The 51,869-nt window shown below is 35.8% G+C and overlaps 2 protein-coding genes across 2 annotated transcripts; one reads left to right on the top strand and one right to left on the bottom strand.

Moving 5' to 3' along the window:
* Nucleotides 1–1,629: 1,629 nt before the first annotated feature.
* LOC132641627 (protein EMBRYO SAC DEVELOPMENT ARREST 30) lies at nt 1,630–14,632 on the top strand. Its single transcript, XM_060358674.1, has 10 exons — nt 1,630–2,175; nt 2,917–3,001; nt 3,832–3,902; nt 3,993–4,081; nt 4,171–4,414; nt 6,767–6,879; nt 11,172–11,262; nt 11,830–11,958; nt 13,152–13,702; nt 13,799–14,632. Exons 1-10 carry the CDS (start codon nt 2,014–2,016, stop codon nt 14,223–14,225), a joined length of 1,962 nt encoding a protein of 653 aa, XP_060214657.1. The 5' UTR covers nt 1,630–2,013; the 3' UTR covers nt 14,226–14,632.
* Nucleotides 14,633–26,992: 12,360 nt separating this feature from the next.
* LOC132641618 (premnaspirodiene oxygenase-like) lies at nt 26,993–34,685 on the bottom strand. Its single transcript, XM_060358662.1, has 3 exons — nt 34,402–34,685; nt 28,640–29,298; nt 26,993–27,961 (listed from the first exon to the last, which is right to left on the bottom strand). Exons 1-3 carry the CDS (start codon nt 34,640–34,642, stop codon nt 27,347–27,349), a joined length of 1,515 nt encoding a protein of 504 aa, XP_060214645.1. The 5' UTR covers nt 34,643–34,685; the 3' UTR covers nt 26,993–27,346.
* Nucleotides 34,686–51,869: the final 17,184 nt, after the last annotated feature.

Below are 51,869 nucleotides of genomic sequence, written 5' to 3'. Positions count from 1 at the left end.
TAAAGTGTTAAAAAAAAAATTGGGGGCCAAAAATTAAAAAAACTGACCGTTTGGCAACGACCATTTTTGCAAATGGACCGTTGCCAATGGTCCATTAACGGACACTGCGGCCCAACGGCTCTTTCCTTTTTTTTTTTTTTTTTTTTTTTTAATTTTCACCGGTTAAACCGGTTTAACCAGTCCGGTTTTACCGGTTTCCAAAATATCGAAACCGGACCGGTAAACTATTACACGGTTAACCGGAACCGGTTAACCGGTTCCAGTTCCGATTTAGCCGGTCCGGTTATCGGTTAAAACCGGTTAACCCGAACCGGTTAACAAGTTTAAAGGAGATAGAAAACAAATGCTTGTACGTTATCTCAAAGTTTGAGAAAGTTACTTAAGATTGGTTGAACACTCCACTAATTTTACTTCAAGTTCCAAATTTGAGAGCTTTGGAAAAAAGGGAGGAATGGACAAATAACCACCGTTTGAACCCTTGATTAAATTTTGGTTAGCATTTTAAAATTAATTAAACTTAGCCACTCCTCAATACGGAAACTTCATTTGAATAATGATATTCATAGATTAACATGAAAAGCTTTAGAACTTTGAATACACCCCCCGCAACTTGAAGTACAGGTACTCCAAAAAATGTTTCGGAAGTAGAATTGACATAGTTCAAAGGAATCTTATTAAACTCCATGACATAGTTTTTGAGAGTTTCACTTACAACAAAATTTGTTCATGTTTGGCTAAACGGTCCAGCGATACTCTTGAGAGTTTCACTTACAACAAGACTTGTTCGAATTGGGCTAAACAACCCAAAGATATTCTTAACATGATGTTATATTATCCGCTTTGGGCCAATTCCGCACGGTTCTCCCCAAAAGGTCTCACATCATTAAGAGTATCTAACACCTTATAAGTAACACTTCTTTCTTTTCAGCTACCAATGTGGTACTTTGTTCGCACACCCAACAATTCGAACACCGGGACTAAGTCATGGAATTCCAGAAGGTGAAACTCAAGGACGTACATAGTTAAAAAGAGATATCATGAGTGATTTCATATTATTTTACTCATGATATGTATTTTAAAACATATTTTATCATTATTTCAATAATGATACCTTTTTATTACAAGGAATCGCATATTTCACTCATGATACCTATTTCAAATTTCATGAATATAGAACCTTTATAAGTTCAAACGTCATGAAAAATTTATTCAGTGTCATGTCAAACTCTAGAAATGCTCGAGTTTGAACATCCATGATTCAAAACTTTTGAAATTTTTCCTGGAATTTGAACTACGGTTGTAACTCTAGAAAATTTCCAAGCTCCATCGTATTGTGCTAGACTAAAATTTCAATAATCAAAATTTCGTGTTTTAGCTACAAATATTCTTGTCCAAGTACTATTTTCGCCTTAAAAATGACTATTTCTCGATATATTTGCAAATCCTCTAAAATTTAAAACAATATACGAAAATCTGAAAATTTTCAATCTTATCCAAAAATAGAAAAAAAGCGAAAAAGGAAAAGAATTATGTACTTACAATTTTTTCCAACGATACTTTAAAAAAAAAAAGAAAAAGAAAAGAGAATTGCAGTCGTTTTGTTTGTTTGTCCTTCCATTTTGTTTGTCTTGATTATTTGACATTTATTTATGGGGTGGCATTCGAACTTGTTGCAAGTCTGAACTCAGCTGCTGCTTTCATGCCTGTGTGGCGTTCCTAAAAATGAAAGCTGTCACCTGGCAATCTCGCAAAATCCACTTAAACCCTTGTTTTAATCATCATCCTTTAAACTTTAATCCTTCACTTTCTCTCCTCTAATCAGATCAACTCTCAATACATACTAACTTCTTCCTATTCTCGAGTCGATCTGTTCAAATAAACTTACCTTCATAATCACTTAACCCCTTTTCTAACAATTCAATTAAATTCTTTGATCTAATTCCCCCCGCCAGTCATCACTTCTCAAACACTGTAATAAATTGAGTTTGTGTGTATTAAATTATATTGTGTGAGATGAAATCGAAAATAAAATGGGCAGCATTAGGGGGATTTGTGTTATCATTTGTTTCATTGCTGGTTCACTTGTTCCTTGCCAAGTCCAGTTCTGATCTTGTACAATACACCGCTATTACCCTTTTTACTGAGGAGTTAACTCCTACTTTACCCACCAGAAAGGTAAAAAAAACAGTTTCTATTTTGTCTACTGTTTCTAGTCGTTTATGTAATGCTGCATCTATTATATTGATTTATTTGTTTGCCCTGTGCTTATCTTTTTGATAAAAAAAGTTGATGATTTTATTGAAAAGCCCTGTGGGTGTGACATATAACCATGTAGTGATTTTTTTAAGATTCTCTACAAACAGCACCATTAACCAGAATTTCAATTGTGTTCAAAAAGTATATACTAAAACAACATACCCAGTGTAGTCCCACAAGTGAGGTCTGGGGACGGTAGGATGTACACAGACGTTACCCCTACTTTTGTGGAGTAGAGAGGCTGTTTCTCTCGGCTCGAAAAGAAAAGAATTTGAAGCAAAACAACGAGTGTATCTATTGTTTTTGATAAGGAAGATTAATTGATTAGGAATGTACTTCTCATGGCCAATCCCAAGTAGTAATGGGCTAATGGCAGAGACTTTTCTCTACAATGCGATAGGATATGATATTGACCTCTTAGGATAATAAAGCAGGATTCTTTCTTCCTCATTGACGAAGAAAGACTCAACTGCCAAAAAAACAACAAAATAGGGCCTGGTTTCTGATGATTTTTACACACTTTGGGTCATAATCCAAATATCGATTGTGTCGTTGTTTAATGGTATATACATGTTTTGACAATACAATACTACATCTTTTTAGGTTAATTTCATCACACTATGCTTGTATTTATAGTTTCATGTTGAAAACTTTGATTAGGGTCCTGGATTTCGCAAGTTGTGGGGAAGTGTGAAGTCAATGGAACCCTTGCACCCTTATCCAAATCCAAGAAGTACATATCCTGGTAATCCTGGCAATTCTTTTAGTTATTTACTGCTCTGAATTAGTCACAGGATCCTGACTGGATTATGTATTTGATATTTTCTTCTTATGAATCCCTCTTTTGTGCTCTTCTTTAACTTTACTTGCACATATATAATGATGAATTGCAAAGTTGAAAACACAATGAATATAATGCAATATAATGTGTTATGTATAAAGCAAGAAAATGAAGTTATTGGAGAGATTATCTTATGGCATCTGATGATGGTAATGGAGCAGCGGTAGTTTCCTCAGGAAGCATTTTTGAAAAAAGAAAGCCACTCCCTCCATTATTTGACAAAGTGATGGTATTTGATCGGGCATGGAGTCTAAGGAAGAAGTAAAGGCTTTTGACACGTAAGCAAGTTGTATAACATACCATAAGTACTCTTAGTACCTTGTAGTCTACAACGTGCAATGTCAATTCTTATAAGAGCATGCCTTTAAAGTAAAGTGGGAATGTTTCCAAATATAGAGAGATATAACTCTTTGTGGAACTAATAGGAAATGACAGAGTACCATATAGAATGGAATGGAGGGAGTACCATATATTTACTAAAAAGTTTAATGTGCTGTTGCTTTTGCTTTCTGGATTACATAAGCAGACAGTTTAGACATGGCAGTTATGGTCTACACTTCTAGTTACTTATTTTAAGGTTGGAGATTCTGGGCTTGCCTATGTCTAAATTGAAATTGACTCACCGCCGTCGCCATTTTATAGTTAACTGTATTTTGTTTCAACAACAATGTTAAGTACCTCCATCATCGGTTGAAACTGATTCTTCCTTTTCACCTTTTCTGTGACGGTTTCAGTGGCAGTTGATCAAAACAATGGCTTCATCTATGCAAAAATTTCTGGTGGTTTTGAGAAGATCAGTAACTCGGTATGCTCATTATATTGTTAAAAGGACTTCTACCTTGTTGCACCAAATTGTTCGGTAAAGAGTTCCTAACAGGTTACCCTTTTCTAATAGATTGTTGATCTGGTCGCCATATCGAGGCTTCTAAATGCCACCCTTGTAATCCCAGAGATCCAAGAAAGTGCTCGTTCAAAAGGCATCAGGTCCTGATTAATTTGCTTAATAGATAAGGAGGGGTTTTATGATGCTTTATTGAAATTCCTGAATTTTAAATTATATATAAACTTTGCAGTTCCAAGTTCAAGAGTTTTTCATACCTCTATAATGAGGATCAGTTTATAGCAGCCTTAGCAAATGATGTCACCATTGTGAAGAGTCTTCCACCTATATTGAGGGAGGCTAGGAGGCGGAAAGAGTACCAACATTTCAAGCCCAAAAGTTCGGCTTCTCTAAAATTTTATACTTCTGAAGTTTTACCTAGATTGAAGAAAGGAAAGGTTATCGGACTAATATTGACAGATGGAGGATGTCTTCAGGTATGATTAATTCCCTTCTATTTTGTTTTGCAAGCCATAGCAATCTTAGATGTGTATTAAATTGTATTTAGTAGTTGTAAGATATTTGGATCCTTTTTCAAATCATAGCATGAATTGTACATTTATAAGCTTGAAGACACGGAAATTTTCAAAATTAAGGGAACACAACATCGACTTGTATATGTAATATTTTGTACTGACTTAATGTAATGAAAATACCACTTTTCATATTATTAACATAACAAACAATAGATTATTCCACATTCATTTACGACTAATAAAAGCAATGATTACGCACTGATAAAAGCTTAAACACTACTAAATATCTAACTATATTAACTATATTTTGTGCTATGGAGATTTTCTTTAAAAAGAAGTGCACTACTGGGTTGGTGTTAGATGGGTGTCCAACTGGTACGCCGATTGACTTTGACCATATCTTGAATATGCTGCTAAAGATTTTATGACTGTGCTCCCTAACTTTTGGCAAGAGCGACCAACTTTTAGAGGGAGTTGCTTGTTGAGTGCTTGAAGACCAGCTCAGGAAGTCAGGATGATTCTTGTCTTTTTTATATATTTAATCATAAAAGAAAGAACATAGAAAATGGATATAGCGAGGAGGAATACAACTGTTAGTGTGGAGGGTCTGGAGAGAGAAGCTTTGTCTTCTATCTAGTCACAAGACATCAACAAACATTCTCCGAAACTGATCCTAGTCATTTCCCAACTTTCTCTCAGAAAGTCATCTTCTCTCTTCTTTTCAATCTCATCTTACATAGATCATAGAATTATCTTTATCATTTGACACGCCCATTTATAACTGGGTATTTCCAACATATCATACCCTTGACACACCCATTTATAACCGGGTATTTCTAACATCTCTGTTAAGCACCTATGTTTTTAAATCATCCTTATTCGCTAAGGTAGATATTTGGTTTGCAAAGTAACTCAAGCCTAATTTACAATTCTAACTCCATTGCAGAATGATCAATTGTCTGGTGTAGCAAATTATGCGATATTTCTGTTATTTTGTCATTAGTAACCCTATTGCTTGTGCTAAGGATGAACAATATCATCCACATTGGAAACTCAGGTCATCAATGTGGCTTTTGATCTGGGTTTGGTAGTCAATGGGCAATACAAGCTCATGCATCCCTTTGGCATTTGAGGGGACACATTTTCCCTCTTTAATATGTAATATTATCTCGGATCATGGATTGTTTCCTTACATCGTTCAAAAAGTACTCCCTCTGTCCTATTTTATGTGAAGACTTTTGATTGGACACAAAATTTAAGAAATTAAAGAAAATTTGACTTGTGAGCCAAATATAATAATATATGCAAAGTACCAAAATTATCTTTAAAATTGTACCACAATTATCCTTTTGATGAGTGGTGTTGGGAGTTCTATATGTCGTTTCATTCTTCTTTTCTTATAAAAGAATGAACATTTATTTCAAGTGGGTTCCAACAAGTAATATCATTAAGGGTAAGGTGATAGTAAGATCGAAAAGTTTCCAGAAAAAGAGAGGTGTCATTCTTTTTAGGACAAATGTCCCGTATTTCTGTCTAATCTCTGCAACAAGCCAACGACTACTACTAGGTCTCAGTTAGAATAAGTTGGGGTCGGTTACATGAATTCTCACTGACCATCTTTCTCCGTTTAAGTTCATCTGAGGCCAATAATGTGCAAAACAAAAATAAAATAAGAAGTATTAGAACGCTCAGTAGTCTCTGTAGGCATAAAAATTTCTGCTAGAGCTAAACAATCCCTAGAAAGCATAGGGGAGCTAAAGTAAACATATAAACATATTAACATGACCAAAGATATTTCTTACTAATAGTATCACCTATATAGATCTTTTTTTTTCTATTGCGCTCTCTATCTTTAGCTAAGTTTGCATGGATTACAAGAGTTTTAGGCTTACCTCATTCCCTTGACACCTCACTCATCATCTTTACATCTACAGACAAGTGCATCTGCAGGTCAGCGCAAGACATGACCAAACCATCTCAAGCAACCTCTCATTTTATCCTTAATGTGTGCTACCGTGAATGTGGTCATTTTTAATCTTATATGACTGCACATCCATCTTAGCATCTGCATCTTTGCCATTATCATTTGGGTTAGTTGCCCAACAGCATCTGCATTTTTGCCATTATCATTTGAATTAGTTGCCCAGCATTGAATCGCGTGACCTCTGATTTAAGAATATTTCGGGTTTAATTTTCTTGAGAGGAGAGTTTAACATGCCATTGATATTTTTCCCCAGTTTAATATTTACGTGCCTAATGCTTAGTTTGTCTTGGTGTACAATGAGCATCTAATCAAGTTCAAATTCTTCTCAGTCTATCCTTCCCCCTAGCATGGCTGAGTATCAGAGGCTTAGATGTCGTGTAGCATTTCATGCCCTTCAGTTTCGCCCAGAAATTGAAGCTCTTGGAAAGCTCATGGTGGAAAGGTAAGGAATTGAAAACTTTTGTACTCTATATTCGCCGTCTTAATTGTTATCATCTTAACACTTCATGTTTTTTGAATAAAATTGTTTTTATCTGGGAATTTGTAGCTAATGTTGACTTAAAGAGTGTGTTCTGTGTGATTTTTTTTCCCTTTCATTATCATGATGTCCAGTAAGAGCCTGTTTGGATGGGCTTAAAAAAAGTAGCTTATAAGCTGGAAACAGCTTATAAGCTGCTTTAGATAAGCTAAGCCAAATGGGCCCAATTAATTTTTTGGACTTATTTTAAGCACAAAATGGCTTTAAGCTGGCCAGCCAAACACTCAAAAAAAGCTGAAAACAACTTATAGGTAACTTAGAAGCCAATCCAAACGGGCTCTAAGATGAATCTTATGGATATGCTTGCTTAGATCTAAGTTGCACTAAGGGTTGACATATGCAATGTTTTCGAAAGCAACAAAGTTAAGAAAAATGACAACACTATGAAAGTTTTAGTGAAATGCGAGCACAACTTGAGACTGCTTTGGTCTAATAGTAAGAGCAGAACACGTAACGTGTTTTAGTGCATATCACGGATTTGAAACCTGCTGCAGACGGATGCCTGGTATTTTAGTGGAGAAGGATAGAGGGGCGGACCCTTTCTTCATAGAGTTTTGAACCATGAGCCTCTGGCCCTCTGGGATTCTCGGTTATTCGGAGAAAAAGTTTATCGTAATACAAAAGAACCTAATATATGATTTGGTACTTATAGGCTATAGCATCAAAATGAAATTAAAACTCCTAATTTCGCAAACAGAATGATAATATTTGTTCAACTCCTCAACTTTAAGACCATTTAATGTAATTTCAAGGTGGCCACAGAAAGACAACTTTCATTAATTGATTCTCAAGTTGCAGATGAGCAACCATAAAATGGATAACTTTAAGTGAAAATCGATGGGGGCCTTATAATTGACAACCGTACAATGGCATGAGTGTGCAATCTTCAATTTCATATTTAATTCCTTTCGTAACTTAATTGTATTTACAGAGCAGAAGAGGGAAGCAAATACGAAGCCTCGAATCAAAAGTACAGAAGAAAATGACTACATACTAGAAGAAAAAGAAAGAGTTATTGTTTGAGATGAAAAAGGGACGTGAATTAAATGAAGCCAAGTAACGGTTGCATTAGTCTATTAGAAGAAGATGGGTCACAAACTCGAGAAGAAAAATAAGATAATGATGACAAATAGGATGCTGAAGCTCCACATGGAGTGGAGCTCTATTACTTAACATTGAAGAAGATCCTTAACTTTTACAACCCCCCCCCCCCCACACACACACACACCCCCCCCCCCCCCCCTCTCTTTTTCATATTCTAAAATCAGAGTGACTGCCCGTGTTAGGACCACTTTGTGCCATTGAAGTATGCGTTTCACAGGAGGCTATAACCATTTGCTTCACATCACTCTGTCGCTTTGAACAATGGGCCGATACTTACAATAACACTAATCTAACTGACACTGCAAAGGTTGAAGCAGAGGCGTATCCAGGATTTCAAGAATATGGGTGCACCATTATTTATTTATAAAGTAAAAAGGGATTAAATAAAAGTGCCACTTATTAATTGTAAAAAGCAGTGTAGGCAGTAGGGATCGAACTCCAAAAATGTTTGGCAAAGGTGCACTGCTTACCAATGAACTGAAGTGCTCACTTGAGCTTGGGTTCACCCTTACTAATTTAAGTACTGAATTAGAAAAATAATAATGGCATACATGGATTAGGGAGGGGAGGATGGGTGCATGTGAACCCACCCCTCCATGTTCATACGCCCCTGGGTTGAAGAGATTATTCTATTCAATAATCGACGAAGTGATGACCTTTAGTAACACTAGTCATGCTAACACTGCGAAGGCTGAAGTCGTTATAATAATTACTGGAGAAATATGTTTGGGGAATGTGTGGACTTATTTGATGGGATCATACAGGTCTGTTACATAAATAAGTTGTTGTACGTTGTGGAATTCAATTCTCACAGCAGACAACCTGAGGAGGAGGAAGGATTGTTGTGAGTTCACTTGCAGGTGCAAAGAAGACGGAGAAGGGGCAAATCACTTACTGTTGCATATGCTTGCCGAACACAGCACAAGTTACAAAGGAAAGGTTTTTCCTTGTGTAGTAGATGCTATTTCTGCAGTTCAGAAGAGGAAACAGTTGAACATCTTTTCTTGCATTGCAGATTTTCAAGTTAATGTAGGGAACTTTTCTTTAGCATAATGGGCATATCTATGGTGTTACCAGAGAAAATTAGTAGCTTGTTGGTAGTGTGGCAATCTCAGGAGGTTAAAAAGAGCTTTAAACCAATACAGAGAACCATTCCCAATTGCATAACGTGGGTCTTATGGATGGAAAGAAACAAGGCATGCTTTGATGGGAAGAAGCTACAGATTTCTAAAGTACAAAACAAATGCATTAAAAATCTGTACTTTTGGTGTAATAGCAGTACTGTAGATAGGATGGAGAAGTATTTGGATTTTTTACACTTGCTAGGAGATAATATGTAGTATGGATGAAGGAGTTTGCTGCTAGGTCCTGTACTTTCTTCTGTACCAACTTGGTACTTTCTTAATAAAATCTTTACTTACCAAAAAAAGGGTAAAAGCGACTTCACAGTATGGGAAGTGGTATTTCCATGGTGTAGTGTGTTACTATTTTGGAGAATAAGGAAATACAGTGACTGAGAGGAAAGCTGTGTGGAAAGCTAGCCCATTATGCATTTTTTGAACAATTTGGTATGAAACGAATAGGAGTTTGGTTCAACGGTATAAAGAAGAGCTCAAGAAATATGAAATTATATATTCTTTTAATTTGAGGAAAGAATATCTTTCGTATAGATAGTTAGATAGGTTTGACAGAACATCAAGTCTAGCCTACATACTCACATTATTCATACTTTTGACACCCTTTATGTTTTGATGATGTGCTCTTTAATTTAACAAAGGACAAATATGTATGGTACTGGTTAAAGAAATAGCTAAACACATTAGTTCAATTTAGTGACAACTTTCTGGTTTAATACAATTACGGAGTACTACTTTACCAGTAAAAAAGAAATAGATACTTCCATATGGACTAGGCAGACAGATCCCTATAAGATCCTTAACATTGATGATGTGCTCAGTGAACTCTTGCTATAAGATCCTTAACAGTGATGGAGACAACACATGTTGGCCTTTGAAGCAATTGTGGAAGTCGAAAGCTCCCTACAAAGTCTGTTGTTTTATGTGGATTAGCAGCCTCAACCAAGGCAACCTACAGAGGAGAGGGTTGTCTATTCGTAGCAGATGCTTCATTTTTATGTGCAATAGTGAGGAGGAAAGTGGCAGCCTTGTTTTTTACTATGCAAAGTAGCAAGCCAGATCAGGTCGCTGTTTTTTCAACTTTCAGGGTCTCTTTTGTCATGCGTTATTCAGTAAAGGATCTTCGAGCCAGTTGTGGTGTTAGGGGAGTGCGTAAATCAAGTGAGGAAAATTTTGAATACAGTGCCTGCATGTGTGTGTTGGGTAATATGGAAGGAAAGGAATGGAAGATGCTTAGAAGGGATAATAGAGGCTATACAGAAGACTAAGTACATTTGCTTATGGTTTTTGGCTTTTTGGTGTAATCTACAGGATGTTGAAGATGAAAATAGTAGGCTTGACTTTATAGACTCACTACAGAAGTTGGATTTATATAGGTGGAATCTTCTCTCTTTGTAGAGAATGGGTCAAATTTGTATTTCCCTGGCATTAACTTAGTGCCAGATTCTGATACACTCCATTATTACTCTACCAGTCCAGAAATAAGAAACATGTTAGTTCAATGATTTATGACACAATCTTTACTCGTCTATGTTCAGAAGCAGCTGTCCATAGTTTGTTTTCATGTGAGATCCTTCATTAGATTGGTAGTTGCTGATGTCTTTTGCAGTTGAGTTCTGCTCGGGTTGCTCAAAATTTACATACTTAGACTCAAATAAACACATTTTTTCGTTTGCTCTTTGGTGCAACATGGTGGATATACATGAAGTGGGTACTATTATAGACTTTCCCGATCATTACATGTGCAGTAAAAGAATGGAGTATTTGTATATTTCTCTAATACAAATTTCCAGCACTTGGTGCTGGACACTGAACAAAATGAAATTACGTATCAAATGGAAGTTTGTGTGATCAACTTCTTGCCTCGTTCTTTTCCCTTTCGTTTTTTCTTCTGGTGCACGGAGAGTTTTATATCTCTTGTAAACAGATGATAAAAATATTTATTCCTCTCTGCAGATTACGAGCTTCAGGCCAACCTTACCTTTCCTATCATCCTGGGCTTAAGAGAGATGCCCTAGCCTATCATGGTTGTGCTGAAATATTTCAGGTTCCTCACTTCTCCTTTATTAATATACTCTCTTAATCTGATCACTGTGTAAGAACTTGGACTGTCTAATCAGAACATCTCTGTTGGAAAATCGATTAATTTGGTAAATTCTGGTGATTTATTCTGGAAATTAGCATGAAAAAGCTATATTAGTCTTCGAATTTTGGTGTGGGTATCAATGCTGAGAACAGGGGATGATACATGACAAAGCTAGGTTATTTGGCTCACATATGAAAATAGAAGTTGGCGTAAGTATCATGTGCTTTTTCTTATCTAGTACATAGTATCAACTCTAGCTTGTATTCTTGAATTCCCTTCTGTAGCTTTCAATCTTGGCAAATGCAAGAATTGTGCATTAGGGTCTGATGCGAATATAAAAGAGAAAAGGAGCAAGAAAAAATAAGAAGGGCAAAGAAAGAGGCATTTCAGCAGTGCGAAGCAAGGGAGAGTATTGCTGCAGTTAATCTGTTGAGTCTATCCGGTCTGATAAACCTAATGATGCCTTTTCCTCATTTAAGAATAACTGATATCATGACATATGTAACCTATTGCTTTCTGTTGGTGTAGGATGTTCACACAGAACTTATACAATACAGGAGGGCCCAGATGATTAAACAAGGAATTATCAGTGAAGAACTTAGTGTTGACTCACATGCTCGGAAGAGAAATGGGTCGTGCCCTCTCATGCCAGAAGAGGTACTTTTTGAATTTTCTCTTCAAATCTTTGAAGAAAGTTTATTTGTCTAGCTCGAAGTACAATTTTTGTAAGTAGCTTTATACAATATGCTACATCTAGAGCTACCTTTTGATGCAGACACTTCTTAGATAGCATCCATGCAGTGCACTTTGTTACTTCTCATAGTTTAATCTCCAGTTTAGACTTCTCTAAATACAAAGGGTCTGCATATTCCTAAGCTCTAGATTCTTTTCTCACAACTGGGAAGAGATTGCGGGTTCCTTATTAGCTTGTGAATTGATGTTGAGAGATTAAGGCACTATAAAGATCAATACAGTTTGTTATGCTGCGTCATAAAAGACGTCTTCCAGCTACAAGGAGAAGAAAATATAGTGGATAGTGGATACACAATCAATGGGCGATGAAGTAGCAATCATGCAAAAATAGCAATTTAACAATAAGACTAATATGTAATAAATAATATCATCAGGGATTTTTATACTTAAATATACCTATTTGATTCTATACTTATTGTCATCATTTTTTTCGTAATATTAATTGGTTTTTCGTTTCGCAAATGGGCATGTAACTTTGTGGGTTTAGATACAATGATTCTAGATCTTATCTTATTTAGGGACGAGAGGTGTGGGTGTGGAAGGTGGGCTGATTTTGGGAGGCTTTAAGAGCATCATAGAGAAACTGCTTTCATCAGAGTAATACTTTAGAAGAAAAGGAACCGAGACAAAGAAAAGCTGATCTGCAGGTTACCAAAAAACACCTTTATCTTATATCCGAGGAATCCCCGAGGGCCAGTAACGTGTGGTTCAAAACTTGGTGGATAATGGGCCCGCTCCTCTACCCTTTTCCACCTGAATTCCAAGAATTTGTCTGTGGTAGGGTTAGCAAAGAACACCTTTGTCAAGAGATTACCTCACCGATTGACCTGATGTTCTTTATTGCTTTCTGCTCCTGTCTTCTTTCCAGAAAAATCCTTAAAGAGGAAATCATCGTGTAAATTGTAACTGTTAGTCTAGAAAGAGAAAAAAGGAAAAGGAAAACAAGGGAAATTTGAGACAAAGTAGATATCGTGTTCATGTTATGGTTAAAACTCTTTAATCCTCCTATTCTGTAATTACAGACTCAGGATAATTGTGAATATGTATGGTTGTCCTCATTCATTTCTTAATTCTTTATACATTCTTGCAAAATTTAGGTTGGCCTTCTGCTTCGAGCCATGGGCTATCCACCTAGAACAAGAATATACCTTGCAGGTTCTGAAACCTTTGGCGGACAACGGGTTATGATTCCTTTACGCGCCATGTACACCAATTTAGTTGATCGTACCTCTTTGTGCAGCAAAAAAGAGCTAGCCAATTTAGTTGGCCCAGAAACCCCCCTTACTCCTGATCCTGATCAGCCTTTAACAGTAAAAAGTGCAAATCAATTAAAAGAAGAATGGGACAAGGCTGGGCCCCGCCCAAGGCCTCTACCACCTCCTCCTGGTCGACCCATTTATCGACATGAAAAAGAAGGCTGGTATGGGTGGATTGCAGATAAAGATATGGAACCAGAACCTTCTCCCAAAGATCAGAGGGAGCAAGCACACCGACTGCTATGGGATGCTCTTGATTACATAGTCTCAGTGGATGCTGAAGTTTTTTTCCCTGGTTTTGACAATGATGGTAATGGGCCTGATTTTGCGAGCTTGGTGATGGGACACCGACTTTATGAGATGGCATCTGCAAGAACATTTCGGCCTGACAGGTAAACTAACAAAACACCTGGTCCTTTCTTTGTTTGGTGGTCATCCATTTTGTTTTATTTTACCATTAGTTTCTAAAATGCATCTTGTATATGCAGGAAATATCTTGCAGAGCTCTTTAATAATACCATCGATCATCTCTATTATCCACCTCGTAATTGGACCGTCGCTGTTAGAGAACATCTCAACAAAAGCCTGGCAGAAGAGGGCCTTCTGCAGGGATCTGATATATCAAAAACGAAGTTCTTCCTCTCTAACCCTATTCCAGAATGCTCATGTTCAACTGTCAAGGCTACTGATATTGTGCATTCAGGAAAGAACAACAATCTTCATCTGTTGTTTGAAGGGCAGGACGAGTGCCCCAAATGGATGCAACAACTAAAAACTCAAGAGACTAATGCTGAAGAAGTTGACTCTCAAGAAGATGAGACTGATTTGGATGGGCAGTCAGAATCCGAAGGATACAATGGAACTGATGCAATTCCATCCCTGGAACAGGACGAGGAAATGGATCCTGATGATTAGGATTAGATGTACATATCTAGCCTTCGTATTCATGATCATTTCCCTCTATGCCACCGGTGTCTAGCCCCACTCCGGAAATATTTTCTCAGAGAGTTAAACTTCACTGCAGCATGTTGCTTTTGGAATGTCTAGATGAACTCCCAATTTTTTGGGGGCCAAATTACCTGCACATACAGTTCTTCAAACGTGTTTCATGAAGTCTTCTTAGAGTTCGTTGCTTGGCATCTGGATTCCGTTGGTTTCTTCGGTAGAACTCTCCCTCTTTCTCTCCTACATGACGGACAAGTTCTTCCATCTTCTACAGGTATAGAGCATACAAAAGATGTCTAAAATTTCTAGTACTCTGTGACTGCACAAAGCAAAAGTGACACAGTGAAGCCATATATAGTTAAACAATTATTCTTTGATTTTCGTTTCACCTCTCAAATATTTTTCAATAGATGTCCGAACCTTTTGGTTATAGAAGAGCTCCGAAATCTAACTAGCTTTCAGTATATTGAAATTTATCTCTTGAGCAGTAAAGACCTAGTAGGAGATCTAGTAGTGGAGGACCTACAGAATAATGCTCAATGTATAAAGCTATGTTGCCAATGCCATTAGCTGAAATTTCTTGAAGCTACTCACATATTGCAAGTCCGTTGGCCTTGTGTGACGACTGTAGAGTGCTTCTAGCGCCCTTCTTCAAGCTCTCATCTAATGCTCTCGCTTGGACAATCGTTCTGAAAAGAAAGTACCCCTTTCTGAAAGTTATATGGCTTAACGATACGCACCGAGATATAACGATTACTTCTCAAAAATGTGCTGAGACTTGTTGGCTGCTGCTTAGAATTTGTGTAGCATTATGAATATGTTGGGAATTTACTCGCTCCGGCCCTTTTAAGTGTCTTTCTCGTCTTTTTTAAAATAGTCCAAAATAAGTGTCATTTTCAAAAATTAAGAAATCATTATTCTTCTTTTTCCAACTTATCCTTGCTACAAAAAATTGTGTGAATAACTTATTCAAAAAGGTCTTTCAACGAACTTTTACATTTTCTAGGAGAATTTTAGCATATTAAAGAGGAAAAATAGAGGACAATGTAGTCAAATGAACCCTTTAATTAGTACAATTAATTGAATTTCTTGATGGATATGTTACTCCAAAAAGAAACTTAATATGTAACGGCATGAGTATTTTTTTTGGGATTTATACTTTATAGAAACTGTAAAGATGGAAATCATGGTGCTAGTAAAACAGTACAACCACAGTACAACCATCTCGGAGAAACAGATTGAGGATTGCCTCCAGAGTTGTTTATCTCCATAGTGAACTTTAATTACTATGCCCATTATCTATACACATCAAAGGTCATAATAGATCAGACTAGAGGTGCTGCATAAAGAAATCAAAAGTCTCCTGCTTCGAATCATCACTTTGGCTGAGAGAATATTGCAGATCATAAAATACTAAAACTACAATTATAAGAGATACTAGGAAGTAGGAACCTTAAATTAATAAAAGGAGTTTCAATATGTGTGTCCACCAAAACGTCTGTGCCTTCGCTGAAACGAAAGTATGGCTTCCTTCAGTTCTTCTTCACCAAAGTCAGGAAAGAGCTTCTTTGTAAAGTACAATTCAGAGTAAGCGAGCTGCCACAATAAGAAGTTACTAATTCTCTGTTCTCCACCAGTCCTTATTAGTCAATCAGGTTTGGGAAGCTTGGCACACTTAGTAAAGAGTTCTTGCTCAAATAAATTGTTGTCGATATCCTCTAATTGTAGGATGCCATCCTTCACTTTACTGGCAATGCTCCTAGTTGCTTGTAACATATCATAATGTCCTCCATAGTTTAGTGCCATCATAAGATGAAGTCCTTCGTTGGATTTAGTGGCCTTCTCTGTTAACTCTTATGCTTTTCTATAAAGTTATGGCAAGTCTAGGTCTATCTCCAATAACAGACACTCGTAGACCGAACCTGTTGATCATTTAAAGTAGTGAGAAAATTGAAAATCAGTTCGAGTTTAAGCTTTCCTCATAAATGGTCGATCGCTTCAAATTTATTCATAGAAGAACTATTTCTTTCTTGAAATTTTCAGTCCATGTATTATCATTAAGTGTTCTTCCTCTCGTGGGTGTTAGTGGGTTTTCTCAAAACTCCCATAATTTTCTTTTAATGTATCGTTTAAGGTAAACCACTGGGATTATTGCCAAAATCCAGTTACTCACTTTCGTTCGTTCTTAAATTCTTCGCAATTTTTAAGTCTTTCTTGAAGAAAGTTTTAATGGTTCTTTGTGATCCTAGTTGTTGTTTGTCTTTCTACTGTAATACCATCTTATTTAAAAGCTTAATCTGATAGAAAGAACATACTTCAATTATATTATATATGTCTCAACAAGCCCCTCAAGTAGGTGGTGTGATTCTTTTTCTTTTCCATGAGCGCACGTGAAAATAATAATTAGTCTTGTTTCGATTTAGAATGCGGTTATGCATCTTATTTTGAGACACTTAAAAGATCCGGAATGCGGTTGATCATCTGAGTTAAGACTGATAAAAGTTCAACAATAAAAAGTACGAGCAAATCAAGGCTCAGGAACAAAATTTATCCAAGAATTAGTTTGAGCTAAATATAAGTCGATAAAGAGACCGTACTAGAACCACGGGACTCGGGGAATGCCCAACACCTTCTCCCCGGTCAATAGAATTCCTTACCCGATCTTTTGTTTTCGTAGACCAATAATAAAAGAGTCATTTCCTTTTTATTAGGCATTCATAAGGTGACTTCGAACACCAAAACTCAACTCCAAGTGACGACTCTGAATAAATAAATAATCTCTATTCAAAACCGTCACTTCAATTGAAAAACCCCCTTAATAATAGAAACTTGCGCGTTCATCGCGGGGGCGGAAAAAGGGGTGTGACAGTAAGTCCCTTTGTCCAATATTAGTTGTCATGTTTCGCTTGTCGAGAGTTAATTTGACTAATTTTGGAACTAAATTGGCTTGGATTAATTCATATTTTAAATTTACAATTTAGATATTAAAAAACTACACGCAAAGCACTATAAGTTACAATTTTTCTCAAATCAATATATCTTTAAATGCTGGTCAAAATTAATCTTATTTGACTCTCGAAAAACTGGAACATGCATGACAAGTATTATGAGACAGAGGGGATATATGTTTGGATAGAAGTACAAACCGATAATAAAATGTTCCTATGTTTAGTAAAAAATTATTGATAAGTAGTACTCTTTCGGTTAAAATAACTTTCATTCTTCTCCCGTCATCATTGGCAATGGCATGAAATGTTTTATCAAATATTTACTAAGACAGTTAGGTGTTATGGCGAAAATACATTATAATTATATTTAAACTAGTAAATTTACCCGCGCTTCGCGCGGTCATGAAACTTCTTCGGTTGAAAAAGCAATATGTAAAAGAAAAAAAAACAAATGTAAAATATATCCACATAGAAGCATCTCATATGTTTTTTGTAAGTTTATAATAATAAGAGTTCTCAAGGAATAGTCCTCTCAATTGAGAAGAACATGACTCAGTTAACTTCGACAATTTCTAGTTATTGACTCTATATAAATAACATGCAATTTTGAAGAAAAGAATGAATTAAATTAATGTAATTTTTTTAAGGTAAATAACTTGATGCGGCTGTTAAGTGCATTCCAGCGAACTACCAAAACAAAGAAAAAGACTTCATTTACGGAAACTACAATTCTTGAAAGTTGTTTAGGTTTGCTACTTCTTTGCTCTTGAAACAGTTACTACAATACTTTGAGCGTGAACAAACTCTTAAGAGAAAATAGAATAAATACTTTGCAAGGAAGGAAAACAAATCAACTCGGTCAAGTCAAATAGATAGTCAAGACCAGAACCTTACAAATCCAATCTAAAACGAAAATACTCGAGAGCAATGGCAATATCACTTTTCAGCTCCGATCCTCTTCCAACCTGTACATACATTCGAACCGAAGTTGGGAACAACAAAAATACCAAATAACGACACCGTGAAAAAAGGAAAGATAAGTAAAGAATAAAAATTAAATAGACCTTTATGGAGCTCTTCTTTAACATTATACATTGAAGGTGATCTCATATGGTATGCCTTATCGATGATCTATTTGTAGATGCAAATGAAACTGAACTTGTACCACACTTTGATGAATCAAGAGTTTTAAGTGAAGGTATAACTCAAATTGAAAGTGAAACTAACCTTTTTTGTTGTTCTTCTCACGTAAGCAATCTGCCACAATGGGACAAGATAAGTTGAGTAAAAAAATCCAAGGAAACTTGAGAGAGGATGAATGTTGTTCATATGACAATCCACTAACTCTTTCTTGTTTTAGTATTATATATCCTTTCATGTAGAAAATTGAGGCTAAACCTTGTATAAGGGATGATGACACCTTACTTGAAGAAGACAATCTCATTGGTCAAGGTGTTAAAGTGTATGATAACCCCTTGTGGGATGAAGAGTTTGCAGTACATTTTTGTCCACTTTGGGATACCAATGAAAGAAGAAAAAATGATGAAATTTTCAGTGAAGATAATGAGACACATGAAGCTTTTGGTGTCTTAGATATTAGGGAAGTTGAGCAAAATCCAGAATGTAGTTGCTCAATTGTGGAAAAGAATAAGTGCTCACATGTTGCTAACTGCACAATATCATTGTCTTGTTTTGTAGATCCTTTTTGCAGGTTCATTCCAAGTCACTTCTTGAGGAAATTGCTTTTTATACACATCTTGATTATGGTTTATCTAATGGTGAGGTTAAGTTATTTAGCAAGAGCAATTATGGTGTGTTTTCCTTGTATTCATACACTTTTGGTCTAGCTAATGACCCTCTACAATTTAAAGAGCTTATGAATTGTGTTTTTTAGTGCTTGTGTTGGTGATTACATTTTCGTGTTAGCTGATGTTATACTTAGAAATTTTAAAGGAGTGTTTGTGCATAAAAAAACCAGGTGGGTTAAATGGTTGCATGGTCACTACCTTGTGTTATTCTTACCAAGTGGTTGTTGTGTTTTTCTACTTATTCTGATTATCATGTTGGTTGCAAGACAATTTCGAAATTCGAGGGCGAATCATCTTTAAGAGGGGAAGAATGATAGCAACCATGGAGACTCAAATGCATTAAGGAGCAAATAAGGTCATCACCATGATTCAGGACGAATCTTCTATAAGAGGGGGAGAATGATAGCATCCAAGGCTTAACATCATTGCAGACCGAAGAATTCCAAGACGCTTTAATGGGCTTCAATTAGTAATGAAAAAGTATTTTTTGATGGAAGAAGAACTCTAGCCCAATCAAGATATTTTGCTCAAGTCATACATCTATTTTGAGGCCCAAATTAAAGTCCAAGGTTAGATGGAATGAGGCCCATATCAACCCCAAAAGGAGAAAATCCAACAACCAAAAACTAGTGTTTCTCGAAGATTATTTAATGCTATGTTGACCGCATTTAATGCTTTATTGAACAAAGTGTTGGTGGACTTCTATGCACCTTGAAACAAGTGTTGGTGGTCTTCAATGCACCTAGGAACAAAGAATTAGTAGTCTTCTATGCACCTAGGAAATTATGCATCTTATTTAATTTAGTTTGACTACTCCATTGCTAATTTCAAGGGGCTGACAACCCTTTGTAGACTCCTATATAAAGGGGTGTTTTCTTCTTCATTGTAATCAAGTTTAATGAATATTAATATTATTAGCCTTGTAGCTTGTGAAGACCTTTGAGGTTCTCTTTACAGTTCGCCCTTTTTGTTTTATTTTGAACCGTAACTTGGATCCTTCAATGGTAAGATTCCTCGTTTGAGTTCTTTCCCTCATTTTCTTCTTCTTCTTCTTAATTGGTTCAACTACTTCTTTTACTATCTAACGAGGTTTCAAGTATCAAATACTTGAACTTGTGTTCTTCTCTATCAAGAATCAATCCTTCCCTCTTTCTAACTTCTAATTTTAAAGTCTTCCGCTATCCGTATTGTTATCACAAACCACACCATTTGAGGCTCTTTATGGTCAACCACCTCCTATACACCTTCCTTATGTATCTGGGGACTCTGAAGTACCATAGGTGGATAGGAGTCTGGTTACTAGGGAATCCAAACAACAGTTGCTCAAATTTCACATTACTAGAGCTCAGTAGAGGATGATTGCATAAGCCAATTAGAAGAGGTCTGATAGGACTTTCTAGGAAGGAGACTAGGTGTTCTTTAAAATTCAACCTCAGAGACAGATTACTATGTCCACTAATCACTTCAACAAACGTTCTCACAAGTACTATGGGCCCTATTTGATCCTTAAAAAGATTGACACTATGGCCTATAAACTTGCTCTCCCACCTGAGTTACTTCTTCACCCTACTTTTTATGTCTCCCTATTGAAACCTTGCTATGTTCTACCTAATCAGATCTCTCATCCATCTGTGGTGAACCTCTCCAGTCCTTATTGTCCAAATCCAGTCAAAGTGCTTGATAGAAAGATAGTTCAGAAAGGGAATAAAGCTATTGTTTAGGTCCTTGTTGAATGGGATCAATTTCCTGTTTCCGATGCTACTTGGGAGGATTTCAATGCTTTGAAAGTTCCATTTCCCTCTTCTGTTCCTTGAGAACAAGGAGATTTTTAACGGGGAGGTATGTCACGGTTCACTTCAATTATGACCGAACACCATTAATTAGTCAATTAATTAGACTAATAGACACGGTTAATTTACGCAAAAGACTTAAATTTGCAATTATGACCCTAATTGACTTAAATCATGAAATTGGTTGTTTCAATTATAGCCACATTTAACCTAATCAAACAAATAAAGACTAAATTTGCAAAAATGGCCTCAATTGACTTAAACCATGAAATTGGCTATTTTGATTGAGGCCAGAATTAACCAACAATTGATTATTTCAATTGTGGCCGCAATTAATCACATAGTAAGCAATTTATGAATATAACCATAATTAAGCACTTAATTAATTATGATTAAATCTAAAAATTGTACAAATGCAAATTGATTATGCAGAATTAAGATTTGAGAAGTAAAATGACTAATTTATTTAATTAATCAGATTTCTTGAATTAAACGGAGTAAAATGCTTGCTAATTTAACTTTCAATAATTTTAACAATTAATTAAATAATGTTTTTGAATTATTTCCTGATTAAATTTGGAAAATGCTTCATTTTAATTATAAAAATATGTAAGATTTTTTCTAAATGTTTTACAATATTATTGAAGTTATTTTTCCAAATAAAATGACAAAATATTGTTGAAACAATTTTGTAAAAATCAGTTTGACTTATAAAAATACACATGTCACTCCGTTTGATATCCAAGGACTCTGAGTAATTAAAATAAATTAGCGGAGGTCAAAAATTAGATGTCAACAAGTTATTGATATGTTCTGGAATTCAGCTGGTAACTTGTGCATAGGAGTATAGTACTTAAGGCTTGCGGATGAGTACTTTATTTCAGTTGGGGGAAATGATTAGTTAATCAGTTTTGTTGCTTACAGATTAATCCCCAGAGTTTTAAGTAGAAGTTACTATAATTACACATTAGTCCAATTTCGATGTTGGCAATTATCTTTTTAGCCCTCACCCTTTAGGGTGCTATATGTGGTGATCAGTTGGCCTTTTACTACATGAATGAAATTCCTACTGTTTTCTTCTTCTTTCTTAGTCTTAGCTTAGCTGTAATTTCCAATTTCTAGTCCAGATCACATCATATAGTTAAAAATAATCGATAACATGGAAGGAAGGTTTGGAGGAGAGATCGATTCAGACGGAAGATTTAGAGAGACACATTGCATATAGCACTTTTTTCTTTCTTTTTTTTCTTTTTTCGAAAAAGGAAAAAAATAGTTAAAAAAAAATCGGTAACCTGCAATAGAAAATTTATATACTAACAGTACCCAAAACTTAAACTCTTTTGCAAAGTATATGTTGAAGAGTTGCCGAAACTCTTGTCTGTCATTCATTCTTGAATTTTCTTATCTAGTCCTGAACAGTTTTGTTTAAATAAAACGGAAGAAGAAGAAATTCTCTCTTTAATGGATTGATTCACTTTTCTAATTGAAATGAGATCAGGGCCGGCCAACGAAAAGTTTCTTCAAGTTGCTGGTGTTTTGACCGGATACCTTGTTACAATCTGAAAGTAGGGGCACGTGATTGACACCCGACAAACTACCTCTATCAAGTGAATCACACAACTAGTAACTAAACATTCATAAAATTGTAAAGAAAGATGCAAACTGAACATTTTAAGTCAAAATTCTAAATATACTGAATAAGAATCTATATATCTATATATTATTAAAAAGAGGATAGTTTTAGGACAACAATTAGTTAATTAGTTAATAATTAGTTACTTATTAGTTATTGTTTTGAATTTGAATTTAAAAAAAAATTGAATTGAGAAGTTACCAGTTTAATTCAAAATAGAATTTAAAAAACAAAAACTGCCCGATCAAGTGGAAGTTCTAAAATTTGTAATTCATTTTATTGTAATTCTACTTAGGAGAGGAAAGAATGGGAGGCGATTGGGGGGGGGGGGGGGTCGCGGAATAGAAGGTGGTTCGCTAATGAAATACTCCAAGAAAGAAAGACGTGGAATGTGGATAAGGATATTTTATCATTGTATTTATTTATATTTTTTGTAAAAAATAAAGACAAAGATAAAATACAAAATAGAGGGAAAAAATGAAAAAAAGTGAAAAAATCCCTAATAAGATCACTAACTCCCCACGTCCCAAACCCCACAATCCCTAATATCCACATTAACTACCCTATTTTTCTGCACACACTAACACTAACACACAAAAATGCTTAACTTCTTCCTAATAAACTGCTTCTGTTTATTTAAATTTTTTGAGAAGAAAGAAACACACACGCAAAAAATAATGCCATGGCCACAAAAGTTGCCAATGAACAAATGAAATTCTGCGACAATTGCAGGTAACGTTCAGTTGTCCACGGCCAAAACGCAAAGAGAGCACCATTGTCAAGTGCAACATCATTTTGTCCAATACACAAAAATTAAAATGAAACAAAGATCGCAATAACAATATATGGTTTTATTATTCTGTTTGGCCAGGAATGACCATTGTTGTTGTCCGATCCTTGGCTTGGCTTGGCGTTTTCTATTTACAAATGAAGGAGCTTTCTTGCTTACAAAGGTCAAATCTCTCTTGGCTTCTTAGTTAATTTTCACTTGACTAAATGACAAAGCAAAAGTTCTTGCTTTTGTAGATATATAGATATAGACTTGTGCAGCAATGTTTACATATTTTAATACACTGACCATAAGATCTCATAGGAAACAACTTGCTCGATGAACTTCTCCAGGAGTCTCAAATCACTTCTAAAGTTCTAATGGCAGCCGAAATGAAGAATTTATCTGCAGGATTATAGAAATCTCGAACTCAAGCAGGTAATATTATTTTGTGTAATACTTTAATCTTTTTTTATTCTTATTTTATTTTTTTGTAAACTTAATTGATTCTACAATGTAGATAAGAGAAAGCACTCTTTTATGTGATTATGAGTGTAGAATTTCGTTTTGACATGACAAATATTTGATTTGTTAGTTAGAATCTAGATATATAAAATAGGAGAGGGACAAGCAACATGGTTAAGCCAAGTGGCAAGCTAATAACAAGCCACTTGACAACTCTAAGACAAAGTTAATGAAAATTGTAATAAAAATGAATTTTGAGTTAAGAAAAAGTTTTTTAAATTTATAGATAAGATTTTGAATTTGAATTGAATATCCAAAAAATAAAATTTGAATTGAAAACTATTTAAAAACAAATATCATCAATATTTATAGGGCTCTATCTATTATGACTTTGAACTGAAGTATTGTTTTTTACATAAAGATAAAGTTTTTGAATTGAAAAATAATGTATTTAAGTTTAAATTGAATTGTGATAATATTTTTTTTGAATTTGAAGTTGATAAAGGTAACAATCACCTAGACTATCAACGAACTATTATCAATAAGATTCACTAAAAATTTACATAAAACTAATGAAATATTTTGAATTCAAAATTAAACCAAATCCACTACATAATATTCTAATTGTATCAGCAAACCATTATATTTTCTTTTGGTCTTTCTCCTTATCCGTCTAAAATCATTTTTTTCCCTTAACCACTTACTTACTCCTATTATGATTTTATCTATATATTGTACTTATCTTATCTAATTAGGAAAAAATCAATTTCAAAATATCTTAGCCAATAAAATAAACAAACCGGCAAGTTGTTCGAGATGGATACTAGCGTTGGATATACATATAGTATTGTAAGTGGATTTGAATTGAGATAAAGGCTTATGAATTTGAATTTTGAATTAAGAGATAAAAAAATTTGAATTAGTTTAAAAAATAAAATCTATTATTCTCCCTTCTCTTATTTAATCCCCTAGATCATTGTCAATCCCCACAAATTTTTCAACGTCATATTTTTTATTTGAATTGAGTTGAAGAATTATTTGCTTACAATTGATTGACCTTTGTTTAGCTTCTTCTGCGCAGTTGGATTGTCATAGTCTCAAATTCAAAGAAACTTCTTCCGTTAATCTTTTCTCACTCCTCCTATATGCAGTCATGCAGCAATGGTAAATTCATATGATTAGGAAATTGTCAATTATTTATGACCATATGTATATTAATATGTTGTTCCACGGTAAACAAATGTACTCTTCTTTTTACTGTTTTCATAAATTTGAATGATGGTCTATTTCTTATAGCCTGTTAAAAAAGATAATTATATTGAAGTAGAGGCACAAGAACACAACAGGCAGCTAAAGGTACTCTTCTCTTTTAGGATAGAAGATCTAACAGAAGGAGATGAGACAGGTAAAGAAGATGGTATAGTCTTTTTATACGTAGAATTATTTTTTATAACAATGCACATTTTTATTTTCATTTAAGAAAACAAAATGTTTTCTCCCGTTTATATTGTCTATGTGGTCTTCTCATTAGTTAATTTGCATTAGTTTTTGAATAAATATATGCATTACCATTAGTGATACTGTGGAAAGAATATTACAACGATTATTTCATTTACGGTTTCAGTTCAATTTCCTCGGTGTAATTTACCATAAGATTGTTGATAACGTTGAAAGCTTTGTTTTTTTTTTAAAATAGTTCTTTTTATTATTTAAAATATGTCAATTAGATCAGCTATGATGAAAAAATAGTTCTATTCAATTAAAATGTAGTTATTGTTAATATTTTATAAATTGATTATTTATAAATATTTTAATGGTATATGAAAAACATGTTAGCTTTATTGAATTAATACTTCTAAAGTAATTACAGCCATGATATTACATATATCAATGAGATAATGTTCATTATTTAAAGTTAGAGTTGGAGTCCAATTTTTTAAAAGAGGAAGTCCGCTAATGAACACTCAATCCAAAGTTTTTTGAAAAGATTTTCAGATTTGATTTTTAAATTTGAATCCTTATCATAATTTTGTATCATAAATAATAAACACATCCTTTGGCTCCTTCGTCTCTCTATTATAATAGTTTACAATTCCAAAATGTTAATACAAACGATAGATCAAACACAATTATAAAAATATGGCTATAAAAGATAGGATTATTTGGATCTCGAATTTTTTCTTCAGCAATTAATTAAAAAAGTGATTTTGTCTCTTCCATTTTGTACTTGACTATTTATGTTTGATGCTTTATTTTGTCCACATACAATCAGTATTCAAGTATATGTCGATGGCAAGTGTGATGCTCTAAATTCCGCTCTTAATGAAAACATGTGTGTAAATTCAAAGATCTTTATATTGGATGAAATATGTATATTTGATATATATGTTTTTTAAATTACAATACTTGCAATTTCTATTTATGCTCTTCAAGTTGGTTTGTCATTCGAATTCTATTATAAATTTATGTCGACGCAAGTTGATAAATACCAATCAACCTCCAAGGTTATGCTCTTTTTTTTACCTTTATTTTTTAATGTTTATTATTTTTAAAGCTTGATTTGTACTCATGTATTCCCTACATAATTTTTCTTTTAATGTGTTTTTGAACTTTCGTTTTTGTTTGTTTTTAGATTTTCAAGGAGCTGTTGAATAAATATAATTCAGAAAACGTTCTCAGTACACTATTTAATGAGTCGATCCTTAAGTCTCTTCATCTCTTCATAAATTTAACACCAACATCACCAGCTTAAAAAAGGAGATAATAAAAAGGTTGAAGTAGATCTTGAATTTTCGACAAGAAACGCAAGGATATCTGTATAAATACAGAACATATACTTCTTATTAATGACATACAAGCTATTTTAAATTGAGTGTAGTATGATTTTTATTTAATTGAAAGATAAAAAAAAATTAGTAAATATAAATTAATAATTTTGAAAAAATTAAATATTAACATAATATTTAATTAATGGGTGTATGGAATTGAAAATAATATTTGTGCAATATAGTGGTTATAAAAATTAGATATCAAAATTTCCTTCTTCTTTTTCTAACTTAAAAAGCGTGGAAAAACATTTTAACAGTCTTTACTTTATTTTTTACGTGTAGAAAGACATTAGCAATTGACTTAGAAAAAATTAATAAATGATCTCCACAAGAATGAATACCTAAAAATTGAAGCAATTAAATTTGACATGATATTAAATTAGATACAAGTATTAATTTATTAGCTGGAATTAGTTTTTCTTAATACTAAAACTAATTCTATATTAAAGGATAGACTATCTAAGTTTGAGATGAGAAATTTTTATGAAAAAAAACGCTATTTATTGATAAGATCACATAACTGAGGTAATAAAATATAAAGCTACAAAAAATAGAAATAAAAATGATACATTCTGATTTATTTATTTTTGGTGGTGGTGGGGGGGGGGGGGGGGGGTTTATATTTTTCTACAGTGATTAAGCAAGCAAAATCACAACTATTTAAGATTGGTCTATTGATATCCTTCCCGCATCGCGCGGGTATGAATACTAGTATGTCCTAACAAAGGAAAAACAGAACATCAGTTTACTTGTAACAGGGGTCGTACACATACTTAAACCAAGAGATAAGGAGATGGAAAACTACATAGGCTGCATTGACGTTCATCATTCGAGCAAAACATCAAAATTCTTAGTTGTCTCTATGCTCTGTGCCAATTAAATATAGATCTTTCTTTTTCCCTGCAGTTAATCCATGTGTTTCAGTCATATCCAAGTCTTTGGGATTAGTTCCATTTGGGGGTTCCCAGTCAAAGTGGTAGAGTAATTGAGCCAGAGGATATGTAACATTAGCTAAACCAAATAACATTCCTGGACACATCCTTCTTCCTGCACCAAATGGAATAAACTCAAAGTGATTTCCTCTAAAATCAATAGAAGAGTTTTCAAATCTCTCTGGTATAAAACTTTCAGGATCATCCCAACTTTCCGGATCTCTTGCAACTGCCCATGCATTAACTAGTACTCTAGTCTTTAGAGGTATGGTATATCCTTTAATATTTGTTTCCTCTCTACATTCCCTAGGCGCGATTAGAGGAACCGGCGGATGTAGCCTTAGTGATTCCTTAATCACTAACGTTAGGTATGTCAACTTTTCGAGATCTTCTTCACCATATATTTGTTTTCCCTTAAAGACTTGTCTCACTTCCCTTTGAGCCTTGGCCATAACATATGGGTTCTTTATCATTTCTGCCAATGTCCAAATAACAACTGTAGACGAAGATTCAGATCCAGCCATAAAGATGTCCTACATCAACAAATAAATAAAATAATCCAATAAATTCTTACGTAAGGTAAGACATAAAAAAAAAGAAAAAAAGGTTGTGTTCCTAAGTGTCAGAGAAACCATAAGAGGGTCTAGAGCTGTAAAATGCCAACTTGGAGAATGCACTTGGACACAATGGTGGATCTAGCCATATATCTACAGGTTCATGTGAATCAAGTAACTTTTGAGGGATTACACTGGGTATGTTGTTGTTGCATGTGAATCGAGTAGCTTTTGCTCAAATCATGTAATTGTAATAAGAAATTTTCTTAAATTATATAGACATTCAATTGCGAAACCAGTTATTATTGTATAAAGTATTAACTTCAGATCGATGTAAGAACCCATAATTTTAAATTTTAGATCCGCCTCTGCTATTGGACATTTACATACATTTGATGAATGGTTATTTTTTCATTTTGGTGTTGAGCATACAAGAATAACCAATTAGCCAGTAAGAAGTATTAGACAAGTAATTAATCCATCACGTGATACATCAAGACCAGATCAGCAAAGATTTAAGCCTTATATATATTCGTGTTGTTAGGAACTATTTATCAGAGAGTTAAAAGATATTAAACCTCATTATATTATTAGCAATCACTCTTACAAGGAAAGGCAGGGTAAAGAAAGATTATGAATGGAGCAAATTAAACTTACAAAAATCACAGCTTTAATTTGGTCATTTGTGATTGGAAATTGAAGTTCGGCATTCTCCTTGACCCTTAGGAAAACATCAACTAAATCTTCGTCTCCAAATTCACCATTTCCCTTTTTTCCTGCTGCTTTATTTTCAATATGCTCATTGACAATGTCCTCCATAACCGCATCAACCTTCTTATGCGCGTTCACCATTCTAGATGTCTCACCTCTTATGTTGTGAAGTAACTTCCATGAAGGGAACAAATCAGCCACAAAAAATCCTGATCCTAATAAGAGTACTTCCTTCAGAATTGTTATGAACTCGTCTCGATCTTTGCATATTTTCCCGAAGGCTGATCTACAAGTGACCGAGTTGGTAAACAGAAAAATCTTTTTTGTCATGTTTACTGTAGAACCCCTCATGGAACGAATTGAAGAAATGAGACTTGAAAGCTCATCTTCTCGAATGGCACTAAATGACTTGACCATCTTTGCACTAAGAAGTTCAATAACACAAATTTTACGCATTTGTCTCCAGTAGTCACCATATGGGGAAAAGCCAATGTCTTTATAGTTGTAAAATAAGATTTTTGTGGATGTTAATTCTGGCCTAGTAGCAAAGGCGAGATCGTGAGTTTTTAGGACTTCTTTCGCCATACTAGGTGATGATACGACCGCTGTAGTGTTAGGTGTGGAATTGGCCAAACAAGTCAATTCTTTTGTTCACATAGTCGTGATGTAAGCGCTTACCTCATAATAGTTGTGATGTAAGCGCTTACCTCATCATAGGAAATTCATTCCTATAAATAGGTAGCTTATGGTTCATTTGTAAGATATCATTAAGATCATTTGCTATACACATCCCAAGAGAGAAAAAATCTAAGAGAAATACTCTTAGTGAAAGGCCTAAGTAAGAGAAGGTCTTTGAGAGAATTTTCTGTGGTAAAATTCTTGAGTGTAATTGGGATTGGGGTTGTGAGGTTGAGTGTTGTAAACACTTGTAATATTTCTTCTTTAATAAGATCTGCAGCAGCAACGTGGACGTAGCTCTCACATTGAGGGTGAACCACTATAAATCTGTGTGTGCTATTTATTCTTCGCTTACATCACGGCGTAAGTAGGTTCTGTCTAAGGAGGTTGGTATTTAAGTGGTCCAGCTGTGACCCTCCAATCTTTCCTGGGAACCTGCTTACAAAGGTCGGATTTGGGATTTAAATCCTAACAATTGGTATCAAAGCAACAGGTTGTGTTGTGATTTAGAAACGATGGGAGGCGAAGATGGTACGACGCACGACATCGGTAAATTCGATGGTACAAATTTTGCGTTCTGGAGAATGCAAATTGAAGATTATTTATATGGCAGAAAGCTTCATGAACCTCTGAGTCCGAAACCAGAGGAGATGAAGCAAGCAGATTGGGATCTCCTCGACAGACAAGTTCTGGGAGTCATTCGACTGACGCTGTCGAAGAACGTTGCTCACAACGTGGCAAAGGAGAAGACCACCGCAGATATGATGAAGGTATTGTCTGACATGTATGAGAAACCTTCGGCAAATAATAAGGTATTTCTCATGAAGAAACTATTTCATCTAAAGATGATGGAAAATGCTCATGTTGCTGCACACATAAATGAATTCAATACCATTGTAAATCAATTGTCATCGGTAAAAATTGATTTCGATGATGAAGTACAAGCTCTAATTTTGTTGGCATCCCTACCAAATAGTTGGGAGCCAATGAGAGCAACGGTTAGTAATTCTGTCGGCAGTGACAAACTAAAGTTCAACGATGTTAGGGATCGTATCCTTGCTGAGGAGGTGCGCAGGACAGATTCGGGAGAGGCATCGACGAGTTCTGCTTTTAATGTTGAAAACAGAAGCAGAAATTATGACAGAAGCTACAACAGAAATAGGGGCAGATCGAAGTCAAGGAATGGCAGGGGTCAATCCAGACCAGGACGAACACATGAGTGTTGGAACTGTGGAAAACCAGGTCACTTCAAGAAGAACTGCAGGGCGCCAAAGAAGGAGGACAACAAGGGGGTTGGAATCAACGCTGCTACGGAAGACATTGGCGATGCGTTGTTGCTATCGGTTGACTGCCCGATAGACTCTTGGGTGCTTGACTCAGGAGCGTCCTTTCATACCACCCCACATCATGATATAATGACAAACTACGTGGCTGGGATTCTCGGCAAAGTTTATTTAGCCGATGGAGAGTCGCTAGACGTTGTTGGCACGGGAGACATTAATTTGAAGATGTCAAATGGATCCTCGTGGAAGATTACAAAAGTTAGACATGTTCCAAAGCTGATGCGAAACCTGATTTCAGTAGGTCAGCTTGATGATGAGGGATATGATCTCAACTTTGGTAATGGGTCTTGGAAGGTGGCGAAAGGTGCTATGGTAGTTGGCCGAGGAAAGAAGATTGGCACTCTCTACATGACGGATAGCTGTCGTGATATTGTTGCTGTGGTTGACAACACAAAGAAGACAAATTTGTGGCATTGTCGGCTTGGGCATATCAGCCAGAAGGGGATGAAGCTGTTGGTGACAAATGGCTTAATTCAGGAGCTGAAGACGGTGGACCTTCATACGTGTGAGAGCTGCATTCTCGGAAAACAAAAGCGAGTAAGCTTCTCAAGTGCAGACAGAGAGTTGAAGGTCGAAAAGATGGAATTGGTGCACACAGACGTGTGGGGACCTACCACTGTACCCTCCCTTGGAGGATCACACTACTACGTGACCTTCATTGATGATTCAACCAGGAAGGTATGGGTTTATTTTATGAAAAATAAATTCGATGTGTTTAGTGTATTCAAAAGATGGAAAGCCATGGTCGAGAATGAAACAAACCTCAAGTTGAAGTGTTTGAGGTCCGACAACGGCAGAGAATACACTGATGGTGATTTCAAACGGTACTGTGCCGATAATGGGATCAAGATGATGAAGACTATTCCTGGAACGCCGCAACAGAATGGAGTAGCCGAAAGAATGACCGAACGTTGAACGAGCGTGCTCGGAGTATGAGAATACACTCTGGACTGCCCAAGACATTCTGGGCAGATGCAGTCAATACCGCGGCCTTCTTAATTAACCGAGGACCGTCAGTTCCCTTGGATTTCAGAATTCCAGAAGAAGTCTGGAGTGGCAAGAAGGTAAATCTTTCATTTCTGAAAGTGTTCGGTTGCTTATCATATGTTCATAATGATGATACGGCTAGAAGCAAGCTTGATCCAAAATCAAAGAAGTGTTACTTTATTGGCTATGGTGACACCGAGCTTGGGTACCGATTTTGGGATGAACAAAATCGGAAGATCATCCGAAGCAGGAATGTTGTCTTTAACGAAGAGGTACTGTACAAAGACAAGCTGCAAAAGAATTCAGAATGTCAGGACAAGGAATCGGAAATAGTCGATTTGAGGGACTTTCCGGCACCTGAGCCGCAGCCAGGTACAACTGAGGCAGAGGAACAAACAATCCGAGAAGGTGCTGATGAAAGTGCTGATTCTGAAACAAATGAACAGACGCCAATCACAGAGCTGCGTAGATCATCCAGGATCAGGAAGCCGCTTCACAGGTACTCTCCATCCCTCAACTACATTCTACTCACTGATAGAGGGGAGCCGGAATGTTATGAAGAAGCAATGCAAGTCGATGAATCGACTAAGTGGGAGCTGGCAATGAAGGATGAAATGGATTCACTATCGGCAAATCATACATGGGAATTATCCGAGTTGCCAAAGGATAAAAAGGCATTGCAAAACAAATGGGTTTATCGGATAAAGGAAGAACCCAATAGAAGCAAGCGTTATAAAGCAAGGCTGGTTGCAAAGGGATTTCAACAGAAAGAAGGCATTGACTATACGAAGATCTTCTCTCCCGTAGTCAAGATGGTGACTATCAGAACTGTTCTTGGGCTGGTAGCAAAGGAAAATCTACATCTGCAACAGATGGACGTGAAAACTGCATTTCTTCACGGCGATCTAGACGAGGAAATCTACATGCGACAGCCGGAGGGATTCAAAATCAAAGGAAAGGAGAATCTGGTGTGCAAACTTCAAAAGAGTCTGTACGGACTAAAACAGGCTCCAAGACAGTGGTATTTAAAGTTTGACAGCTTTATGAAGAAAGCTGATTTTTCAAGGTGCGAGGCAGATCACTGCTGTTACTTCAAAAAATTTGAAGACTCGTACATGATACTGCTACTCTATGTCGACGACATGCTAATCGTAGGAGCAAACCTACAGGATATTGATCGGTTGAAAAAAGGGTTATCGGAAGAGTTTGCAATGAAGGATTTGGGAGCTGCAAAGCAAATCCTTGGGATGAGAATCGACCGAAGCAAGGAGGGCATCAAACTCTCACAAGAAGAATATGTGAGGAAAGTTATCAAAAGGTTTAACATACATGATGCCAAGCCAGTCAGCACTCCCTTGGCTGGACACTTTCGGTTGTCAAAGGATCAGTCGCCGACAACCGAGGATGAGAAGAAGCAGATGGACAAGATACCTTATGCATCTGCAATCGGTAGTCTTATGTATGCAATGATATGTACAAGGCCAGACATTGCACATGCAGTGGGAGTTCTCGGCCGATTTATGAGCAATCCGGGAAAGCAACACTGGGAGGCTGTGAAGTGGATATTCAGATATCTGAAAGGCAGCTCGAGTTCAGCTCTGTATTTCCGAAAATCAAAAACAGGATTGCAAGGGTATGTTGATGCTGACAACGGTGGTGATATTGATAGCAGAAAGAGCACATCCGGGTATGTTTACACCTTCGGAGGTACTGCAATCTCTTGGGTTTCCAAGTTGCAAAAGATAGTAGCTCTCTCTAGTTGTGAGGCTGAGTACGTTGCTGTGACGGAGGCCACAAAGGAAATGATGTGGCTACAATCTTTTCTGCGGGAATTGGATCAGGACCACGAGGGAAGTGTGCTATATTGTGATAGCCAAAGCGCCATTCATTTGGCAAAGAACCCGGTTTACCATGCTCGAACGAAGCACATACAACTCCGGTACCATTTCATTAGATCAGCTTTGGAAGATGGAGCGCTAGTGCTTGAGAAGATCGCAGGGAGTCAGAATCCAGCAGACATGCTGACAAAGGCAGTGACGATAGACAAACTGAAGCTATGCTCAACTTCAGTTGGCCTGCACGAAGTATGAAAGTAGGAAAGAGCTGCTGCATCGATCAAAGTGTGAAGACAAATTAAAATTAGTCTTCAAGTGGGAGATTTGTTAGGTGTGGAATTGGCCAAACAAGTCAATTCTTTTGTTCACATAGTCGTGATGTAAGCGCTTACCTCATAATAGTTGGGATGTAAGCGCTTACCTCATCATAGGAAATTCATTCCTATAAATAGGTAGCTTATGGTTCATTTGTAAGATATCATTAAGATCATTTGCTATACACATCCCAAGAGAGAAAAAATCTAAGAGAAATACTCTTAGTGAAAGGCCTAAGTAAGAGAAGGTCTTTGAGAGAATTTTCTGTGGTAAAATTCTTGAGTGTAATTGGGATTGGGGTTGTGAGGTTGAGTGTTGTAAACACTTGTAATATTTCTTCTTTAATAAGATCTGCAGCAGCAACGTGGACGTAGCTCTCACATTGAGGGTGAACCACTATAAATCTGTGTGTGCTATTTATTCTTCGCTTACATCACGGCGTAAGTAGGTTCTGTCTAAGGAGGTTGGTATTTAAGTGGTCCAGCTGTGACCCTCCAATCTTTCCTGGGAACCTGCTTACAAAGGTCGGATTTGGGATTTAAATCCTAACATGTAGGAATTTCCCCGAGTTGCAAATACATAAGAGGCCCATACCTTTGCGCTAAACGTCTAAAAGTGTGATGTGGAAGTGTGCCGGTCAAGTGATGCAAACTTCCAATAATGGGAAGTCTCCATGGACCTGGAGGCAACCTTAGTTGTTCTCTGTTTCTCCATTGTCTAACTAGAACAAAAAGGGAGGAGAAGAAGAGAAGCAACGAAACGAAGTTAAAAGCATAGGAATTAATCTCCATTGAACAGTGATATGGAATTTATGAAAAGGAAGCTTTGTGTGGCACGTCTTATATGGAAAAATGCTAAGAGGCACTTAGAGAAGTGGAAGGCTAAAAAAGGATTTATTTTTTTAAATAAAAATTTGATAGAATAACTTTGCCCTCTAAAATGAAACAAAAATGACGTCTCCCTTAGCCGGTTAGCTCAAAAATATCTTTCTCATTAACAATTTCTGCAAAACAAGAGAAAAAGGGCTAATTGAATGTAATACTAAAGTAATACTTACTAAAAATAACGATTAAATATATAATGATCATACAAGAATTTCACCTGTTATTAGTTCCGTTATTAGTATAATGCGACCCCAAAATAGTTATTAAGTCTGCTCGAGATCTCTGCATTGATAAAAATAGAAACTATTATTTTCTTTCATGAAAAAATAAAACGTTGAAGAGAAGAAAATAATAAGTAAAGATTAAAAAATAAAATTATCAAGTCTGCTCGAGGTCTCTCCAAATCGCGTCTTGGTGTTTGAGGTATTATAAGGTCAAACGAGGCTTTAAAAAAAACAAGGCTGAAAGATGATATGTGTCAGGATGCTTTTGTGCACTTTGAACACCTTTAATTAAAACACACCTAAATTTTTGTAGAAAATTCCAAATGTTGAGCAGTTTGCAGCGCTATAAACTTCAAGAACTACAATTCCAATGCAGACATTATACCTAAATTTGATTTATATCAAGAGATATTTATTTTTGAAGTTAGGTATTGTTCTGATTGTTACATTTCTTTGCCCCTTTGTGTTATATGTGCTAAATAAATGTATCAATATGAAGTTAAGGTATCTATCTTATGGTCGTGAATAACTTGCTTCTGTTGCTCTGAAACTTCTTAGTCAACTCAAAACACTTTTAAACCATAGTGCAAATACAGTATATTTCAACATTCCACTGAATTATTTTCACCAGTGAGTTTCATTGATGCGCAAAACGAAGTAATTAACCCCTATTAAGCTTGTCCAATGGTTTTACACTGAAAAAAATTTCAGTGTGCTAGAATTTATCCGTTTTAACCCACTTTGTTAATTTTGTGTACGTTTCTCTACATATATCATGTGAAGTGGGTTCTTTCCCATGTGATCATTCTTTATCTTCTTCTTCCTTTTCATTTTTTTTTAACCCCCTAGGAGTTTCCCATTTTGCTCCCTTGGTAACTTGAACCAACAATTTTCGAGTTAAACATGAAGGGTGCTTACTATTTGAACAATCCCCTCTTGTTGATCATTCTTTATCTTTTTTTTTTTTTTTTTTTTGGTCGAACGAACACATTTTATTTTCTCAGTTCAAAGCACCTTACAGCAACATGTAAATGTAATCAAACCTAATGTTATCCCTATTCTTCGACCACCTCTGTAAATATCCCCCTTCCCTTTATGTACATTGGCTACTTATAAAGCTCTTCTATCCACTCTCTATCTTTACATCTTGTCTTCCTATTCAATATATCAAAAATTCTCACTTTTGTTTCCATTTGTATGGTCACGATTACTCTCTGAGGTCTTGGTACACGCTGCTGCCATAGGGCTTCATTTCTGGCTTCCCAAATATGGTAAATTAATGCAGTCCATACAACCCATAGCAAGCTTCTGCTGATTTTGCCCTGGGCCTTTCTAGCTAGTCTGCTCCACATTCCCTCTAGTTCCAAGTTCCTTCCATGTATTTGCAACCATTTCATGATCTCCTCCAAGCAGTACTTGGAGTACACACACTCGAAAAACAAATGCTTGACAGTTTCATCACAGCTGCCACAGAGGGTGCAGTCCTTCTCTCTACATAGCCCCATGTTATATAACCTATCTCTAGTTAGTATTTTTCCATGCATGACAAGCTAATGAAGCTATGCTTTGGAGTGTTTGCATTGCCCCATACTGCCCTCCACCAAGGTCTGTGATTGCCTTCAGTCATCCTCCATTGATATCCACTCCTTATGGTATACTTCCCATGTAATTTCAGCCACCAGTTGCCTACATATCCAGTTGCGTATTTCTCTTTAATGCCACATATTTTTTTCCAATACCAACAGCTATCCTGGGGGGGAGAGTACTGCCACCAGTCTTTGTCCTTCAGGTATACATGGTGAACCCATTTTACCCACAAATTATCAGATTTATCTTTAATTAGAAGAAATACGGTAATTGTTTTGCGAGACAGCTTTGTATACTGACGAATGTATCTGCGCCATCTATATTTGCTGCATTTTTCTGTTAAGTGACTAATTGTGGGCCTCATTTGTTTGCACTTAATGGGGCTCTGAATCTGAATCATTTAGATCTCAGCCCATTAAGTGCATTTGTTTTCTTTTAAATTCTAGCACTTATTGGGCCTGAAGACCTCTGATTCGCTCAGATATGTTAAAATGTCTTAATATTATGGAATTTTTACTTGGTATAACTTCTTCTAAGAGGTAATTATTAATAATAACTATCTTTTAATTTATTTATATTTAGTAGCTAAAATGATTTTGTAAATTACCATTCGTAGCTATATCAAAATACATCAAGTTGGAGTGGTTTAACCCAGGTTTGAACCCAGTCAACAACATTACTTTTCTTATATATTTTTCCTAGCTTCTTCTCTTTATATTTTGAGTGTATTTAAGTGTATTTCGTCATATGTATCATCAAGTTGGAGTTGATGAATTGGTTATTGGGCGTGGCTCTGCCCCTTCCCACCCAGGTTCGAACCCAGCCAACAATATTTCTTTTATTACTTTTCTTAAGAGCGTCATATAAGGTAGACTTTTCTTAAGAGCGTCATATAAGATAGTTATATCTGTAAGTTTGCCATATATTATTCAGACCTAAGCCCACTTTCTTTCAAGTACTAAAATCATTGTTAAACTCTTAAAAAAAGAACCACAAACCTTTAAACACTGTGTCTTCTACAAACTCCTTACACTATAATCTGCTCTTTTTGGGGGAATGACACAATGTCGATTTTATGCTCTTGTCGGATTTAGCGATTTTGATTTTTTTTCCCACCTATTCTTTCGGTGTGGAGGCATTTTTTATATGAGTTATAATATAAAGGATATCATGGACACTTTGGATCTTATATAATATATCTTTGATGAAAATCATGGAAAATTATGATTGGCAAAATACATCAAATCACCCTTAAACTATACCCAAAATGTCGATATCACACCTAAACTATACGGGCGACCTATTACACACCTGAACATCTAAAAACTGAATTTATTTGCACCCTGCAAGGCATTATACCACTTTTGCAGTGTGTGGTGTTCCACACGCGCATCCACGTCAGCGCCACGTGGAAATAAAATAAATTTTATTCTTTTTTCTATTTTTTTTTGCAACTTCTTCTTCTTTATTACCATCCCCCCAACCCCTCCCCCTTCTCCTCCACATTCCCGCCACCCCCAACCTCACCCACCCCCTTCTCCTCCATGCAATTTCTTCATTGTTGCCCATTGAAGGGCCGTCCGTGCAATTTCTTCACTGCCATTTGAAGGGCATTGCGTGCAATTTCTTCACTGCCATTTGAAGGGCAGTGCGTGCAATTTCTTCACTGCCATTTGAAGGCAGTCCGTGCAATTTGAATGCAATTTCTTCATTGTTTCCCATTGAAGGGCCGTCCGTGCAATTTCTTCACTGCCATTTGAAGGGCATTGCCTGCAATTTCGTCACTGCCATTTGAAGGCAGTCCGTGCAATTTGAATGGGCAGTTCGTGACAGGAAGATTTCCCTTTTGATGCAAATTTCTTCAATATTTCCCATTTTATTTTATAGATAGATTAGATGCAAATTTAGTGACCGGAAATGAAGAAGATCGGAAAAAATGGAAGCACACCGGAAAATATTGAAGCTCATCGGAAAATATTGAAGCTCATTATTATTTTATAGGTAGATTAGATGCAAATTTGATGACCGAAAAAATGAAAGCTCACCGGAAAATATTGAAGTTCACCGGAAAATATTACAGCTCATTGGAAACGAATGTGGCTATGCAATAAGAAAGGGAGTAGAAAGAATGGAGGGTGGGGCGTGAAGAAGAAGAGGGGGATGTGGTGGTGGTGATGAAATGGAGGAGAGGCGGGTTGGGGTGGTGGGGGTGGTAGTGGTGAAAATGGAGAAGAAGAGTTGAAAAAAAACCAGATTTTATTAAATTAAAAATTATTTTTACTACTTCACTCGCCTATTTATTAATTATCATTATTTTTTTTGCCACGTCAGCTTATAAGGTGCAAATAAATTCAGTTTTTAGATGTTCAAGTGTGTAATAGGTCGCCGTATAGTTTAGGTGTGATATCCATATTTTGAGTATAGTTTAAGGGTGATTTGATGTATTTTGCCATTATGATTCTTTGACATTCAATGATTTTGGTTCACTTATTCTTAACTATTTGTTCTCTTGTTTCATGTCAAATTGTGATGAAATATTTACTTTTTTTTTTTCGTTTGAATTCTGATAGTCCGTAGAAACACAATCATTGTGTTGAATTTAAATTTTTATGATTACATTTATTACAACAAAAACAACAACAACAACCCAGTGAAATCCCACAACGTGGGGTCTGGGGAGGGTAGAGTGTACGCAGACCTGACTCCTACCAAGGTAGGACAGCTGTTTCCGAAAGACCCTCGGCTCAAAAGAAAGCATAAGAAAGCATAAAAAGAGGTTAGATAAGGCCAAGAAATTCAAAGCGATGTGGAAATGAAAATAACAAAAGCGACTAAGCCATGATGAAGCAGTTTGCAAAGGGGCAGTAGCTATCACAGATAAAATAAGATAATCAAAGTACAGAATAACAAATAGTAGCAGAAATCAAAGCACAAGAACTTATATCGCGATAATGTGACTATTAATATGAAAGGATAAACGATACTATCTACTAGCCTTCTACCCTAATCTGAGTCCTCCATACCCCCCTATCTAAGGTCACGTCCTCGGTAAGCTGTAACTGCGCCATGTCCTGTCTAATCACCTCTCCCCAGTACTTCTTCGGCCTACCCCTACCTCTTCTGAAACCATCCACGGCCAACCTCTCACACCTCCGCACTGGGGCATTTGTGTCTCTCCTCTTCACATGTCCAAACCATCTCAGTCTCGCTTCCCGCATCTTGTCTTCCACCGAGGCCACTCCCACTTTGTCCCGGATAGCCTCATTCCTAATCCTGTCACTCCTGGGGTGCCCACACATCCATCTCAACATTCTCATCTCGACAACTTTCATATTTTGAACGTGAGAGATCTTCACTGGCCAACACTCCGCCCCATACAACATAGTCGGTCTAACCACTACTTTGTAGAACTTGCCCTTAAGTTGTGGTGGCACCTTCTTATCACATAGCACTTCGGAAGCGAGCCTCCATTTCATCCACCCTGCCCCAATACGATGTGTGACATCATCGTCAATCTCCCCACTGCCTTGTATAATAGACCCAAGATACTTGAAACTACTTTTCTTCTGGATGACCTAGGTACCAAGCCTCACTTCCACGCCAGCCTCTTTATTACAACAATTTATTTATCCACATATCATTTTTTTTATTAATTTAGATAGTTCAATAATTGTATCATGCATAAAATAATTATTTATATCTTTAAATACATTAATTTATATCTAAAATAATAATTTTGTTGTTTAAGTTAATATTTTATCTAATTTTTTCTTGATATAATTCTTAATTACTTTTTTATTTGAATTACATATTTATTATGTTTAAATATTGATATGTTATACACATTCAGATGATGAAAAACAAACAGTCTTAATCATTCAGTGTTCAGATCCATATAAAACATCTTAATATTTAGATCTGTATTCAGATTCAGACATCTTAATCTTAAAAAAAAAAAAAAAACAAATGCAGCCTAAGGCTCGCTTTTAGCAATAAAATATTTAAATAGTAAATCAGATATTGGGAGTACAGTAATCAGGAACTCAAATATTGGAAGTATATTATGGACTCCTTCCATTTCAAAATAAATAATCTTTTGAGTGTGGCACACTCAATTAAAAACATTAATTAAAGGGTAAGTTGTCAATATATTACCCTTTTGCTTAGAAACTTTTTTAATAGAAGACCCATTAAAGAAAAGGATAATTTTGAAAAAAATTAAATAATACATCTTTAGGCTTTAAAGAATTCATTTATTTTAAACCACAAAAATAGTGTCAGAAATTTGTTTACATTGAAATGAATGGAGTACTTCAAAGCAGAGGAGTAAGAGACTGTTTGGATTTACTCATTTTAGGTGTTTTTAAGTAAAATTAAATTTTAAGCACTTAATCTCCATTGACCAGTAAGGAAACAAAAGGCAACTTTAATTTGATCGATATTATTTAGGAAAATTTACATGGCATAGCTAACTCTAAGAGAGGTATTTATAATTAGTAACTACTATTTAAGTTAATTACATTTCGTAGCTACAATGCATATATATGTATTATGACGGTAGCTTTGCCAAATGAATTGAATTTTTAATTTTATGTGTTGTTTGTTTCATTTATATACATATGTATATGGCTGAGCAGTGTATTCAAATACATGCGGGGATACCTAAAATCTAGATATGGATACAACTAAAAAATGTATTCAAATACACGCGAATATACCTAAAAAACAGCTATGAAATGTAAATATGCAAAACATAGCTACGAGTTGTTAATAACTCTAAATCTCTAATTATATAGTCAATTCTGTAAGTTTCCCTATTACTTAACTCTGCTTAAAATGGCCCAATACCCAAATGACTTAATTAAATAATGGGCCAAACACATGTACCCCCTCTTAAACTTATTTGGAAATCGCATATAGACACTTGAACTCAGCTATGTTTTAATTGAACACAATACTATGTGTATATATATAAAAGGTTTACATGAATAGTTATCCTTTAATAGGTCCTTACCTTTAGCAGCTACCTTTTCAATATTACCAACCATAGCTACTATTTAATGAACTTATGTATTTTAACGGGTGTGTTTATTTATTTTCAAATACATATTGATTCTGTAGCTACTTTTATGGGTTTTCATTATATTTGATGCCATTTCAACAAAATTTTAAATACATTGTGTACATTCAAATTACATATGAAGCCAAATACATTAAAAAATTCATGTATTTGAAAACACTGTTCATATATTCAATGTATTTGAACGGATTTCAACAAAATGTCAAATACATTGTGTACATTCAAACTACATATAAAGCCAAATACATTTAGATTTCTGTGTATTTGAAAACACTGTTCATATATTTAGCCAAATACATATGTTCATATATTCAACCAAATACACAGTTCATATATTCAGCCAAATACATTGAGATCTGAGCCATTTTCCGGCCATATTTGAGCCAAATACATTGTTCATATATTCAGCCAAATACACTGTTAACAAATACACTCAAAAAATACAAAAAATAGACAAATCCGCAGATCTGAGCCAGCTAGATCTGAGCCATTTTCTGGCCATATCTGAAACACGACGGCGACACCACCGTCACCTTCGCTTTCACCATATAAGTCGTCGCCGCAGTAAAATTGACCGCAATAAAGCCGCCGCCGCAATCCAAGCTGTCACCACAGATCTGATCGTCGTTATCATCATCTACATCAAAATCGTACAACTACAACTACTATCACAAAAAAGTCATCTAAACCCTAGTTTTATTAATCATCATCCCATCATCTTCTATAAGAAAACCCTAAAATTTTCATTCTTTTAGTTTTTTTTTTGTGGCTAAATCTGGTATAATCTGAATGAAATATTGTTATGGTGGGGGTAGCGGCGGCGGCGGCGCAGGCCGCGATGGGGTGATTGTGGTGGTGCATGTCACGACCCAACCCCGTGGGCCGCGACCAGTGCCCGAGCTGGGCACCTATACGTACCCGATACCCCAAATTAGCATATTAACAGAATAATAATATAATAATAATATTAGTGGTCGCTACAGAACTTAGCAGAAAAGCAGACTTGGCACACATAGGCCGATAAGGCCATCACAGAACAGAATATCCCAAACATATGTACAGAACCCACACAGATGTATCCACAGACCTCTACAGAACATATCATAATCATAAGACGGGACAGGGCCCCGTCATACCCTGAACAAAGTACATATCCAGATAGCAGTGACAGACTGTACCAAAAGATGGGCTCTGTAGAAGAGAGCGCCCCAAATAGCAGAAATAGGATCCTAAACGTGTGGATCAGCGAACCTGTCGTCAGTACCTGCGCGGCATGAAAACGCAGCCCCCGAAGAAAGGGGGTCAGTACGAAATATGTACTGAATATGTAAAGCGGAATCACAGAAGTCAAATCATAATGATTACAGAAAATGGGTACAAAATCCAGAGTGTCAAATGCATATTTCCAAATCAGACAGAATGTGTACAGAAACATATGTCATATCATATCCGATCCCTGCCACGGGACTCGGCAGACAGAACGTGGTCACCCTCCCGACACTGGTGCCACAATACAGAGGAATCAGAAAAGGGGGCGTGGCCCCGTATCATAAAATGTCATATCAGAATGGCCATAACAGATCAGATCAGAATAGGCGGACATGGCACATCATACTCCACAGACCCATGTACGCGTATACCTGCCCCCTCACATCGGGGCGCGGCGAACAATGCAGAGAATTACGCTTGACAACATATCCTGGCCCGGGCTCAGTGTGGGAAACATTGGGACATCCACGAATGGAGTAGTGAGAGACTAATGCAATTTAAAAATATCATAAGTATTTTCAAAGACTCGATGAGGCGTAGCAAAGACAAACAAATCAAATGGAGTCGGACGGAATCATAATAAATGTATTCCAGATATCATAATAAATTACAGAAGTCTGACTTTCCCGAAGTCATTCCGGGTGTCAAAATAATTTATACTATTTAACAGAATATTTAAAATTATATTCGTTAAGCGATTAGTAGGGTAATTAAAACATTTCTTTCAAAAATCGCTTAAAAAGGAAGCTTTAACACATTAGGGGCAAAAACGTAAATAGTGGGCCCGCCTCAGAACAAATAAGGCGGCGGGCTCAAAGTGTGCCCTCTAAACATATAATATCATCTACGAAGGTTATACAAACATCCTATGACTTTCTGAGTAATTTAGAGCACAATTGCATAATTTCAGAAAAAGCGTATCAAAATGGTTCAATTCTACTGAAGGAAAAACTGAAATTTTGTCTTGCGGATTCCGAGGGCCAAGAGGTCCTTCGAGGCCCGGATCCGACCCTAATACACTAAGGGCATGCCAAGGGAAGAATTGGGTTTACTTTACATACCTTTCACGCTCCTTAAGCCTTTCCAATCTCACTTCCCGTTTCGTCGAAAAACTGCAATTGGTCAAGTTTACCAATTGTGAATTATTAATGCCATTATTTCAACTTTAAGCATATTTGGCTACCGAAATTTCGGCAGCACTTCCCCTATACATATGACACCCCGAGAATTCAACTCGGCTATAAATCATCAACAACAACCCAAACGACAACAACAATATCAACAATGAACATTAAAAACACAAATATCCTTCAACTAGTCATTTTTCTCACAAGTTGACATAATCTTCAATTCAACCCAACTTTCAACTAAGATCAATAATTTCATATTCAACAACCATCATGATCATCACCATATAAATCTAAAGACATCTCATACCATTTCCCTTAGGATATACACTTGATATACATGATATACACTTTTCCGCCAAAAGCATAACTTATGCAAAACATCAAATCTTTGGCATATAATTTCATAACAAGTTTCCAACTTCCAAATTCATCAACCATAATCATAATTCACATCTTAACAACTTCATTTCCATAATATCACAAAATTATTCTAAAGTGACATAATCATCTACATTCCAACTTCAACCAAAATTCATTCAACTTTCATTCCCAATATAATTTCCATCATAACCACAACTAGAATGCAACATAAAATTCAACTCATATATGTATACAACATATATACACCCATGGCTACATATATATATACATACCCACTTTGCAAACTTCCTTATTTCCATAATTTCTACTCATTTCCACATACCACAACATAAACAAACCTTCATAACATAAGAAAAAGGAATTGATTCTTACCTTTTTCTACAAACTTCTTCACTTGAACAAATTGTCAACTTGAAGAAATAAGTGCTCCTTCTTCCAAAACAATTACACCAAGTTGTAGAGGACACTTAATTTAGTAGGAATTCAACAAGAAAATAATTTTAGAGGCAAGATTTTGAGGGGTGATTTTTCTATGGCCAAACCCGAAATGCCCTCTTTTTGTTCTTGTTTTTCTCTTGTTTTTCCTCCTATTCTTTCTCTTGAAAGTTCTATGGAATTTGGATGATTAAGTGGTCTTTTATTCATTGACCACATGACTTAATTCCATGGGCTTGGATCATTTTTATGGACCATGGCCGAATGGCTCCTCACTTGGGCCTGATTTTTTTTTTTCATTTTTTTGGGCCAACTCGGTTGGTCCCGAGTTGGGCCTAGCCCACTGACCTTTCGACCTTAAAACGTTCATATCTCCTTGTACCGACGTCACCTGGGAACCCACGACCTATGGATGGAAAGCTAATTCAATTATCTACAACTTCTATTTCAAGGTATTTTCGAAATTCCAAACTTACAATACAGTTTTTGCCTCCCAAAGTCAGGTCACCCGAAAACGTTTTCTTAAAAATATTCGTTTGGAGGGTTTCCACTTTGATTTGGTCCAAAGGTACTTCATGAGTTGTGTTTAACTTTACATATGTGATTCATATGACTTTTCAGATGTTCCAAAAAAAATCTCGGTATGTGGGCCCCACCCCAGCAGATGCTCCGAGGTTCAAAAATACGGGATATAACAGTGCAGATGAGAGAAGGGGAGAGAGAAAATATTTTAGGGTTTTGAGAAGATGAAAAATCTGAAATGGGTAGTGTGGGGGAATAGAGAAAGATAAATGTATTTGAGTATGTATTTACCAATTGTAATTTAGAAAATTTAATTAGCTATTAATAATAATTAAATGAAAGGGCAGTTATTATGAATAAATAGGTACTAAAAGAAGCTACAACCAGTAAATTTTCCTATATAAAAACCGCACCGGGCTTGCCAGGGAATCGATTTTAGGTCTTTCATGTGGAAAATCACTCGTTGAACCAGCTTACACACCCTTGCGGGTTACTATGTACATATTTTTTTCCTATGAGACACAATTAACTGACTTGGCACATAATGTGGGTTTCACAATATTTGAGCATGTGAATGTTGTCTGATGTGGAATATAGCGGTAATATATCAATTTACTGAAGGTTTTATTTAAATTCTAATTTTTTACACCATTTTTACTCTTCTCCTCGACCGTTTCTCTCCTTTTTCGTTGTCCAAATTATGTGGCACATAACATGACTTTTATTTAACGGTAATATTCTATCGATCAACGTAATTTGTATAGAATTTTCTTTAAAACTTTTTATATTTATAAACCCATATGGTTCGATTTTTTAAACAATACAAAATCAAGCCTAATCGATTTTTTTTATGGATTGGATTTGAGTTTTCTATTTGGTGCATTTTTTTCACGTGAACATCCCTAATGGGATATTTTGGAGGACCAAGAGAGGTGACGGTGGGTCCCTGGATCAAAACTTGTCACGGGAAAGGATCTAACACAACTGATATGAATAGTGGGCCCCTAACTAAATTGATGAAATTTTCCTGTTTCTAACTTTTCACTTTAGGTGCCATCACAGCCACGTTGCGTTTCCAGAAGATGTTTCCACTTTGTTTAATGTACTTGACCCACGTTTTTATTGTTCTCATTACGGATACAAATGTACTCTTCTCTGTTAAAGTGATAACATTTAATTCTACATGACACTAATATTTGATGAGATAAATGTTACATGACATACCACCTCATCACTCATAACCCATTTTATCCATCTCCTATATTTATTCTTTCACCGCTAAAATTTCCTTCCTCTCCCTCACCATTCGAGATCGCCAAAAACTTTTTAAGGATCCAGATCACCTGCTCTCCACCACTGCTGATGTTATTTGACATTTGTTACCTTAAACTAAAAAATTACTCCACTACATCGGGTTATCAATGGAGTCCAAGATCATGTATTAATCAACCTTTAGATGCAATGAAATTCAGAAGCTCGAACAAACTAATTGAATTATGATAGCAGGTGATTTAAAACAAATGAAGTTATGTTACTATTATACTAATAGATGTTGAACGGTGGAAGGATATCCTTAAATTCAGTTAAGTCGATAGATTTTAGTAAAATGTGCTTCCACAACAGAAATTTAAGCTTGATATCACAATTATGTAATCTGGTTTCTTATAAAACAATATCAATTAATTTGAGATCATGGTATTGAAACAAATTTCGTAGTTAAGCCCAACTGTCTGTGGAAGAAGACTGTCAACACCAACCGGGTCACACTATATACCATCAATGTATCCCCAGATATAGAGGCAGTGATGGTAACGGTAATTGTGGTGGAGAGAGAGGAGATCGTAGTGGTGGAAGAAATGGGGAAGAAAGGGCTAAATGGGTTGGGGCGGTGAAATGACATGCTACGTGACATCCACTTCATCAAATGTTAGTGTCATGTAAGACTGAATCTCCACCTTGAATAAATTTAACGGAGGAGGAGTATATTTGAATAGATAGTATAACCGCATGGACATTTTTTGACTCAAAGTATAATGAGGGGTATATTTGATCCTTTTCCGTTAATAATATCATATGGAATGGACGATTATGGTAATCATATACGGTAGAGACGATACTGATAACTTTATGCGATGGACGATTCTGGTAAATATATGTTTTTATTCATGCTCATGATAAATTATTTGCCGCAACTACCTTTAAGAGGTAATTCACTACTAAAAAACTGATAAAAATTGACGGACAAAAAACCGACGGAAAACCGACTCACTGCGTCGGTTTTCTGCATTTCTAATATTTTTAATTATTTTAATTAGAAAACCGACGGACGACGTCGGTTTTATTTTTAAAAATATTTTAAATAATATGCAATTCATTTTGTTTTTAAAAAAAATAATAAACAATTTTTTTTTTAAGAAACCAACGGATAGGGTCGGTTTTTTTTTTTGGGTCAAAATTTGGTCAATAGGCGGAAAAAACCGACGGATAGGGTTGGTTTTGTCCGTCGATTTTTTTTTTTAACAAAATGGCAGACGGGTTTTATTCCCATTTCTTCTCCTCTTCCCAAATAAAACTCCCCATTCCCCTAAAACCCTACCTGCCGGCCCCCTCCCCTCCGCCCAGCCCCGCCGTCCATTTCCCTGCCGCCCAGCCCCGCCGCCTGCGCAGCCCGCCCCCATACCCCAGACCCGTTTTGAAGGCCGCCCAGCCCCGCCGCCTGGGCAGCCCACCCTCACATACCCCAGACCCGTTTTGAAGTTAATAAATTGAGGTTAGTTTCTCTTAAATTAGGACTTTTAAAATTCTTTCAATTTTAGTTTTATTTGTAGATTTTAGGCCTAATGTTAGTCTATTTAGCTTTGTTAAACATCATTTGCAATGTTATTAATGTTGAATTTGTGAAAAAAATGTAAACTTTATTTGACTAGTTTACTTGTCATTTTCTTTTTTTGCTTGAGATTGTGCTATATTTCATGTTCTTTGTCAATGTATTTGCGTTAGCTTAGTTATCATTCTTTGTAATATTATTGATGTTGAATATGTGCAAAAATGTATACTTTCATTATTTGACTAGTTTTTTTTTTTTTTTTTTTGGATTGTGCTTTTTGTTAGAATCCATAAGTTATTAGAATTGTTATTGATCATTCCAAATTAGAATTAGTTGAGATTGTGCTTTTCAAAGTTAGAATTGTTAAGTTATAGTATTTCTATAACCTCAATACTAAAATGTAGACTTTATTTCTTTAGATTTACTTTTCAATTTTTAGAATTGGTTGGGATTGTGCTTTTCAAAGTTAGAATTATTAAATTATGTTAGAATTATTAAGTTATAATATTTCTATAACCTCAAAACTAAAATGTAGACTTTATATGACTAGATTTACTTTTCAATTTTTAGAATTAAAGTTAGAATCCATAAGTTATTAAAGTTAGAATTGTTATTGACAATTCAAAGTTAGAATTAGTTGGGATTGTGATTTTCAAAATTATATTAAAGTTAGAATTCATAAGTTATTAAAGTTAGAATTGTTATTGAGAATTCAAAGTCAGAATTGGTAGGTATTGTGCTTTCTTAAATTATTGATATTCAATTTGTGAAAAAATGTAAACTTTATTTGTCTAGTTTACTTTTCATATATATATATAGACATATGCCTGCGATTGTGCTATTTTTTATGTTCACTGTCAATGTATTTGTGTTAAAGTTAGAATCTATAAATTATTAAAGTTAGAATCGTTGTTGAGAATTCAAAGTTAGAAGTGGTTGGGATTGTGTTTTCTTAAATTATATTTTAAGTTAGAATTCTTAAGTTATAATATATTTCTATAACCTCAATAATTTGTGGGTATAGTTTTGTAGATGGATCGTATGTGGATGTATAATATGAATAATAGTAATCGTGTGGGTGTACATGATGAATTTGTTGATGGGTTTATCACACATGCAATGTCACTTCACCCTTTTCAAAATGAAGGGGTAATTAGGTGTCCTTGTTCTCATTGCCGGTGTATGAAGTATTTTAAACCGAAGGCGGTTAGGGTTCATTTATATAGTCGTGGGTTTAAGCAGAAATATTATGTTTGGACTGATCATGGAGAGACTGATGGGGTCAATGGTATATTTTACAATATGGTTGTCGGTGAAAGTAGTGTGTCGCAGCAATATAGTCATGTCCAATATGATAGAGTTAATGATGTGGTTAATGATGCTTTTGGCATACAGTCTGAGTTTGAACCTGAGCAAAATTTTGAGGAACCTCCTAATGAAGAAGCAATGGGCTTCTATCAAGAATTAGAAGAGGCTAGTCGTCCACTTTGGGTGGGGAGTCAGCATTCTACGTTGTCTATTGCAGTTAGAATGATTAACATCAAATCAGATTGGACTGTTGCTGAAGCTGCTATGGACTCAATGATTAAGCTTGTAGGGGAATTAGTTAGTCAGGAATTCGACATACCTAAGAGTTACTATGAAGCAAAGAGATTGGTTTCCAAATTAGGATTGTCGTATGATAGAATTCATTGTCGTCCAAACGGTTGTATGTTGTTCTATAAGCAAGATGCTAATTAAAATGAATGTAAAATATGTGGACATGCGTGTTATAAGCGGACACCTAATAGGAAAATGGTTCCAATTAAGGCGATGCATTATTTACCTATTATACCTAGGTTAAAGAGGTTGTTTGCATCGCTGAGTTCTGCTACTCACATGAGATGGCACAACGAAAATAGAAGGCCACCTGGTGTTATGTGTCATCCATCGGATGGAGAAGCGTGGAAATTTTTTGATAGAACTTATCCTGATTTTACTAGTGAACCAAGAAACATTCGTTTGGGTTTATGTGAGGATGGCTTCACACCATACTCTGTTTCGGTTGCACCCTATTCTTGTTGGCCTGTATTTCTTACTCCATATAATCTACTGCCTAAGATGTGTATGACAAGTCCCTATATATTCCTAAATTGTGTTATCCCTGGTCCTCGTAATCCGAAAGTTTTGATTGATAGACATCTACAACCTTTGATTGATGAGTTAAAACAATTGTGGTGTGAAGGTGTAGTGACATATGATATATCAACTAAGAGCAATTTCAATATGCGAGCTTCTTTGATGTGGACTATTAACGATTTTCCTGCGTATGGGATGTTGTCTGGTTGGATGACTGCTGGAAAGGTTGCTTGTCCTCATTGCATGAAAAATAGTAAAGCTTTCACTTTAAAACATGGCCACAAAAAGCTACGAGACATATGTCGACTCAGGATCAGTTATTCCTAAAGACCCACACAAAAAAGAAGAAGCAGGAGTCGGATCCGACCGTATGGGTTGAGGAAAGGGCTCGTAATTCCTATGTAAGTGATAATTTTATTATTTAAGTAATTATATATAAGTTTAATTATGATATATTCGTTATATACTAAGTTTCATTTTTTAATATACAGACGTAATTTATGGATGATGTGAACCAGTACAGTCAAACTCAGCCTGAGCATCCGAGCCGTCCTCCACCGGAATTAGAGATAGATTTTTGGTGTAGAGCAGTTGGGGGAGTACAAAAGGGTAGAGCGTACGGTCTAGGCCCAAGGAACAACTTAAGTCGCCTTCGGTCAGGATTGCGAGGTGAAGGGTCTTCTCGACAAGCCGAGGGAGTTGATGGTGTTTAGGTCACAGCTATGGCGCAACAAATTGCTGAACTTAATAGGAAATTAGCTGAGACTGAGGCAAAAAGAGTTGAGGAAAGTAACTCCACGAAAGCGAGCCTTGAATCGCTCATGGCACAAGTTAAAAGCCACATTGCATGTGGAAAATTTGGTGTGCCCCCTCCCCCCCTCCTCCCGACCCAGAAGATGATGATGACGGTGATTACGTAGCCCGGACACCAGATGATCAGTTGTAGTAGTTTGGATTTAATAATGGACTTATGTTAATACTAGTTAATGGTACTTTTGGTTGGACATTTAAATATTTTTGAACATTGAAGGTCTATTTAGATCGTATTTGATGTGTTTAGATAGTGTTTGATGTATTTATTATTATTTAGGGTGATTTTATGTGTTGTAGCTCTTTTAGAATTGATTTGGAGTATTTTAATGCTAGTTTTGAGCAGCTTTTGGTACTAGTTTTGGTACTGGTTTCTGTGCAGGTGTGGCTGCAGAAAATGCAGGAATTGCATGCAGGAAATTTTCCAGAAAACCGACTCAGTCCGTCGGTTTTCTGGAAATTAATTCTTAAAATTTATGAAAAAACCGACGCACTGTGTTGGTTTTTTATTTAAAATAAAAAAATTTAAATACTGCGTCGATTTTTTCATAAAATATATATTGTTTTTATATAAGATAAAAAATCGGAAATTAAAAAAACCGACTCAGTCCTTTGGTTTTTTTAATTTTATTTATTTTTTAAATTATTGGATAAAACCCGACGGACCACATAACCGACGCAGTCCGTCGCAAAAAATCGACGTGGTCCGTCGGTTTTCAAAAAGCGAGGCGTAAACCGACGGACCGTAAAG

Source organism: Lycium barbarum, chromosome 1, assembly GCF_019175385.1.
Source record: "Lycium barbarum isolate Lr01 chromosome 1, ASM1917538v2, whole genome shotgun sequence".
In the NCBI taxonomy this organism is placed as follows: domain Eukaryota; kingdom Viridiplantae; phylum Streptophyta; class Magnoliopsida; order Solanales; family Solanaceae; genus Lycium; species Lycium barbarum.
Note: the sequence above shows the minus strand (reverse complement) of the source record. Positions and strands in the feature narration are given on the sequence as shown.

Coding starts and splice junctions, on each gene's coding strand:
- LOC132641618 (XM_060358662.1), bottom strand. CDS start 34,642: ATGGAGATTAATTCCTATGCTTTTAACTTCGTTTCGTTGCTTCTCTTC. Junction 29,299..34,401: donor ACTCGGGGAAATTCCTACAT/GTTAGGATTTAA, acceptor CTAACACTACAG/CGGTCGTATCATCACCTAGT. Junction 27,962..28,639: donor AAATTAAAGCTGTGATTTTT/GTAAGTTTAATT, acceptor TTGTTGATGTAG/GACATCTTTATGGCTGGATC.
- LOC132641627 (XM_060358674.1), top strand. CDS start 2,014: ATGAAATCGAAAATAAAATGGGCAGCATTAGGGGGATTTGTGTTATCA. Junction 4,082..4,170: donor GCTCGTTCAAAAGGCATCAG/GTCCTGATTAAT, acceptor TAAACTTTGCAG/TTCCAAGTTCAAGAGTTTTT. Junction 4,415..6,766: donor CAGATGGAGGATGTCTTCAG/GTATGATTAATT, acceptor AATTCTTCTCAG/TCTATCCTTCCCCCTAGCAT.